The sequence below is a fragment of the Gossypium hirsutum genome, chromosome D04, assembly GCF_007990345.1.
Source record: "Gossypium hirsutum isolate 1008001.06 chromosome D04, Gossypium_hirsutum_v2.1, whole genome shotgun sequence".
In the NCBI taxonomy this organism is placed as follows: Eukaryota; Viridiplantae; Streptophyta; class Magnoliopsida; order Malvales; family Malvaceae; genus Gossypium; species Gossypium hirsutum.
Genome location: NC_053440.1, coordinates 34,850,263 through 34,922,351, shown reverse-complemented (window position 1 = coordinate 34,922,351; position 72,089 = coordinate 34,850,263). Strand labels below are relative to the sequence as shown.

The window sequence follows — 72,089 nt, the reverse complement described above, 5'->3', positions numbered from 1 at the left end:
AAGATTAATAAAAATTAAAATCTGTAATAAAAAGTTAAATATACAATATTTTACAGATGTGTAAGCATAAGGTCAAATAGTTTAAGTCTTACTATCAGATTCATTCGATAGTATCATCAGTTCACAAATGGATGATTCTTTTATTCTGTTAGTATTAGTTTATCGTCCGTCGTGCCATTCCACCTTTTCCATCTTGTTTGTTTCCTTAAACCTATTTATTCTTTCTACATGTACAAAAGGAATTGTATCCCTTGACTCTGGAATGTTATAAATAGATAAATCTTTGCATTACTCCCCTAACTTCTTCCTACCTTCTTCTTCGCTTACTTGATGAATACATTTAATGATTTCAATCTCGCCATTTATTTTCGTGGTTAATTCATTTTTTTCTAAATCAATGGTGGATCTCGAGGTGGCTAGAAAAGGTCTACCTAATAAGACCAGTATCTCTTGATCTTCTTCAAAATCTAGAACCACAAAATCTATTGGGATAATAAAGCCACGCACTTTGACTAACACATCTTCCAATACACCTTTCGGATGTACGAAAGACTTGTCAGCCAACTATAGTGTTATCTGAGTAGTTTTGAGATCCCCTAACCCGAGTTTTTCAAAAATGGATAGGGGCATTAAATTAATATTAGCTCCTAAGTCACATAGACCTCTATTAAAGTGAATGCTTCCTATCTCTATGGGAATAGTAAAACTTCTCGAGTCTTTCAATTTTGGGGAACCTGCCATGAAATAATATCACTACAAAAGGCACTTAAGTTAACTTGTTCTCCTACCTTAATTTTCCTATGCCAAGACATAATTTCCTTTAAAACCTTGCGCTTTTAGGGGACTTTCTCAATTAATTTGATTAAAGGCATGTTTCTATTTAATGTTTTGAACAATTTTACAAAGCTTACAAATTCATCTTCATCCTGATTCTGTATTCCTTCTAATCTTGAAGGAAATGGGATCTTTGTAATAGTAGAATCTTCGGGTATATCTTTTTCTGGCTTAGCTGTTGGTACAATTTCCTCCTCTAATTCTGGTTCATCTTCAGCCTCTAGGGATTTCTCTTGAGGGTTATCAGCATTCTCCATATTTACCTTCAGAGTGGGAATTTCTGGGCTACTCAATACTTTGCCCGATCAAAGTGCTATTGCTTTCACGTGATCTTTACCTTCTCCCCATGGATTTTTTTTGTATTACTGGGAATACTTGTGCCAATTTGTCTTTTGATGTCTCCCATCATGGTCATCAATTGGCTCATTTAATCCTCAAGTTTAGTCAATGTTCTGGTTGAGTTGGTGCACTCAGACTGCACCTGCTTGACATATGTTCTCATTGACTATATTTCTCCCTCTATTCAATCCAAACGTTTACAACATGCAGTATGGTCACTCAAGTTGATCCTATCCTGAGGTTTCTACAAATAAGGAGGTTGATAGTTAGTATTTTTAACTTGATTTTAACTATTACTGCCTCATTGGTTTCCTCCCCATCTCAGACTCAGGTCATCACTCTAGCCAAGATTTCAAGTCTTAGAATAAGGGTTTCCACTCATATTTCCAATATAATTCACATCCTTAACAAGATTGGTAAGGTAGTGGAATCTCATCCACTCATAGACGGTGCATTTTTTATTGATTCAATACGGTTAAGTCTATTCACTAACTATTGATACTAATCATCCTCTTGAATAGCTTTTACCGTAACAGTTTTTTGGGCATATGTAAATCATTCAATTGGCCACTAGTAGGAGTTCAATGCCATGTTCTCAATTATTTCGTAGGCATCCTCGTACATCATGTTTATAAGTGCTCTTACTACTACTCCCTCTAGGCTTGATCTTGCATTCACATCCAACCCATTGTAAAGTACATACAATCGCATCCACTCAAGAAATCCGTGGTGTGGGCATTTTTGAATCAATGTTTTGAAATGTTATCAAGCCTCACATAAACTTTCTCATTTCATCTATCTGAAAAAAAATAATTTCTCTTCTTAATCAAACCACTTTACTAATAAGGAAAAACTTCTGTCAGAACTTTCCAGCGAGTTCATCCCATGTCATGATAGATCCTAGTGCCTATGAGTCTAACCAAGAAAAGGCATTATCAATCAAAGAAAAAGCGAACAAGCGACAAATAGCGTCATAAGTGACCTCGTTATACTTAAAAGCATCACAAATTTGAAGAAAATGTTTCAAATGTTGATTTGGATCCTCTATCATCGTGCCCCTAAATTGCAGATTATTCTGGATCATATGAATCATTACTGGCTTAATTTCAAAATTAATTGTTGTATTAGTCGGTCTCATTAGACTTTCTTTAACCATGCCTAGACTAGGTAATATGTAGTCTTTTAAGGTTCTTTTGTTATGAGCCATGTGTACGTTCGCGGGTAGTGGTGCTGACGAATTTCCTAAAACGTTATCGTCAACATCGCCAAACAATGGATTCTCACGTGGTAAGTTATCTGCATTAGGTGGTGGTGGATCTTGCATATTTTGTTACTACTGTTGCTAGCGATGATTTCTTCGAATTATTCTCTTTGGATCTTTGACTACTACAATAAGTGTGCCTCTACTACGAGTCATACACTAAATCTGGAGAGAAAAGATTAGTAGCAATAAATAAAATAAAATTTGTATCTATAAAATAAAATGTCTAATTATTCCTTATGCAATGCAAAAATTAAAATCAAACTAGTGATGTTGCCTCCCCGGCAACGACACCAACAACTTGATTGCCTCTGAACATATTAACGTTCAGAGTGTGAAGCTATAATAAAAGATATATGAATGAGGTGGTATCAACAAGTATACGGGTCAAGTTGTAATATAGTTACAACAGAGTAGTTGAGTATTCCGAGGATTGTATTCAAGGGAGGCGAGTGCTAGATCAATTTTAACCTAAACACTAAAAAATCTAATTAGTTCTTTAGTTTAGTTATAGTACGAACGTAAAATAAAAGGAGTTTTTAGGGTTCTTAGAATAATAAAAATAATATAATATGAAGAACTAAAATTCGAGAGATTGAAGAATAGAAATAATCAAATCTGATAATGGGTAATTAGCTCGCTTTGGTCATCCCTATCAACTCTCGTTTCAAGTTCCTCATCAATCAACTAGTCACTATCCTAGTAGAATCTTCTGATCTTCTACTCAAATAGCAAGTTGAAAAGAGCTATTTATCTTCCAACCTCACAATCTAAACCAGTTTGGGATGAAGGTGTTCACAGAGGGCCATACCAAATTTGGGTTAATTCCCACATTGATGACTTCCTAGGATTGTCAAGTCTAGGGTTTGTTTTAAGTTCTTCCTTTCCCAAATAGCTGATCCAATGAGTATCCTTACAAAATAGTTAATAGAGCCTGATTGTATTAAGATTGACTATAACACCCTATACTCGGCTTGTAACACCCTTAACCCGTATCCATAGCCAGATTAGGGATACAGAGCATTACGTGCAAACGAAACATTAAAACATACATTTCATACATCATTGAAAACATATTAAAATACATTCATTCACATACATATCGTCCCTTTATCGAGCCATCGAGGCCCTAAAAATACCTTAAAAATGAGTCGGGACTAAATCGAAAACATTTGGAAAGTATAAGAAAGAGTTAGAAAAATTTCACTACAGGGTTCAATGGCTGTGTGGCCAGGCCGTGTGAGAGACACACGGCAGTGTCTCAGACCGTATATCATTCAAACTAGGGACACACGGCCGTGTCCCAACCCGGGTCCTCACCCGTGTAACTCTCTGAGTAGGGTCACACGGCTGTGTGCTAGGCCATGTAACTCTTGAAATTGCCTCACACACCCATGTGTCGGGCCATGTAACTCTCGAAATTGCCTTACATGCCCATGTGTCAGGCCGTGTGTTAAGCCATGTAACTAACTGACTTGCATGCAATAGAACCTACAGGGCACACACGGCCATGTCGCCAAGCCGTCTGTCACACATGCCCATGTCGTAAGCTGTGTAGACATGAATTTGCCCAAAATCAAGCCATTTCCAACACCAACTCATACATACACCTATAGGTCTTTTGTGCACATAATCAAGACGTCAAAACTTTACCAAAACATGCATATAATGACCAATTCAATAGCTCTAAATCAATCAACCAATATGCCATCCATGGCACCTCAAATGCATACATTAAAACTTACCTAAACATGCATAATTTACCACTTTTCACTCATCAACTACAAGCTTCAAAACCTTATCAAACTTGTCACAACTTGACCATATTCAAACTACTTCAAACACACCAAATAATCCATTCCAAAGCATACATCATAAGATGGCGATAATAACATAATTTGGCAAGCATCAAATGGTATCAACCAAAATCATTAACTAACTTTCAACTAAATACCATTACAAGTCCACCTACACATGCCATTATAATCTTGGCCAAAACATCAAAAACTATAGATATTTATACTGGATAGTGTGATAGATCTCCGATGAGCTTCCAAACCAATCGAGCTTCCGATAATGTATAAAACATAGGAAAGAAAATTATGTAAGCACATAATGTTTAGTAAGTTCGTAGAGTATGAAACATAACTTACCGATTCATTTAAATAACATGTAATATAAGCACTACATAATCCAACCACAAACTTGACACAAGCCTATGCATCATCATCAATACACAAGTTAGTGAATGTACACATAATTCACTTGAATTAAACATAAGATAATTCATTTCCATATGAACATAAATCATTGAATTCATTCATCATTTTCATGCGCATGTGCATAGTTCCATTTGGAAACTTACCATTTCAATCCTTTTTTTGCCCATTGAACCATCTAGAATATCATCGAATACTCGGGAAAGCTCACATGAAGTATGCTTAAACATATAATCGTAACCTTTCCTTTACATCATTGCTAACACGAGCTGTGGGTTAGAATGTAAGCTACACGATGCTGATCACACGAGCTATGGAGAATCCATAACAAATATAGAACCTCAGCCATCAGTAGGACACTCAAGACCAGCACCCGAAACATGAAATCCCTAATGACATGTCATTTCTATCCTAAGAATTCCTACAGTTCAACAAGGATTCGATATCCGAAAATTCATCATAGCATTGATACATATATATAGGTTCGTTTATACCAAACCAACAAAATGAACATTCCATTTAATTAGCATAAAAGTGATTTCAATGGAATGTCCAAACCTTGACTATGGCTTTTTCCTTTCTTCTAATTTCAGTGGAAACAAAATTTAGGGAAGATGAATGCATTTTTTTACTTTTATTTTTTTTTAGTTTCATTTATTAATTACCATATTAACCTCTATTTTTAACTACTTAAAACACCAAATTCATGCCCATCTTTGTCCACTAGCTATAAAATGGTCTAATTACCATCTGAGTCCTCTCACTTTAAAGTTTCATAGCCATTTAACTCTTTTAACTAATAGAACTATACTTTTACACTTTTTACTATTTAATCATTTTCACTTAATTAATCATGCAAACATCAAAATTTCTTAACGAAATTTTAATACAACCTTACTAACATCCCATAGACATTAAAATAATAGTAAACTAATAATTTACTCATCAAATTTGTGGTCTCGAAACTACTATTTTAATTTCACAGAAATTGAGTTGTTACAACTCTCCCCCTAAATGAATTTTCGTCCCCAAAAATCTTACTGGAAAATAAGTTTGGGTATTGCACTTTCATAGTTTCTTCCAGTTATCAATAGCTTCTTTTATTCCGATCCCTGAAAATCCTAAAATCTACCATTAACAACCCAATTTTCAGCTTTTATTTAAAACATGCAATTTAATGGCTAAAAACTTGGTTTTAAAGACTAAATAATATTTAAAACTATTTAAGAGTTGAATCTTTACCTTAGACGACAAAAGGGATTAAGAGTTGGAATTTAAAGTCATTAAGGAGAGTTGAGAGAGCAAAAGGAACAGAAACATGAAACAAAGAGAAAGTTTTTACGTAAATAAAATTGTAGGTAGGGGTTTATTAGGTTGAATTTTAAAATTTGGTTTAATTGCTTCAGAAAACCTCTAAGTTTTGACTCTTTTACAGATCAATCCTAATTTCAAAATTAAAGGTATTTAAAACTCATTTTCAAAAATTGATTTCATTTTCTAAAAACCATAGTCGAAAATATTACCGATAAACCATGTCACAAAATTCTGAACACTATAAGGCTAAAATCCTTAAAATACTCCTAAAACTCTTAGACCCTATTTTGGGGTGAGACATTGACCACAAATCCATAAGGTTTGATTATCTCCACAATACAGATTTACCAAAATAGAACAAGAATGAATGAAAATAAATCTAAACTAAGAAAAAATAAAACTAAACTTAAATTAAAAGACTAATTCTTAGCTAAGTGAATAGTGTTATTTTACATGTGACAAATGAACCTATTTATAGATCTTAGATGGTCATTATCTTTAACCCTAGGTTAGCTGATGTTCTTGGGCTTTAAGTTAGATTGTGTAGATTAAAGTGCCCCCTGGCTCATGTTTCATTCCCGCCCAAAGTCGATGTTGCGACACACCAGGCCTTGTGTCACGATATAACAGTCAGTATACTTACCTTGGGATATCTTCAAGGGTATGTCGTGACACTCTTAGGATGTGTCGTAACATCGAAGACAATTTCATGATTTCTCTATTTTTCTTATTATGTTGCACCATCAAGCATTCTGTGTTGCGATATAGCGACCAGTATTGATTTATTACACCTCCTAAAGGTCTCCTACACACTTTGACCTCATTCAGACCCTATGGTCAATAAAAGACTCAATGTGCACATTTTATTAACTTTAACAAAAACTTAAGAAAACATAATGAAAATACTTCCTAAGGTGTAGAAATTAGTTTAATCTAGTACACCAAGTTACGATAGATAAAACATCTAACACATCGCAAAGTACTATTGCAGCAACTAAGGGTTTAACAATTGTATGCAAAGAAATCCAAATGCAACATTAGAGTGTAGGAGATTAAGCACCTTAGAAATTTGATCTGTCAATAGTGAATTACCATGGGTCCTTTCAAGGTTGAGTGTGTGACACATTCACCTCAGATTGGTTCTTTAAAAGAATTGAGAAAGTTCCTTGGTTTATTAGGCTACTATAGGCAATACGTCAAGGGATATGGGTTGGTAGCCAAACCCCTTACTGACATGCTGAAGAAAAAAAGGAATGGAATTAGATTGATAAGTTGAGATAGCCTTTACTCAGCTCAAACAAGCTTTGTGTGCTGCTCCAGTGTTAGCCTTACTTGACTTCCAGAAAGAATTTTGTGTAGATACAGACGCTAGTGGTGTGGGGGTAGGGGAAATTTTACACTAGCAAGGGAAGCCCTTGGCATAATTTAGCAAAGCTTTGGTCATTCAATACCAAGCCATGTCCATATACGAAAAAGAGATGTTAGTAGTTCTTTTAACTGTTAAAAGTGAAATCCTTATCTTGTAGGGTGAAGGTTCCATATACGGACTAATCATCAAAGCCTATGATTCCTCACTGACAAGCAGGAAATTACTATACACAAATAAAGGTGGGTTGCAAGAATGGTTGGCTATGATTTTGTGGTGTCTTATAAGCAAGGGTCCTAAAATGCAGTGGTTGATGCCTTATCGAGGCATCCTCAAGAGCAGGAGGGTTAGCTTTTTCAATATACGGGAATTATAGTTTTGATTGAACTGTGGTAGAAAACCATGGATTCATGGCTATTCGATCCATGTTTGCACACTATTTGCATGGTTATTCAGCAACAACCAAACTTACATCCCAAGTATTCATGGGATGGAAATGTCTTGAGTAGGAAAGGGAAGATTGTTATTGGTGATATTGGGGCACTTAGGAAGGAACTCTTCAAATATTTCCATGTGAGTACCCTTGGGGGCCACTTCGGAGTGCATGCTACTTGCTATTAGATGTGGGGGTTGACGTATTAGAAGGGAATGACTAAGAATCGTAAATAGTGGGTTAGGTAATGCTTGGTTTGTCAATGTTGTAAAGTTGACAATGTTGTAACACCCCAAACCCGGCCTAAACATTAGGGCCGAATCTGGTGATGTCACATTGTAACACCCCTTACTCGTTTCTACGTTGGAATAGGGTACGAGGAATTACCAAAATAAGTACACTTATAAACATATTAAACTGAGTTATAAAATTTCATCCAAGTTTAAAACATCCAAATTATTATCTTCGAGTCACTAATTCGGGTTTACGAGGCCCAATACATACCTATTCATGTGCTCAATATATTCGTTAGATCATTCCAATATTGAAGAATCCACTTTAAGTCAGAATCAATATTAATCACAATCATAAATCGTTTCATGTTATTTTGATATATCACTAACTGAACTTTGAATGTCAATTTACGAATATGTAATTCACTAACACGTTCTGGTATACACAATGTTTAATTGATGAAATCATTTAATTGAGCTAAATTTCATATTCACTCCAAATTTTCTTTTATATCCATAAATGCTTTGACTTACCATTTACCTAACCAATTTCTCGAACCAAGCTATCACACAACAATAATACATGACCTGTGCTTCATGAATTCAATGTTTGAATATTATCATCATCAAATCCATGCCATTCGAATACTTAAAGTTTATTCATGCATATATTATTACGTTTCATATACTAAGCATATGTCAAAATTACGAATACGTAATCAATTCATTTGTCATTTATTTCACTAGAAAATTAATCTCAAAATTCATAACATTCCATTACTTAAGATATGCCATAAAACACTCCTTTAACATAAACTAGCACCATGGCCGAATTTTCAGTATGCTATTTATTCCCCTTTTTCCGAATCACATAGCAAAATATTACAAATATGTATATATTTGAATACTATAATTCTACATCAAATTACCAACATGAGTTAATTCATGAGCCACTCATGACATCATTTCATGCCAAATACACCATACGCATATGCTATGAAACTTCATTTTCTCTCATGAGCTTACCATGACAAGTAATGCACCAGTATAAGCATCACTACTATTTCAACATTTATCGATTATAATCAGACATTTAACCAATTATACAAAATTCATTCATATACTTTATTGTCCTCCTCCTCCTCCTCCTCTCCATCCCACATCCTTTATGTATATAACATGCTTAAATAGCATTATACATAATTTCAATATTCACTTATATTTAAATTCAAAGCTATGTAGTCGAGTTATAGTCACTATATTATTTTTATCCTAAGCTACAGAGCTCTAAATTAAGTTTCGTTAATTTTAAAAAGACTAGACTCACATATCTTCTTACCATAAAATTTTCAGAATTTTTTGCTTAGCCAATTAGTACAGTTTATTCTTTAAATTCACCTCTATTTCACCTCTCAACATCTCTAACCTCTCTTAACTAAAAATGAATTATCTCATTGTACAGAATTCATATGATATTTTCGTTTATTTTCTTTGAAAATAGACTCATTAAGGATTCTAAGCATATAAATTATAACTCATAATTATTTTTGTACAATTTTTAATTATTTTCCAAAGTTAGAATAGGGGATTCCAAAATCAATCCGACCCTGCCTCAGTAAATTCTAACAACTCAAAATATATAACTCTTTTCCTTGCTATGTTTCATTTATGTAAAAATAGACTCATTAAGCTTTCATTTCATATCTTATTCACTCTATAATTAAATTTCCACCATTTTTGGTGATTTTTCAAAGTCACACTACTGTTACTGTCCAAAACTGTTTTGTTGCTAATTTTACTTTTTCATAATTTCCCTTTTCCACTTTCAATCATTTTTCAATTCAATTCCACATATATATTCATCATTCAATCACACTTAATCGTTACATGATCTCATGTATTTTCACTTAGTCAATTTCCCGATGAACACTTCGGAATAATAACAGATACACAGTGGATTCAGAATACAGCAACCACCCTTTGTAATTAATGATATCCGGTGGGATCAGCACATAGCAACCACCTTATAATTAATGACACCGGTTCACATAGTAGCCTGCATATAATACTACAGATGTGACCATCACTATCCGATACATGTATTAGCCTGCACATAGTACTACACACGTGATCGAAGCTATCCGGTACGCATAGTAGCCTGCACAGAGTACTACACATGCGACCTATCATTCTGGTACACGTAGTAGCCTGCACATAGTACTACACACGTGACCATCACTTTCACTTTCACAGAGTGGCCTACACACAGTCCATTCCACACATGTGATCATTTTTTTCACTTCATTCGTATCCCTTTTTATTTTGAATGTTCAATCGGGAAATTTCTCACTTTTTCTCATTTTTTCTTTTTTCACTAATCAAAGTCAATTCCTTGTCTTTCTTGACTTATAATAACACATTTAACTTATTTAACACTCACATTATTCAATCTAGTCCAAAAATCATATTTTAGCAAAATTACATTTTTGCCCCTAAAGTTTCACAAAATTATGATTTTCCCCAAGGCTAGGAAATTAAACTTTATTCCTTTTTCTTATGTTTTATGACATGCTGAACATTTTTCCCTTCTATGACAACATCAAATTCTCACTCTAACACTTATGAACATTAGGTATTTTTACCGATTATGTCAATTTACTCGTTTTCACTTAAAATCAGCTAGCAAAAGTTATTTAACATAATTTCAAGCTTCATATTCTACCATAAAACATCAAAATAAATATATTTCACCTATGGGTATTTTTCCAAATATGAACCCTAGATTAAATTATTGCTAGAATAAGCTAAATCAAGTTACTGAGACTCCAAAAACGTAAAGAACATTAGAAACGGGGCTTGGAATCACTTACTATGGAGCTTGGAAGCTTGAAAACCCTAAATATGGCTTCCTCCTTGTTGATTTCGTTCACCATGGAGAAGATGGACAAATTTTTGGCTATTTTGGCCTTTTTAATTCTTTTAATTAGTAAATGACCAAAATGCCCCCAACTTAAAAATTTCCTATTTCACTTATCTCTTGTCCATTTTTGTCCAACAAGTTAACCAATGGTCTAATTACCATTTAAGGACTTCCAATTTTAAATTTCATAATAATTGGACACTTTGCACTTTTTACAATTTAGTCCTTTTGACTAAATTGAGTGCCCAAACGTCAAAATTTTCGAACGAAATTTTCATGAAATAATTTTGTGAAATCGTAGACCATAAAAATATAAGGAAAATAATTTTTTTTTCTCGTCGAATTTGTGGTCCTGAAACCACTATTTCGACTAGCCCAAAATTCGGGCTGTTACAACTATCCCCCCTTTAGGGATTTTCATCCTCGAAAATCTTACCAGATAGTAGATTAATGATTTGTTTCCACACAGTACATGTCAAATTCGCACATGATTTTGGACTTTCATATCTTTTATAGATAATCACATAAATTCATAAGAAAATCAGGATAGCGATATTTCAGCATCTGAAGCTACACAAAGTATCGAAAAATTACAATCCATATAGAATGATATCCATTCCTATGATAAAAGAAAATGTCTAGAAAGATCAATGTCACTCATAATTAATGGAATCCAAAGTAACAGAAGCAATATAATATTCACGTATATTCAAATAGAACAATAACCAGTAGAAACAAAATATTAGGCTCACTCAGACTTTACCGTCGATTTTCATATTCACACAAGGGAATAAATACAAAAAAAAAACATGGAAATGTCGAACATAACCCAAACAAACCAATAATTCTTTCATCTATTAATATGTTTAGCTAATGTTCCCATACGATAAGAATTATTTTTGAAACTAAACAGTCACATATACTTCTGAGGATAATTGTACACATAGAATATCTAAAAGGAATCATAGAAATTACCCCATTATAGCTACTGTACTCAGCTATTAATACAATACAAACATTACTCAATTGTCTAATTCTGTCATCAGAATTTTCATATTATCTCTTTACTAACAGAAATCGATCTAGAAAAACTTTCGGTTAATTTTTCTTTAAATAACATACCTGAATAAATCATTTAATCGGATTTAACTTCTTTTGTGACAATAACTTTGCATAATCTGAGTAGTTTTCAGAACTATCCAATATCTCTCTTTTTATATTGTCTTCATTTACTAATTCGTTCACTTTTCTGACCACATTATTAATCTTCCGTACACAAACTTCTGTAACACTACACTCGTAAGCTTATTCAACCAACATCTTACAAATTTCATTGTAACATTTTATTGATATGGGAGGTGAGTGTAGTAAAGCCTCAAATTTATCTTACACATAAATGCGCATGACACATAGTATCACAAATAGCCAATTCATTACTAATTTCACATTGTCAAAGCATTTAATAAATTTGCTTTTAATCACTTTTGTTCTCAACACATAATTCATATGCCAACTCAAATCACTAATTCACAATCGAAATTTCTGTATAGCTTCATAATCCAAATATCATAACTCATGTGCTCATATAATTATAACATTTATCAATAAAAAAATGTTATACTATTTGATCCATGCCTTTATGAGTTTCAACTCATAATCAATACATTTTCACTAAAAAATTTAAGTGTTTACTTCTATACTATCAGAATTAATTCAGTTGAAAAACATATCTGTCTCATCAAGATAATTTTCGTCATAAAACAATACTGATAGGGGGTCATGGTGAGGACATAAAGCTTTTAACTTACTGTCATAGATACACATATATATATGACTTTGCATTCATCATCAATGTAATACCATCATAACCACATAGTTCATTCCAAACAAATTAACACATCTATTTATTATGAATATTTTCTGTTACCCACAATTTCACACAATGAATTTACTTACTTGAGCTCAATATTAATATCTATTTAAATTCCGATACTTAGCTTCTATTTTACTTACCGAAATTTATTCAATTAGAGAACGTCTTACAGAATTGAGTACTTCATTTTCTCTATGCCATAGTCCAACTATGGTCTTACACATATTTACATATTTATGCCATAGCCCAGCTATGGTCTTACACAGTAGCACATATCACACCGATGTCATATCCCAGATATGGTCTTATACGGAAATCACATATCACATGTTGCCATGGTCCAACCATGGTCTTTTTCGTTAATTCATCACATATCACTAAACGAAAGTACTCATTTCACTTATTCTTCCAATTCAATTTTCATACTATTATAATATTCATGGTTTAATAGTAAAGACATAAAACAAAATATCTTATTATCTTTAACTTAACAATTAAACATAAGATTCTACCATATGCACGTACTGATTTCACTTATTCTAACAAATATACATAAACACACATTCCATCTATTTAAGTAAATTTGCTTACCATATTCACTTAATCAAATATGTTGAGCACATAGCATCATATAATCACCAACATACTTGGATGAGCTTATCATAATATAAACTTTTTTTTAACTTATGATAATCTCTTTTCATACTTTCTGAAATATAGAAATTTTTTTTCATTCCGACTATCTATCTTCATACCCATAAGTGCACCGAATTTATTCTCTTAGCTGAGGACATGCTTAGTTACATGTAACTCAAATCACATCTCGATAATTCAATTCACTTTAATAAAACAACTATATTGATTTCAACTATCAAACACTAACATATCAAGATACTATTTTCTTCATGCTGAGGATACAGCTCAAACACACAATCTTTCAACATTCTTTTCACATGCAAACCAAAGATCCTTTAACCGTATTAGTTTAAGGAAACAAATATTTTGATTGAACTCATTAACTTTAATCAAATTTACTTGAGGAAAAATTCAATCATATAATTTCAAGTTTATGCTTTCATTATTTATACCTTTCTAAATTTCGTTTCTTCATAAACACATTTCAATTACCTCAATATAAATTTTCAGCATTATTGAAAGCAGCTCGGTTAGAAGTCATCTCTGTCTTAATAGAACAATTTCCTTAGAGCCAGAAGGCATTACACTATCACGAGTAATAAATATGATATATATAGCTAAACTCACATACGCTATGTTAGTCCGAGAACCGACTAAACCTAGCTCTGATACCACTAAATGTAACACCCCAAACCGGCCTAAACATTAAGGCCGAATCTAGTGATGTCATATTATAACACCCCTTACCCGTATTCTACGTTGGAATAGGGTACGAGGCATTACCAAAATAAATACACTTATAAACATATTAAACCGAGTTATAAAATTTCATCCAAATTAAAAACTTTCAAATTATTATCTTTGAGTCGCTAATTAGGGTTTACAATGCCAAATACATACCTATTCATATGCTCAATATATCTATTAAATCAATCCAATATTGAAGAATCCACTTTAAGTCAGAATCAATATTAATCACAATCATAAATCTTTTCATGTTATTTTGATATATCACTAACTGAACTTTAAATGTCAATTTACGAATATGTAATTCACTAACACGTTCTGGTATACACAATGTTTAATTGATGAAATCATTTAATTGAGCTAAATTTCATATTCACTCCAAATTTTCTTTTATATCCATAAATGCTTTGACTTACCATTTACCTAACCAATTTCTCAAACCAAGCTATCACACAACAATAATTCATGACCTGTGCTTCATGAATTCAATGTTTGAATCTTATCATCATCAAATCCATGCCATTCGAATACTTAAAGTTTATTCATGCATATATTATTACGTTTCATATACTAAGCATATGTCAAAATTACGAATACGTAATCAATTCATTTGTCATTTATTTCACTAGAAAATTAATCTCAAAATTCATAACATTCCATTACTTAAGATATGCCATAAAACACTCCTTTAACATAAACTAGCACCATGGCCAAATTTTCAGTATGCTATTTATTACCCTTTTTTCCGACTCACATAGCAAAATATTACAAATATGTATATATTTGAATACTATAATTATGCATCAACTTACCAACATGAGTTAATTCATGAGCCATTCATGACATATTTTCATACCAAATATACCATACGCATATGCAATGAAACTTTATTTTCTCTCATGAGCTTACCATGACCAGTAATGCACCAATATAAGCATCACTCTTTTTTCAACATTTATCGATTATAATTAGACATTTAACCAATTATACACAATTCATTCATATACTTTATTGTACTCCTTCTCCTCTCCATCCCACATCCTTTATGTATATAACATGCTTAAATAGCATTATACATAATTTCACTATTCACTTATATTTAAATTCAAAGCTATCTAGTCGAGTTACAGTCACTAAACTATTTTTATCCGGAGCTATAGAGCTCCAAATTAAGTTCTGTTAATTTTCCCCAAAACTAGACTTGCATATATTCGTACTATAAAATTTTAAGAATTTTTTGATTAGCCCATTAGTACATTTTATTCTTTAAATTCACCCTTATTTCACTGCTCAACATCTCTAACCTCTCTTCACTAAAATTAAATTATCTCATTGTATAGAATTCATATGATATTTCCGTTTATTTCCTTTGAAAATAGACTCATTAAGGATTCTTAGCATATAAATTATAACTCATAATTATTTTTTTACAATTTTTAATTATTTTCCAAATTCAGAATAGGGGATTCCGAAATCAATCTGACCCTGCCTTACTAAAATTCAAACATCTCAAAATATATAACCATTTTCCTTGCTCGGTTTCATTTATGTAAAAATAGACTCATTAAGATTTCATTTAATATCTTAGTCACTCTCTAATACAATTTCCACCATTTTTGGTGATTTTTCAAAGTCACACTACTGTTACTGTCCAAAACTGTTTTGTTGCTAATTTAACTTTTTCATAATTTCACTTTTCCACTTTCAATCATTTTTCAATTCAATTCCACAGATATATTCATCATTCAATCACACTTAATCGTTCAGGATCTCATGTATTTTCACTTAGTCAATTTTTCGATGAACACTTCGGAATAATAACAGATACATGGTGGATTCTTAACACAACAACCACCCTTTGTAATCAATGATATCCGGTGGGATCAGCACATAGCAACCACCTTTAATTAATGACATCGGTTCACATAGTAGCTGCACATAGTACTACACATGTGATCGAAGCTATCCGGTACGCATAGTAGCCTGCACATAGTACTACACATGCGACCTATCATTCTGGTACACGTAGTAGCCTGCAAATAGTACTACACACGTGACCATCACTTTCACTTTCACATAGTGGCCTACACACAGTCCATTCCACACATGTGATCATTACTGTCACTTCATTAGTATCCCTTTTTATTCTGAATGTTCAATCGGGAAATTTCTCACTTTTTCTCATTTTTTTCCTTTTTCACTAATCAAAGTCAATTCATTGTCTTTCTTGACTTAAAATAACACATTTAACTTATTTAACACTCACATTATTCAATCCAATCCAAAAATCATATTTTGGCAAAATTACATTTTTGCCCCTAAAGTTTCACAAAATTACGATTTTGCCCCTAGGTTCGGAAATTAAACTTTGTTCCTTTTTCTTATGTTTTATGATATGCTGAAAATTTTTCCCTTCTATGGCAACATCAAATTCTCACTCTAACACTTACTTATGAACATTAGGTATTTTTACCGATTATGTCAATTTACTGGTTTTCACTTAAAATTAGCTAGCAAAAGTTATTTAACATAATTTCAAGCTTCATATTCTACCATAAAACATGAAAATAAACGTATTTCACCAATGGGTATTTTTCCAAATATGAACCCTAGATTAAATTATTGCTAGAATAAGCTAAATCAAGTTACCGGGACTCTAAAAACGTAAAGAACATTAAAAACGAGGCTTGGAATCACTTAATATAGAGCTTGGAAGCTTGAAAACCCTAAATATGGCTTCCCCCTTGCTGATTTCGTTCACCATGGAGAAGATGGACAAATTTTTGGCTATTTTGGCCTTTTTAATTCTTTTAATTACTAAATGACCAAAATGCCCCCAACTTAAAAATTTCCTATTTCACTTATCTCTTGTCCATTTTTGTCCAACAAGTTAACCAATGGTCTAATTACCATTTAAGGACCTCCAATATAAAATTTCATAACAATTGGGCACTTTGCACTTTTTACAATTTAGTCCTTTTGACTAAATTGAGTGCCCAAACGTTAAAATTTTCGAACGAAATTTTCACGAAATAATTTTGTGAAATCGTAGACCATAAAAATATAATGAAAATAAATTTTTTTCTCGTCAAATTTGTGGTCCCGAAACCACTATTCTGATTAGCCCAAAATTCGGGATGTTACAAATGCAGCCTATCCAAGGTTATTACAGCCGCTGCCAATTCATAATCAAGCTTGGGCAGTGGTTAGTCTTGACTTTATTGGAGGACTCCTTATGTCCAAAGGGAAAGATACCATCCTTGTTGTGGTAGATAAGCTGACCAAGTATGGTCATTTCCTTGCTCTCTTTCATCCATTTACTGCCATTGTCATTACTCAAGTGTATTTGGAAAACATCAGCCAGTTCTGGAAAGAGCTTTTCTAATGCCTAGGCTCTAAGTTACACCTGTCTACTGCCTACCACCTCAAAACCGATGGCCAAACTGAGGTGCTTAATCGTTATCTTGAGGGGTACCTATGTTTTATGTCCGGTGAGAGGCTAAGTGGTGGTACAACACTACCCTCCACTCAGCCATAAAAATCACACTGTATGAAGCACTATACAAGAAGGATAGCCTCCTACTCACTTACCATACTTGTTTGGTCTCTCTAGTGTGGATAAAGTGGAAAGCAGCCTTCAGCAAAGGGAGGTTTCCAAAACAATTCTTCAGTTTCACCTTTCCATGTCCTAAGTTCACGTGAAACAATTTGCATATAAGAAACGAAGTGATCATATGTTCGTAAAAGGTGATCTCATTTATCTTAAGCTATAACCATATCGACAGTCGATTGTGAGATGTGCATCCAACCAAAAGCTTGTCCTTAATTATTATGGGTCATTTGTAGTAGAAGCTCAGGTTGGTGAAGTTTCTTACAATTTGAAACTGCCAATGAGTTCCTAAATTCACCATACTTTCCACGTCTCCCAGTTAAAACATCACATTGGCAAGGCTCCTCACCAGAATCAACTGCCATTGGTGGGATCAATAGGGCTATGCTCAAGGAACCCACTCGAGTACTTGACAGGCGGATGGTTAAATACGGTAACTATGTTGTCACTGGAGTTCTTGTTGAATGGGCTAATACATTCCTAGAAGAGTCATCTTGGGAGTGACTGGAGAACAACCTGTAGCAACAATTTCCACACTTTGATGCTTGAGCTCAAGGATCTTTTTGTAAAAGGGGTAATTGTTACGGGAGTAAATGGGAGAAACTATTAAAGATAGGATAGTTGAGGGTTTTAAAATACAGTTGTAATCGTTGATCTATAGAGAGGAAAAATAGTGCCTCAAAATGGTGGGTTTTCGTAATACGGTAATACGATAAGTTTTATATTAAGTGAAACAATGCACTTTATGAAGTAATACGGTAAGTTTTATAGTAAGCCAAAACGAGGAGTTTTGACAAGCTGTTAATGTACAGCTGTGATAACTGAATGGCCATTAGTTAGTCCTTTTTTCAGCTACTTAAGAAACAGTGTAAGCAGGCATGATTTTCATTGAATTTTGAAAATGAAAAACAATTCTCTTCTTCCTTAGATTTCTCTTTTGTTTTTCTCTTGTCTCTTTCTCTCTTTGCTTATTGGAATTTTTGCAACACATCCCTTCAGACCAACTTAGTCTCATCTTCACTGGTAAATAGCTCAAAGATTGTTGTACTTTGGTAGACTACAACATCTAGAAAGGTTTCTCTTTTGGGTTTTATTTATCTTATCTTTTGATTTGATTTAGGTAGGTTTTTTACTAATGTTTTATTTTCTAGTCTCTTTTTCCTTACTATATGGAATCGAATCTACATCTTGTTTTGAGGTTGAGAGGTGGAATCATTGAACCTTCTATGGAAAATGATTTTCTACAATTAAGCTACTTTTCCTAGAACTAAAAATTTTCGTTCTTTTAACATTATAATTGATATTTGCTTATTGATAAATCTTAAGACTAGTTCTTTTAATAGTTTTCATACATTTGAAAGAACTCTTAGAGAGGTATTCTCATAGCGATTGATGTTGTAATTATCATCTTAGAAATTTTTTCATTATAGAAATTGATGTTTTCATTAAGTGATTAACTTTTAGAACCTAGGGAGTGCCCTCTGGCTCTTTGTGATACAATGAACTAGTGATTTGTTAGCTAAATGGTCATTGAAAATATTTTTATCTTCTTCTGTGCTAGGTGTTATGCGCGTCTACATCCGAGGGTTGTGAACTGTAGGAAGAAGTGTGGCCATAGAAATTAGGTTGGTGTATATATATTATATATTACATTTGGGTTGTTTTTATCATCTCAATTCTCTTGGATAAGCTAAAATACTCCATTCTCTTGCTACCTTTTGGCCTAAGAAGAAGATCAAGTAAACTATGAACGGTTATCTTGAACGCTCCAAAAGAATTATCATACTTGGGTGAATTTTCCATCAAGTTCTTTGTTGTTTCCTATTGTTGAAATTTTTTGTATGGAATTTTGAGTTGGATGAATTCGAGTGAAATTGAGGTTCAATTTTATGTTTTCACTATTTTACTTATTTTACATTGTGTGGTGTTGGATAAAGCTTGTAAAATAGGTCAAAGCCTGAATGCACCTCGGTCTACATGCATCGAGCCAAAAAATTGTAAATAGATATAAAAAGTGCAGTAAGTTGCAAGTGTAATAGGTCTACTTGTAATATTTATAAAGATATACAATGGAATACCTTACAGTGTACTCCAACGATCAAATTCATAGGAGTTAGGTGATAAAATTTGAATTAATCAAAACGAGCATGAAAAATAAGAATTCTAAATAGCTAAATTATTTATTAATTATAGTACAACAAATCATAAACATTAATTGAGTATTAAACTAAATATAAGGACTTAATTGTAAAAATATCAAAAGTTGTAAGTGGATTACTCAAGACAAACAAGTGGGAATTGTTTAATTTTCATGTTTGTAATTAACTTTTGGATTAATGAATTTAACAAATTACTTAATTTGATTAATTAATACGACCTATAATTTTACCCAATGTGCAATTTAGTCTAGTTTATCTTTCGATCTAACTTAAACTAAAAGGAACAATTCAATTTCTATTCAATAAGGTCTCCACTCGGTCTTTCTTATCTACATTTTGACCTCTAGTTGTCAATTCCAAGTTTCGATTCCTATTCAATTTAGTCTAATTATTCGATTAAATCCTGCTCGATGCCTTAGAAACACTTTAGAAACGATTTGGGACTAAATCGAAAACATTTGGAACATTTAAGAAAATGTTGAAAAATTGAACTGCAAAGTTCACATGGTTGTTTGGCTAGGCCATGTCACTCACACGCTAAGACACACACACATATCTTAGGTCTTGTAACAATCGAAATAGGGACACACGGCCATGTCCTAGCTCGTGTCTGTGCCAATGCAATTTTCGAAGTTGGGTCACACGGCCAAGCCACGTGCCCATGTAACTTTTGAAGTTGGGTCACACGGCTAAGCCACATGCCCTTGTACCAGGCCATGTAACTCTCGAAATAGCCACACGCCCGTGTACCAAGCCGTGTAATAGCCTAACTTACATACATTAAAACCTACAATCGGTCAACCACCTAAAACCTTAACCTAAAAATTAAAAACTAAAGAATAAGATAAGAATAAGAATTCCACAAATTTTTTATAAAGTAGTATAAATACTACTTTTAATGTTGACTTAGCTTAGACAAAATTTCCCTCATTTCACACAACGCATATAGTTTGTCTTGACTGAAAAACCCTTCAAAATTTAGCTCGCCAAGCGTCAATGTTGCGACACAAAAGATCTTGTACTGTGACTAGTCTACTCCAAAATCTATATGACAGCTTGGGTGTCGTGACAAAATTGAGTAGGTTTTTTTTATTAAGATGAATGGGAACTAATTAATTATCACTAGTTCACCTTTAGTGTTGTTTCTTGAAATTCAACTCCCAGGTTGGTAATCAGCTTCAAGTTCATGACTCCAAACATCTATTGTTGTCGCGAAACCAATGGTAGACTCAAGGTTCCTTTATATATTTTCCTAAGTCACCTCATGCACAAGCTAAAATTGGTTGTTATAGCTCAAAAGTCAAGATTTTTCCTAATTGGTCACAATGCACGATAAAATACACAAATTAACTATTTAAAAGGAAATTCAAAAGCTATTAAAAATAATACAATAACACATGAAACGCTTAATTAAAAGCTCTTTAAGTATATAAAAAAACTCAAGTTTCCATATCAAATTATGGCAGATTAAATTCCCCCACAAGCAAACACATAAAGCATCAAGAAACATGCGCAAAGATGACCCTTGAGCAAGAATAATGAAGGTAATTAGTCGATGGGTATATATAATATAAATGATTCTTCCAACATGCAACCTAAGTATGATATATAAAGAATTTATAACTTCTAAAGTAAATCATGATAATTCACCAAATTAGAACATGAACAAGTATAGAGGAAATCATACGTAACTACCATCATTCATTCAAATCCATCCAAATTAATCTATATATACACAATTTTTATACAAGATAAAACTCAAGTCATTCGTTTCTCATAAGAAAAACAAGGCAAGAATTCATAAATTGAAAATTCAAGGTCACATAAGACTTCTAGTCTTGTACTATTCTGAAGGTTAAGAACAGTTCAATTTCAAAGGAAAGATATCATAAAAATTGTTCAAGCACTAGATTTAATTTAGCACATGATATTGTTCCCCAATTGCCCACAAACTTAACCAATATCCTCACCACTTTATGTCCCATTCTCTTGCTTACCTTATTTCTCCAAAAGTTCTAAGGGGATTCAATTCAATTACCATAAGCATAAAAGCCTAGAAAATTTGTGAATTAACAAGCAAAACAAGATTATTTTCAGCTCAAAGAAAATTTTAACATTTTTCCACTAAATCTCTTATTCATTCTCAATTCTTTCATTTTTTCTATACTCTTTTCATCTCTCACTAAGTGTAACGGGATTTTTGTTTTAGTGTACACAGTCAGTTAAGTAATAAGCAAGCAAAATGAGTTATCGTCTCCACAGGGACTGTGTGTTAATTGATTATTTGAAAATTTATAAATTCAAAATTTGGTATAAAAACACAATAATTTGAGTGATGATGATTTAACTAGATGCAAAATTGATCCCTAATGCAATTTTAAACTAGAATGCAAAATTATCTAAATGTATGAATGGATTTTACCAATAGAAACACAACTTCAACAATCAATAACATGTATATGCTAGGATAATTACATTAATCAGCTTAATTCATTTTCATCATGCTTAACAATGTTTAGAAAACATTCTATGGCAACTCGATCTTTCATGAGTTTAGAAACCAAATTAAGTTATTTCGGATATTTTACTTAGTGAAACGTGCATTTAACTGATCATATTAAACTAAGGGTTTCTTAGTTTTTATGCGAGGAAACGAAGAGAATTAAGTTTGAAACAGTTTAATCACATAAACCTAAAAGTTATGCAAGATAATAGAGCTAACTAATGATATTATGAACCTCTAATTTAGTTGGGTTTAATGTTCTAAATTGAGCGTTACAGTTTTCAATTATGTGTCTACTAGTCGTCGTCTGGTTAGGAATTCTTAGCTAATCTAAATGCATCCAATCACCTATGAGTGAAATACATCTTGATTTTAATTGAAAATTTGATCGACTGAGGCACAAACACGTTAAAAATGAATCAAACAAATATTATTGAATTAACATAATCATCCTAGCTAAATAGAATACATTATCATTGTTGATTGCAATATCAATAAAAACTTAGCAATCATGTTTAAATTAAACAACAAGGAGGAAAGAGTAAATTCTAATTCAATTTAATAGTCTTTCGGATCTTTCTAACTAAGGTGTTTCTCTGATTTGCCCATTGCTCATTTGCTATGGGTTTCTCAAGGTGGCCGGCCAATAGATGGTCTTGTCAAGGCTTTTGTTGGCTAAAGAAAGGAAAGGAAAATGCAGTGGCTATGCGTTGGGAAAAATGAGAGGGGAATAGAATGAGAGAAAAGAATATAGAATGAAAGATGTGTTATGAATGAAGGGATGTTGGATGAGCGATGAGTAGTGTGGTATTTATAGGTGAAGGTGAGGGTGAAGTTTACTAAAAATAAAGTTTAAAATCCCTCAATCTTCTCCATTGCATGATCAGCCACAAATTGTGGAAAGGGAGGTGGTTTGGTTGATTATTTCAAACATAAAATCATGCTATAATTAGCATAAAGTGGATGGTTTCAAAGGCATAGTTTATGTGTTGGTTTCTGATTAAATTGCAACTATAAGGACCTCCAATGAAATATCCCAAAGTTTATTTTGGGGCAGCCATATGCTTATGCCAAAATTGGGCTTGACTCCCCCTTGTTGGATGGTTTCATGATCCAAAAATTAATCAGACATGTCTACTTTGTAACGCACTTTAATTGGGTCAAATTAGCACCTTTATGACCCAATTTTGCATGGTATTGCCGTCCAAGTAAGGTAGATGTGTTCATGTCCATGCATCCTTATGGTAATCTCATCTTCTATGGACCCACTACATAATAAAAATGAACATATTAATAATTAACATGAAAATAATATGATTTATGCACAAAACTCATGTAATAATGCATAATGTCGCATACTTTATAAATTCATGTCCAATATTAACATTTAAATAAAATCCACTTAATTTAATAACAATTACTTAAGATTAATATAATTATTAAGTCAAAAGGTGGTAAAAATTTCTAGAAAATCCTATATAATTTCAACTTTACACACCCCCAAACTTGAATCGTTGCTCGTCCCGAGTAATGGTTAGGCACCACAAACTTTTGATAAGACAACTTTTGCAATATGGCTAAGAAGCATCAGTATTTGCACATAATAATGCATCAATAAAATCATGCTCACAAATTATTTTTATTGATAAGTAACTTGAATACAAATATTATTTCCAAACTGTATACTAAGTACATAGTAATGTCAACATGAGTCATAGTATGCATGCATTTCAAAGTCATATATAACATTCACCAATCAATAAGCTTTCCTTATCAATCTAAACATAGTAATCACAAGGATTAATTAGTGGTCTTCATATGTTGAACTTAGCAATTCCTCTCTACTAATGTAGTCGGTATAATCATCAAATCAATAAGTCTTTAATTAGGTTGTAACAAGGCTAGGCTAAAGGTAGGAATAAAGAGAAGTGAATTTTTAGGTTTAATGCTCTTAACCCTAACTTTGTCTTGGATCCTTTTACGTCATAACCTTCATACAAATGGGTCTTCGGAACACCCCTAAACTTATTTCGAATTCATGCTCAACCTTTATTTTTCAGACTTTGAGCAAACTTCTTTGCTCTTTATTCTTTTGAACAAACTTTTCTTTGTTCTTTCTTCTTTTTTTTAACATGTGAAGAGCATGTAGATCTTTTGTATTTTTCCTCAAACATTGATCACCAAGACAAATTTAATTAAGATAGGTACACAAAATAGGATAAAATTAAAAAGATGATAATATGGCTCATGGTGTAGGTAATTTGCAATAAAAAGGTGATAAAGCTCAAAAGTAAAGTTTCAAGGGTTAATTTAATACAGTTAGCTTGAAAGGCTCAAACGTTCCAAAGAAGAGTGCCTATATCGTGTTTAAATTCTTATACCTCATAGGATTTCGCCTCAAGAAAGTTACTAAGTCAATTCTAAAGACTTACACCTTCATGCATGTCTACTTCCAAAGAAATTAAATTTTCATGGAAAATACTACATAAGACTAAAGAACATACAAGCATTCCATCACTCAAGATAACATAAAAATAAATTAGATGAAATCAGAAATCATGCTTGCATTTGAACAAACTTACGAACAAAAATACTCTCTGAACACTCATTTATTCCAACATACTTAGGTGAAAATATTGAAGCATACTTGCAAAATTTAAAAATTCATGCAAAATATCGCCTTCCCCCTTTAAACAGAAGCAATGTCCTCATTGCGAAAATAAAGTAATGAATGAAAATTGAACACTAGGTAGGGTTGTATGAAAACTGAGGTGAGTTATGAAGACTGCTTAAGTACCAAGTCTTTCTTAACAATCCAATCCTAGACATATTAAATCCCATTGCCACATCACTTTATTGTTTCTAATAAAGAGGCATAGAGCTTATTTTATTCATGCTTGCAATATCCTATTTATTATGTGAAAGCAAAATACTAGCTAGGAAATAAAAATAAATACCTAAAAAGAAATAAATACTAAAGACAAGAAATTCCCCCTTTTATTTATTTGATTTATACCCCTCGTCTTTCTCCTTTGATGCTTCATCCTTGCTTTCATCCTCATCTTCTTCCTTCCATGACTCAAAGATATAATCTGGGAACTTAGGAACAAAACTGCTACAGAATCATCTCTAGTCTTCGTATATTTCCAATAAGCCTATTGTTGGTTATGCATAAATTTCATCATATCCATCATAATTGAAAATTCTGATTTCTTTGTAGTATTTGAAGAATTGGACCTAGGAATGGTCAACTCAGGATCAACACTTGGTTCAATGGGTTCATCAACATTCATCTCCTCTCTTGGTTCAGAAATTTCTGGTTCCTTTATCAGTTCTTCTTCAGATTTTGCTTCTTCTGTTTCATCAACTAAGTCAACTTTCAATTTAGATTTGTTTGATGACTCGTCAATTTTTGGTTTTGTTGGTTCACTCGGTTTCAACTCATGGACATTCTCCACTAACCTTTCAAAGATCATGGGTTGTGATACAACCTTGAACATATGGGCCCTTTAGGTTTGCTTTTGTTTTAACTTGGGCCCTTAAGCAAAGTGAAGTTATCAATGATAGGAAGTAAGCACTTCCTGTCTTCTTTCTAGTACAATTGTGGATCTCCTTAAAAATAAGCTTCCCAACATTGATAAACCTTTTTTTCATAATTTCAAAATTATTTGCTCCAAGAGATGGTGGAACTATAAGATAGGCATGAAATAATATCGAACAAAGTAGAACCATACCTTAGCTACTAGTTTTAGGTATTCCCTTTAACAAGAATGACTACCATACTTTCCTATAATCTATTCGGATCCCAGATTTGTCACAACATTAAGCACTTGTTGAAGAAAATCCAAGTTTATATTTGTCATCATGGCAAAGTAATCCTCTTCTCCAACATCAGGTAGGTTAAACAAATCATTAATGGACTTAGCAGTTAAAGGTACCTTCTTCTTGTGAACAATAACTTCAGTAGCATCTGGCATAGTTAGGTCGGCATAGAACTCTCGAACTAACTCTTGTTCGAGAAATGATCGTGCAGCACAAAAATAGTTCCAATTGAAGGATCAATTGTCTTTTGTATTGGCCATGACACAACCATCTTATCATTGCTCTCCAAGTTGAAACCTTTTTCCAGCATCATGGGTTGATTTTTGAAGATGAAATCAAAACTTTCTTTTGCTTCCTCATCTTGGATAACAATTGGATTTTTGACAGAGATCTTAGAAGATCTAGTTCTTTTGCAAGACATGGTGATTTTCCTGAAAAATAGGTAGAATTTCAACAAAAGGAAGAGAAAAGAAATCAGCAAGGGATGGTAGCAAGATGTTTACAGTGGCAATAGGTGTGCGGCAGCGATAAGGTTGCTCTAGAAAGACTCGGGGCAGAAAATAACGAGGGTTTTGTGACAATAGAAGGAAATTGGGGAAATTCTTCTAGATTTAGATTAAGAACTGAGAGGAAAAAAATAAGTGGCTAGGGATTAAGCTAATTTCTTGAAGGGTTGTGAAAACTATGGTGGTACAGAGGGGTTTATATAGTGGTGAATTAGGGCAAATTTGTAGCAAAAGTTTAGCTACAAGGGTGACTTAGGCGGCAAGTATAGAGGAAGGGAAAAAGTGGTGGAAAAATTAAGGTTTTTAGAGAACCATTAGATGACAATGTGAGGTAAATTTGTCTTCTTTGTTATTTCAGGCCTTGAGCCTAAACTGTATTTACAAACTATATTGCTTAAGATAAAATAAATTGATTTGTACTTGGGCCAATTTGACCCCCTTATTAAACAAATAAAATAAAATAAACATTAAAAACAAATATTAAAATGGAAATAAAATTTTCAAAGTTAATTAGAAATTTTGTTCTCAAAAGATTACATTAAATTAATTCCCAGGAAAGGTTGGAGGGGTCACAACTAGAGGTGTTCATGAGCCGGGCGGCCCGGCCCGGCCGACGGTCCGCCCGAAATATGGGAGGGTTTGGGTAAAAATATAGGCCCGAAATATGGGCTTGGGCAAAAAACGAGGCCCGATTAAAAAACGAGCCGGGCCTCGGGCACCACTTTTTTGGCCCGAGGCCCGGCCCGACCCGGCCCGAATAATAAATATTTTTATTTTTTTATTTTAAAATACTTTTTTTAAATTTTTTTAATTTTAAATTTTTTTTAAAATTTTTTTAAAATACTTTTTTTAATTTTTATTTTAATTTTTAAAATAAATTTTTGGTATTTATTTAAAAAACAGGCCGGGCTGGGCCCGGGCTTATGAATTTTTTCCCGGGCCGGGCCTGGGAAAAATTCTAGGCCCATATTTCGGGCCGAGCCGGGCCCGGGCCTAAGACCCAGGCTGAAATTTTTTTCTGGGCCCGACCCATGAGCACCTCTAGTCACAACGATCCCGCTTAAGTTTCAATCTCTTTAGACAAAATTAATTAAATGTACTAATTTAAGAAAAATCATTTCTAATTTTTTATTAAAAAGTAAGATCATAAAAATGAAGGGTCTATTAATTTGAATGATGTTTTAATTCACTCAACTTCACCATTACAATAGTGCTTGAAAGGTTGACCATTAACTTTAAACGTACCTCCATGGTCGTCGTACAATTCTACAGCTTCATATAGATAAACTTAGTAGATGGTATAAGGTTCTCTCTGTCGGGATTTAAGCTTCCTAGGGAATAACCTTAGCCTTGAAATAAACAACACTTTTTAACCTTCTCCGAATTCATGAGGTTGTATACAACTGTCATACCATCTCTTAAATTTTTCTTTACATATCTTAGCATTCTCGTATGAAAATAACCTCAACTCTTCCAACTCATCAAGCTACAGCATCATTCTCTCACTAGCTTGCTTAAGATCCAAATTTAATTGTTTTAAGGCCTAGTAAGCTTTATTTTCCAACTCAAGCAGCATATAACATGCCTTTCCAAAAACTAGCCAATAGGGAGTCATTCTTAACGGTGTCTTAAAAGCAGTTCAATAGGCCCATAGAGCATCATCAAGCCTTCGAGACCAATCTTTTTCTGTTAGGGCGTACTACCCTTCTAAGAATACCTTTGATTTCACAATTCACCCTTTCGACTTGCCCATTTGATTGTGGGTGATAGGCAGTAGCAATTTTATGTTTCACGTCGTACTTATCAAGCAACCACTTAAGCCATTTATTTACAAAGTGAGATCATTTATTACTAATTATAGCTCTAGAAGTCCTAATCCGTGTAAATACATGCTTATATAGGAATCGTATGACTACCTTAGCATCATTTGTTGGGTATGCCTCAGCTTTAACCCACTCAGATACATAATCCACAGCTACCAAAATATATTTTTTCCCATAAGAATAAGGAAATGGGCCTAGAAAATCAATGCCCTATACGTCAAATAATTTAACCTCTAAAATATTTGTCAATGGCATCTCGTTCCTCCATGGTATGTTTCCGGTTCTTTGGCATCTATAAGAGTTTTTCACATATGCATATGCATCCTTAAACACTGTAGGCCAAAAGAATCTTACTTGCAAAATCTTTGTTACAGTGCCAGAACCACCAAGTGACCCCCCACTCAGAGATGAATGGCAGTGGTACAAAATTTCGAGAATCTCACTTCCAGCTACACACTTCCTGATTATGTTATTTGCATATTGTTTAAACAAAAATGGATCCTCCTAGAAATAATACCGACATGCTAAATAATTATTCCACATGCTAAATAATTGGCAAAATCAACAAACCAATGTGTTTCATGAATTCGACTTACCTCGAAGATATGCTCATCAGGAAAACTCTCATTAATTGGAACAAGTAAAGAAGTTAAATCATTTTGTTCCAACCTCGATAGATGACCAGCTACTTGATTTTCAACACCCTTTCTGTCTTGGACCTCAAGGTTAAATTCTTAAAGTAAAAGTATCCAATGAATTAATCTCGATTTAGCATCTTTCTTCATGAGTAAATACTTAATGGCGGCATGATTGGTAAACACTATAACTTTGGTACCTATAAGATATGAACAGAACTTGTTTAAAGCAAAAACTATAGTAAAGAGTTATTTTTTAGTTATCGTGTAACTGAGTTGGGCTCCTACCAAAGTTCTGCTTGTATAGTAGATAGGATGAGACACTTTGTTTCTTTTTTGACTCATCACAGCTCCAACAGCAAAACCGCTTACATCCCATCATAGCTCCAATTAGGTGTAACAATTATTGGGGCCGAGATTAACTGGCTTTTCAATTCATTGAAAGCTTCTAAACATGCTTTGTTAAAATAAAACACAATATCTTTTTCCAAAAGCATACATAAAGGTTTAGAAATCTTCAAAAAATCTTTGATAAATCTACGATAAAAACCAGCATGGCCTAAGAAACTTCTAACTCCTTTCACACTAACTGGAGGCGATAATATTTCAATTACGTCCACCTTTGCTTTATCTACTTCAATTCCTTTTTTGGAAATTTTATGTCTTAATACAATTCCCTCATTAACCATAAAATGTCATTTCTCCAAGTTAAGGACAAGATTCGTCTCCTTGCATCTTTTTAGTACCTTAGCCAAATTACTCAAAAAAACATCATAAGTGTTACCAAAAATAGAAAAATAATCCATGAAAACCTCAACAAAATTTTCAACCATATTAGTGAAAATTGCCATCATACATTGCTGAAATGTGGCAGGTGTGTTACATAAGCGAAAAGGCATTCACCTAAAAGCAAATGTACTGTATGGATAGGTAATAGTAGTTTTACGCTGGTCTTCCAAGGCTACAACTATTTGGTTGTATCCCAAATATCCATTTAAAAAGTAGTAAAATTTGTTACTTGCCAGTCAATCTAACATCTGATCCATAAAAGATAATGGTAAATGGTCCTTACGAGTGGTTTTGTTCAATTTTCTATAGTCAATACAGATTCTCCAACTTGTGATAGTTCTCATCGAGATTAACTCATTACGTTCATTCTCGACAATCGTTATTGCACCTTTCTTTGGTACACATTTTACCGGATTTACCCATGAACTATCTAAGATGGGGTAGATAATTCCTGCATCTAACCATTTGATCACTTCCTTCCATATTACCTCTTTCGTGATAGGGTTAAGTCTCTTTTTCCTATTGATTCTACCTCGCTCACCTTCTTATAAAATAATCTGATGCTTACACAAGGAACAACTTATACCTCGTATGTCAGCTATGGTCTAACCAATTGCCTTTTTTAAATTTCTTTAAAACAACAATCAATTGATCCTCTTGGTTTTCTTTAGTTCTGTTGAAAAAAATCACAGACAAAGTAAAATTTTTACCTAAAAAGCATATTTTAAATGAGACAGAAGTACATTTAGTTCAAGCTTATGCGGTTCTTAGATTAACAACTTGGGTTGTGTAAATTCCCAATCTTCCAACTCTAGCGGTTTGAACCGCAGTGGCTGAGCATAACTCCTCATATTGGCTTCCATCGAAGCCATGTTTTCATTAACTTTTTCATCTTCTAATTGTTCAAACCTTAAAGTGTTCTCCAACGGGTCTTCTTCAATATTGCTCTCCCATTGCATAGAAACTAAGGTTTCTAATTCCTCTATTACTGAACATTCCTCCATCAGATCGATAAATTTCATGGCCTTCAGAATGTTAAATGTTACCTGGTCATCTTGAAATCTCATTGTGAGTTCTCCGTTTTGCACATCTATCAATGTTCTTCCCATGGCTAGAAAAGGTCTGCCTAGGATGATCAGAACTTCTTTATCTACTTCACAGTCTAACACAACAAAGTTAGTAGGAAAAATAAACTTATCAACTCTTACCAAAACATCCTCAATCTTTCCTTTGGGATATGCTAAAGATCGACCCACAAGTTGAAGTGTCACAGTGTGGGTCTTACTTCACTTATTCCTAACAATTTGAAAATAGATTTGGGCATCAAGTTTATGCTTGCTCCAAGGTCGTACAAAACTTTACCACAGTGAGATTCTCCAATGTTATAGGGTATCGTAAAGCTTCCAAGGTCTTTCAATTTCGGAGGTAGGGTGTTCTGTAAGAATGCACTGCACTCCTTCGTCAAAGAAACAGTCTCATACTCACCAATTCCTTTCTTCTTGGACAAAATATCCTTCATAAACTTCACGTAGTTGGGCATTTTTTCTAAAGCCTCCACCAACAGGATAATAATGTGTAGTTTCTTTAGAACATCCAAGAACTTCTTGAATTGTACCTCCTATTTTTGCTTATGCTACTGAAGTATTTGAGGATATGGAACTTTAGGTTGAAATGGACAACTTTTCGGAGGAGGCAAATCTACAAAAGAAGGTGTCAGCTTTTCAAAATTCACTAGTTTAGGATTTATCACGTCAGAACTTTCAGCATCTGGCTTTTTTGGTGTAGGAACTTCAACTATTAGTTGACTTTCCTTCTCTTTAGTAGGCTCATCTTCAATCACAACCTCCTTGGGTTCCAAAATCTTACCACTTCATAATGCAACTACCTTGCAATGTTCCTTATCAAAATTCCTTGGATTTTTCGTATCGCTCAGCAAGGCTCCTTATGGTATACTACGAAACTTAGTAGCTAATTGATCCATTTGGTTCTCCATATTTTTCAGTGTTGCTGCTTGACTTTGGATCAAAGCGTCATTTTTCACCATGTACGCCTTCAACAAGTCTTCCAAACTATTTGATGATTCAGCTTGAGGTGGTTTTAGGGCTTGTTGACTAAACCTTTGAGATTGGTTGGGTCTACGGTGCATATAAGTGTTCGGTCCATTTCCTTGGTTGCTCTAGGAAAAGTTCGGATGATTACGCTACGAAGGATTGTAGAATTTAGACTGCAGTCTTTGTCCACTAATATTTTAATACATATTCCTTACATAATACACAGATTCTGGGTTTGAAGGGCAATTCTCGAAAGAATGACCATCCCAACAACATACGCAGGAAACTGCATCATACTAACTTCGTGATTGAGCTACAAAATTATTAGAATTATTAGTGGTAAATTGTTTTAGTATAGAGAATATAGAAGATACCTTAGTAGAGAGTGAAGTGAGAGCACCAACTTTATAAACTCTGACTACTCATCTTCCTGAAATTGCTCGATTTGTCGGCCATTGGTAGTTGTTGCTAGCAATCCTTTTAATGATCTCGTAAGCCTTGTTATAAGAATTAGAAAAAATTGCACCATTCATAGAAACATCTACCATCAATCTTGTATGTGCATTGAGACCGTTATAAAATGTCTCCAATTAAATACAATGAAGAATCCCATAATGAGGAAACTTATCAAGCAATTCCTTGAATCTTTCCCACGCCTTGTATAAGGACTCATCATCCAATTATTGAAAAGTAGTTATCTCATTTCGCAACTTCGTGTTCTTACTCGGTGGAAAGCATTTTACGAAAAACCTTTCTGCTAATTCTTTCCATGTAGATATTTAACTTGGTGGCAATGAATTCAGCCATGCCTGTGCTCAATCTCACAATGAGTATGAAAACAACTTCAACCTTAATGCATCTTTAGTCACACCAGCTATCTTAAATGAATCACTCACCTCCATGAATAATCGAAGGTGAAGATGTGGATCATCTATGGCCATACCACTAAACTGGCCCACCATTTGGAGCATTTGAAACATCACTTGTTTCAATTCGAATTGGGGTGCCTCAATATCTGACCTCCTAATTCTTAGATTTAACTCATTGAAGAGTGGCACAGCGTATTGTCTGATGGCACAATCCTTATCATCCAGAATAAGGATTGGGTTGTACACATGGTTGCCTCCATTACCTTGTCAATAATTTTGATTTCCAAGGTCTATCTCGACTTTTCTTTGAGCAAATCTCTCGCGTCTTCTATGTCTATATGTCCGCTCAATTTCAGGGTCTATAAGTAATAGATCGAAGATTCGATCTATACTCATAAACATCTAATAAATAAATCACAGATAAAGAATAAAGAATAAATTACTAATGTTAGATATTATATAAAAGCCAAACAGTAAAGAAAATTCACAAAGAATGATTAAGGCAACAGTCCTCGGCAACGAGGCCAAAAACTTTAACGGGATTTTTGTGCAAGTGTAAACAGTTGTTCAAGTAATAAGTAAGTAAAATGTGTTATCATCTCCACAAGAACTATGTGTGTTAATTGATTATTTGAAAAAATTATAGATTCACAATTTGGTATAAATATACAATAATTTCAATGATGATTATTTAACTAGATTAATTTATCCCTAATGCAAATTTAAACTAAGCATGCAAAATTATCTACATGTATGAATGGATTTTAGCAACATAAACACAACTTCAACAATCAATAACATGTATACGCTAGGATAATTTAATAGTGTTCAGAAAACATTCCATGGTAACTCGATCTTTCATGAGTTTAGAAACCAAATTAAATCCTTTTGGATCTTTTACTTAGTGAAACATGCATTTTATTGATCATATTAAACTAAGGGTTTCTTAGTATTTATGCGAGGTAACAGGGACAATTAAGTTTGAAACAATTTTATCACATAAACCTAAAACCTATGCAAGATAATAAAGTTAACTAAAGATATTATGAACCTTTAATTTAGTCAGGTTTAATGATTTAAATTGAGCATTGCACTTTTCAACATGTGTCTACTAGTCATCATTTGGTTAGGATCGTTCAGCTAATCTGAATGTATCCAATCACATATGAGTGAAATACATCTTGATTTTAATTGAAAACATGATCAACTGAGGCACAAACAAGTTAAAAATAAATCAAACAAATATTATTGAATTAACATAATCATCTAGCTAAACAGAATTAAGCTATCATTATTGATTGCAAGATCAATAAACACTTAAACTCTAATTCAATTTAGTAGCCTTTCGAATATTTCTGACTGAGGTGTTTCTCTAATTCGCCCGTTACTCCTTTGCTAAGGGTTTCTCAAGGTGGCCAGCCAAAAGAAGTCTTGTCAAGGATTTTATTGGCTAAAGAATGGAAGGGAAATGGAGTGGCTAGGCATGGGGAAAAAGGAAAGAGGAATGGAATGAGAGAAAAGAATGTAGAATGAGAGATGTATTATGAATGAAGGGATATTGGATGACGGATGAGTAGTGTGGTATTTATAGGTGAATGTGAGGGCAAAGTTTACTAAAAATTGAGTTTAAAATCCCTCCATCTTCTCCATTTCATGGTCGGCCACAAATTATGGAAAAGGAGATGGTTTGGTTGATTATTTCAAACATAAAATCATGTTATAATTAGCATAGAGTGGATGGTTTCAAAGGCATAGTTTGTGTGCTGATTTCAAATTAAATTGAAATTTCAGGGACTTCTAACAAAATATCCCGAAGTTGATTATTGGGCAGTCATATGCTTGTGTCAAAATTTGGCTTGACTCCCCCTTATTGGATGGTTTCATGAACCAAACCTTAATCATCTTTAAACCAAAATATTTTCCATCACCAAAATGTGTAGTTTTTAATCATCTTTAAACCAAAATATTTTCCATCACCAAAATGTGTTAACATTAATTTCATAAATATTCCTTTTTACAGTCCCTATGGGTACGATAACTCGACATTTACTTGTCACTTTATTACTTGTTGCGATTGTGTACACTTGCACATTTTCGTCTTTCCAAGTTTTTGGCACCATTGCCGGGGACTGCTTTAAAAAGAAGTCATTATTTGTAAATCTATTTTTACATTTTGGTTTATTTATTTTCCTGTTTAAATCTTTACTTACTTAATCTTTTTGTGATTATGTCAGGTGTTTATGAGTATTGACCAGATTATTGACTTACTCCCTATGGACCCTGAAATAGAACGAACCTTTAGATAGCAAAGAAGACAAGCGAACCAGAAAAGGACCGAAAAGATAAACTTTGAGAATATGAATCAAGGAAATGGAGCAAACCTTGCTCAGAATCCTATACTTATTGCTGATGATAGGGATAGAGCTTTACGACAGTATGCCGTGCTAGTATTTAACGATCTTAATTCGGGATTAAGAGACCTGAAATTGAGGCACAACAATTCGAGCTGAAGCCAGTCATGTTCTAGATGCTTCAGACTGTGGGCCAATTCAGTGGAATGCCTACTGAAGATCCTCATCTTCACTTAAGACTATTTATGGAAATGAGCGATTCTTTCAAGTTAGTCGGAGTACCAGAAGATGCATTACTACTGAAGCTGTTCCCATATTCACTAAGGGACAAAGCTCGTGCCTGGTTGAACTCATTACCACCGAATTTCATTTCTACGTGGCAAGAGTTAGCCAAGAGATTCCTTATGAAGTATTTCCCGCCAAGCAAGAATGCCAAGATGAGGAATGAGATCACTACCTTCCAAAAAATGGATGATAAGTCCCTATATGAGGCATGGGAAAGGTACAAAGAGTTATTACAAAAGTGCCCCATGGAATCCCACATTGCATTATACCTGAGACATTCTATAATGGTCTCAACGCTCACACAAGGATGGTAGTGGACGTCTCTGCTAATGGTGCTCTCACTTCTAAGTCTTATAATGAGGCTTACGAAATTATTGAGAGGATTTCCAGCAACAATTATCAATGACCAACCAATCGAGCAGCGTTAGGAAGACGAGTCATTGGAATACATGAAGTGGACGCTTTCACTTCACTCGCATCTCAAGTATCTTCAATATCCTCAATGCTTAAGAATCTTACCACTAATGGGCCTAACAGTTTTGCAGCCCAACCACCTAACCAATTTGAGAATATAGCCTGTGTGTATTGTGGGGAAGGAAATCTATTTGAAGAATGTCCATCGAACCCCAAATCTGTATATTACATGGGTAACCAAAACCAAAACCGAGAGAGGCAAGGACTGCAATCCAACTTTTATAACTCATCATAGTGAAATCACCCGAATTTTACCTAGAGTAACCAAAGGGCTGGAACCAATAACACTTACGCCCAACCTAGACCAACTCAGCATCCTAGTTTGCCCCAACAACTTCAGAAACCAACCCAAGCGGAACCATCCAATAGCTTAGAGAATCTATTGAAGGCATACATGGTGAAAAACAACGCCAATGTAAGGAATTTGGAGAATCAAGTGGGCCATATTGCTACTAAACTCAAGAATTGACCACAAGGTACTCTATCTAGTAACACGAAGAATTCGAGAAATTTGGAGAAGGAACATTGTAAAGCGTTGACATTGAGGAGTAGAAAGACAGTAGAACCCAACACTATCAAAGTTGAAAAGGAGCTAGCTGACGCTCAAGATTCAGAAGAAGTTCAACCAAGTGTTGAAATTCCAGTTTCACCAGAACCAGAATCTGCAAAACCCGACAAAGTAACCTCAGGACCAGCTAATTCTGATCAACTAACAATGTCGTTAGATACAAAATTGCCACCAAAGATGAATCAACCAGAATGAATCCCAGTAATGAAACCACCACCACCCTACTCTCAAAGACTTCAGAAATAGAAGTAGGAGATTCAATTAAAGAAGTTCCTTTACATACTCAAGCAACTTCACATCAACATCCCGTTGGTTGAAGCACTTGAGCAAATGTCGAACTACGTCAAGTTCATGAAAGATATCTTGTCTAAGAACCGAAGACTTGGAGAATTTGAGACGGTAGCTTTGACGAAGGAATGCAGTGCATATCTTCAAGAAAAACTACCCCCAAAATTGAAGGATCCTGGATGTTTTACCATACTGTGCAACATTGGAGCAACATATTGTGGTAAGGCATTATGTGATTAGGTGCAAGTATCACCTTGATGACTATGTCAATATTTAGGAAGTTGGGGATAGGAGAAGCTAGGCCAACTACAGTTACGCTTCAACTAGTAGATCGATCCTTAGCACATCCAGAAGGAAAAATCGAGGACGTATTGGTACGTGTAGATAAGTTTATCTTTCCTATTGACTTTTTAATTTTAGAATTTGAAACAAGTAAAGAAGTATCAATCATCTTAGGAAGGTCGTTCCTAGCAACTAGAAGGACCTTTATTGATGTGCAGAAGGGCGAGCTCACTATGCGTGTTCAGGACGATCAGGTAACATTTAACGTTTTTAAGTCTATGCGATTTCCTGACACAATAGATGATTGCTCTGCAGTGTCCGACTTAGATAATTTAATAGTGGAGAAGGAACTCAACTGTGTTGAGGACCCACTGGAAAGAATTTTGACATTGGATCCTCCAAATGATGAAGAGGAGGATGAATACTTAGCTTTCCTAGAAGCTAATCAAAGGGGATTTAATCTGCAATCCTGTTTTGAATCTTTGGAGTTAGAAAATAAGGACTATTCCCAACCAAAAGCGTCGATCGAGGAGCTGCCTAAATTAGAACTCAAGGTATTACCTTCTCATTTAAAATATGTTTATTTAGGTAATGCTTCTACTCTGCCTGTGATTGTTTCAGCAAAATTGACCACTAAGCAAGAAGAGAAACTTATCTTAGTTCTGAAACAATTCAAGAAGGCCATCAGATGGACCATAGTCGGTATTCGTGGTATTAGTCCATCTGTATGCATGCACAAGATTATCCTATAAGATGGCAAAAAAGGGACAATAGATGGACAATGGAGACTGAACCCCATCATGAAGGACATAGTAAAAAAGAGATCATCAAGTGGTTAGATGCGGGTATCATCTATCCCAGCTCAGACAATTCATGGGTAAGCCCGGTCCAGTGCGTGCCAAAAAAAGGAGGTATCACAGTCGTAGAGAACGAGAACGAGTTGATATCGACTAGAACGGCTACGGGATGGAGAATCTACATCAATTACCGGAAGCTGAACAAGGTGACTAGGAAAGATCACTTTCATTTGCCGTTCTTGGACCAGATGCTGGATAAACTCGCAGGACGAGATTACTACTATTTTCTCGATGGATACTCAGGGTATAATCAGATTACAGTAGCATCGGAAGATCAACATAAAATGACATTCACCTACCTGTATGGTATGTTTGCATTTAGACGCATGCCATTTGGTTTATGTAATGCACCTTCCACATTTCAAAGATGTATGATGTCTATTTTTACTGACATGGTTGAGAAATATTTGGAAGTTTTTATGGATGATTTTTCAGTATTTGGAGATACATACGATGATTGCTTAACCAATCCAACTAAGGTACTAGGGCGATGCGAAGAAACGAATCTAGTACTCAACTGGGAAAAGTGCCATTTTATGGTACGAGAAGGAGTTGTTCTAGGGCATCAGATAACGAGACATGGGATTGAGGTAGACAAAGAAAAGGTAGACGTTATTGAGAAACTCCCACCTCCAACATCTGTAAAGGGTATAATGAGCTTTTTGGGCCACACCGGTTTTTATAGAAGATTTATCAAGGGCTTCTTCAAAGTTGCTAAACCCTTATGCAAATTATTAGAGAAGGACTCTATATTCAAGTTTGATGAGGAATGTTTAAAAGCCTTCAACGATTTGAAGAGTCGATTAGTCACGGCACCCATAATCGTTACACCAGACTGGGATTTGCCATTCGAATTGATGTATGACGCAAGTGACTTCGCAATTGGAGCTGTCTTGGGCCAGCGAAGGAACAAAGTTTTTCATCCCATCTACTATGCAAGTTGAACCCTAACAAGAGCTCAACTGAATTATACGATAACAGAAAAATAGTTACTTGCTATTGTTTTTGCTTTTAACAAGTTTTGATCTTATCTAGTAGGTACCAAAGTGATTGTCTATACAGACCACTCGGCAATTAAGTATTTACTTGCAAAGAAAGACACTAGGCCGAGGCTGATCCGATGGGTACTTCTACTTCAAGAGTTTGATCTAGAAATTCAAGATCGAAAGAGATTCGAAAATCAAGTAGCAGATCACTTGTCAAGATTGGAGCCACAAGAAGGGAATTCTCCCCTTATACCAATTCAGGAAACGACTCCAGACGAACATATCCTGAAGGTAAATCATGGCCATAATACCCCTTGGTTTGCTGATATTGCCAACTATTTAGCTTGTGGTTTGACGCCAATTGATAAGACGTATCAACAAAGGAAAAAGTTTCTTCACAATGTGAAGTACTATTACTGGGAAGAGCCATATGTGTTTAAAAAGTGTGCAGATCAGATGATCAGGAGATGCATGGTAGAAGATGAAATACCAATGATTTTATACCACTGTCACTTAGCTCCAAGTGGGGGACACTTCGGAGGTACACGTACAACGGCCAAAGTATTGCAAGCCAGATTCATTTGGCCAACACTATTTAAGGATGCATATGCTTACGTGAAGAGTTGTGATTGATGTCAAAGGGTTGGAAATGTCAACAACAGAAATGAGATGCCTCGAACAAACAGTATTGAGGTAGAGTTGTTCAATGTATAGGGTATTGACTTTCTTGGTCCTTTTCCTCCGTCTTGCGATCACAAGTACATACTAGTAGTAGTAGACTATGTATCTAACTGGGTCGAGGTTGAGGCATATCTGAAAAATAATGCTAAGGTTGTGATGAAGTTTTTGCAGAAGCATGTTTTCATAAGGTTTGGAACCCCAAGAGCTATCATTAGTGATGAAGGATCCCACTTTGTGAACAAGTGGTTAAAATGGTTACTAGACAATCACGGAGTGAAACACAAGGTTGCAACAGCTTACCATTCGCAGACAAATGGGCAAGCTGAACTGGCAAATAAGGAGATCAAAGGCATACTTGAGAAGGTAGTCTACCTGAACCAACGAGATTGACCCACAAGATTAGATAATGCTTTATGGGCTTACAGAACAGCATACAAGACACCATTAGGGATGCCACCCTATAGGTTGGTCTTTGGGAAAGCCTACCATCTATCATTAGAGTTAGACCACAAAGCTTACTGGGCTCTCCAACGGCTTAATTTGGATCCTAAGCTCGCGAAAGAGAAACAGATGTTCCAACTCAATGAGTTAGAAGAGTTCCGAATGTTCTCATATGAAAATGCCAAATTGCTTAAAGAAAGACTCAAGAAATGCCATGACAAGCACATTCGAGCTCGAGAATTTGAAGCAGGTCAGCAAGTCTTGTTGTTCAATTCCAGATTGAAGTTCTTTCCAGGTAAGCTAAAATCCCGTTGGTCCAGTCCATTTACGATTCACCAAGTCTATCCATACGGAGTTGTTGAATTCCAAGGTAAGGGAGGTAATTTTCGAGTTAATGCTCAGCGCCTGAAACATTATTGGAGAGATAAAATTGAACGGGATAAAACCTCGTTCATTTTATCGGATACTTAATTTTTCATTTTCCTTTTTGAATAAATGATTTAGGGTATATTTTCGGGTAAAGTATGTTTAAATAAATTCTGTCTAGGAGATTGGAACTTAAGCGGGACCATTTGTGACCCCTCAAATCTTTCTTAGGAATTTATTTTGACATGATTTTCCAAGCAATTATCCCCTAAATGGAAAATAAATTTTTAGTTTAAAATAAAAGGGTCAATTTTGATCCAAGTTTTAATTTGCAACTCAATTTAAATTTTCATTAAGTTTAGAGACTTAATTGAATTATTTTTAAAATTTAGTCGCTCTTTTCGTAAATAAAAAAACTAGGTGCCTTTCTTTGTGAATATTTTCAAAAAGCATCTAGAATAAATATCTTTAATATTATTAATAATTTGATAAACTTTAATATATAATTATATTATTTATAATTTATATATTAATTTTTATCAACTTGGCTTAGAATTAGGATTAATTAGGAATTTTTTATTTCTGCACAATAAAATAAGAGATGGGAATCAAAAGTAAATATGGACAAGTAGTAAAGTCTAAAGTGTGGCAATAGGTATATACATGTCGAGGATTGGATCTAGGAAGAGCTTGGTACTTAAGCAGTCAAATTGACTCACCTCCTCTTTTCGGGAATCCTACCTGGTGTATAGTATCTATTCACTTTAAACAATGAGGACATTGTTCATTTTAAGTTGGGGGGACTGAAATTTGAAATTATTTCCACTTAGAATAAAACTTTTCTTTTAATTATGAATATGATATATTTTTGTTGAATAAATTTGAATTTTGTTAAGTATGCTAAATTTAAGTATGAATAAAGTTTGATTATTTCAATAAATTGTTATGTTAGCTTAATAATTACATGAAATATATTTCTAATAAAGCATGCAAATCATACCATTAAATTTTAGTTCTTTAGGAAAGTTAGGCATGCATGAAAGTTTAAGTCTTTAGAATTGACTTAGTAGTTCTTGAGGCGAAATCCTAGGAAGCATGGAACGTTGAAAATTATTTAGGCAACTGTTGTTTGGACCATTTGAGCCTTTCAAGCCAACCATGATGAAATTTTTATCCTTTGAAACCCAAATTTGAGACTTTATGGCCTAATTTTATTTGAGCCCTTAAAAAGTTAGCCATCAGTTTTCTTAATTATCTTAAAAATGTCCCAAACACTAGACTCAGTACTATTCAGAGTATTCTTTGAAAATAAGTTTGGGGGAGTTGCAAAGAAGTATGAAATGCTCTAAAAATTGTAGTACATGCAATAAAATACTCGAAAAAAGAAAAAAAAAAGCATATGTACTTGAAGTACATTGCACTAAAGAGCATGTGAAAAGGAAAGAAAAGTTGATGTATTGAAGGTAATTATTTCGAAAGGTCCAATACAAGCTGAGTCTAGGGTTTTTTTTAAACCTAAAATTATCTATCTTTTACCTACCCCTAAGCCTAGCCACGTTACAACCTTGTTAAAGACCTATTGATTCAAAGTTCCAATGTTACCTACATTAGTGGAGAGAAATTGCTCTATTCAACTTATCAAGACATCAGTTAAGCATAATTATTGCAGTTTAATTTTGAAAAAGGGATTAAAATAAAATTGGTAAGGATTAACATGTCTTTATTAAGAAGCATTTAGTCGAATTTTGCTACTGTAGTAATTGTTGAGATTAATTTGAACGATATATATACTTGAGTAGCATAATTATCAAATTTCTTATTTTTGAGCAAAAGTATATTGATTTCATGATTTTGGGAAGAATCTTATTCTGAAGGAGTTTTTTAAAAAGGGTTTCCGAGAAAATTCTTTTCAAAAAGTTTAGGGTTGTGGAAACACGAAAATTTATGTATTTTTACATGCCCTTTTTAACTTAAAATCATGCTATTTCGGTTAAATTCTTGTCGAAAAATAATTAAATTAAATTATGTTAAAAATATGAACATGTTGAATTTTAATTAATTTTATTGTTAATTTTTATTAATTTTGACTATTTTCGATAGATTCGCACAATGAGCGAAAATTGGCTCGGCAGACAATGCTTGAAGAATAAAACTGAGAAGCAATTTGAAGCATCGAAGAAAATTTATTTCCAGCCTAAGATGGTCCAAAAATGTGTTTTAATTCATAATATAATTAATTTTAATTTATTCTCAATTTAATTTGGGATAAATAAATTATTATTAATTAATTATGGAAAAAAAGGGTCCAGTTGAACCGCATTAGTTGAACTGGATCTAGTGAACTGAACTAGCCACCAATTGGGCTGCCCAGAACCGTCCATATGCTGACCCAAATCAGCATTTTACCTGACTAAATAAGCTTGCAAAGAAGCCCTTGAAGAACTTTCAACCTTGCATTCAAACCCCTCCAAAAAATGTGGCTTTATGGATTTGCCCCAGGCTATTTTTAGCAAAGTTGAATCTCTCAATTTTGCCACGTGTGTGGCTAGCCAAGGGGGCTCTTTTTGGCTGATGGAATTTGCTACTTTTAGCAGCCACAATCAACTATAAAAGCTACCCCTTGCTGATCCTTCAACTCATCGCTCACACTCTCATTCTCTCTTATCCTCTCTCACTGTCTCTCAACTTTTCCTTCCCATTTTCCCTTTTGTTCAAGTGCCAATTTCTTCTCTTGGGAAAGAGGTTCTCATTAGACATTCTTGAGCAGAGATTAAAGTTTTCATAAGCCACCTTGATAGCTGAGGACAACGGAGAACGAATAATGGAGAAATCAGTCAAGCCACGGATAAACACCGGATTTGCTTCTTGTTCCCTATCTCTTTAAATTTTGTTGTTGTTTTGATAAACATGTTTATGAATATTTATGCTATTGAAATGGTTATTTTAATCAATCTAGCTTGAATTTAATTCATGTTGGGTTGATTATATTATGCCTACTTGAATTATTGAAATTGTGTTTGTGCTGTTATAGGCCTCGGTAAGATGCTTGATTAAGTAAAATCATGCCTAAGTTATTCTTACAAGATTAATTGTTAGATAACTAATGAGTTAATTATTAAATCGTATTGATATTTTAATTAATTGACACAATACTTAATTAGTGCATGTTTATTCTTCTAAGGTAGCTGAAGTTAATTTAGTATTGTATTTGGCGATACATATCCCTTGCATAACTTGCAAGATTATTATGATTAAACTGTTTCAAGGAAGAAATACTCAGCTACCTCACTTGATCTTTTATATGCTTGTGAAGATTGATTAATCGCTTGGATTGACATTGAAAAATGTTCAAGAGATTGATTAATTTAATAAGTATGTATGAGAAATAGTTAGCAAATTACTGAGTTGCCGTGAATTTGTTCGTAGTAGTATAAACATAAGTTTAATAATTCTAAGTTAAAGGAATGTAATTAATCCAACACAATCATATCATCTTGATTAAACCTTATTTGAAATCGTGCATTAGAACCTTTTTATTTTTAATTTTTTTTACTTAGTTTTTAACCCTTAGTTTTTAATCATCTTTAAACCAAAATATTTTCCACTTTTATTGCTAGCTCTGTTTCTGGTATTTCTCGGTGGTCTACCTCCGCTAACAATATCACCCTATCTAACATTTTAAAATTTTTCTTCTTCAACTTTCTCAAGGTAATCTTTAATGTAGTGTTGTCGAGAACCACACTTGAAACAAGCTCGGCTAATTAACCAGCACTCACCAGGATGTTGCCTTCCATAATGTTGACACTCAGGTTTATTAGACTTCACACTACCCACACTTGCTATTGAAGTAGCTTGAGCTTTCGGATTCAAATATGATCTCCCACGATCTCGGTAAGAATACCCAGTTGAAGCAGTCGATTGAGAATTCACTTCTTTGAACTTCTTTGACTGATTTTGGAATGACTTACCCATTGGTCTTTTTCTTGCATCCCGAGCCTCAATCATAGCCTTTCTCTTTTCTTTATTCAATTCTTTAGCCTTGCAAGCTCGATCAACCAGTACCACAAATTCTTTCAGTTCCAACATCCCAACAAACGTTCTGATATCTTCATTTAACCTGTCTTCAAACCTTTTACACATAATAGCTTCTGTGGGCACACACTCTTGAGCATATTTACTAAGTCTAACAAACTCTCTTTCATATTCTGCCACAGACATTCGGCCCTGCTTTAATTCGAGAAATTCCTTACGTTTTTTATCGATGAACCGTTGACTTAAGTATTTCTTTCTGAATTCCTCTTGGAAGAAATCCCATGTAACCCTTACTTTCGGAACCACAGATACTAATGTTTTCCACCAATGGCATGTTGAATCTTTCAGTAAAGATATGGCACATTTTAAACATTCTTCAATAGTACACGATAATTTATCAAATACCCAGATAGAATTTTCAAGCCAAAATTTTGCCTTTTCGGGATCATCATCTATGTTAGCCCTGAAATCTTCCGCCCCTTGCTTTCAGATTTTATGAACTGGGGGTTTACTCGATTTTACTAATTCAACACGTTGTGAAGCTACAGGAATCGGTTGAGGAATAGGAGGGGGTGGAGGAGGTTGAACATTCGGATTTGTTCGAATAAACTCTGTGTACCAATTATTCATCATATGAAGGAAGGCTTCTCGAGTCTCATCCTGACTATGTGTTTCAGTTCCATGTCTACTTTCCTCAGGCACAGTCCCTTGCGCGAGAGCCGGCGTATTGCTTTCTACATCATCCGCTATAGCTCGGTCAGGATCCATTTACTATATAAAAACACAATTTTAAATTGTCAGAATCATCACACTATCACAAAATATTTATGGCATGTATAGATAGACTTTCACACATATTTTGTTAGTCCAAGAACTGGCTAAACCGTAGCTCTGATACCACTAAAATGTAACACCTCTTACCCGTGTTCATAGCCGAAACAGGGTAAAAAGTATTATCAAACATAAAATACATATTTTCATACAATCGGAGTTTTTTTATATAAAATTTTTGACATAATCCCTTTTACAAATGTCTAATCCCTCCTGCAAATTTTTAAAATGCAATCTCAATCCAATTTAATATTTCAACTAATACAGCTATATACTTAAACATAATGACATCATTCACGACATTCAAAGTAACCTCACTAGCATTTTTTTTTTAAAAAAAACCTATCAATTAATATACATTAATAGCTTAAGCTAAGTAGTAATTAGTATATATATACATCACATTAACATTAAGTCTTCTATACATGCCATAATTCAGAAATATTGGTTTCAAAATACCAAAAGATGTAGATAGTGTGGATGATCCCCGACTCTATCCGAATTTCGAGATGATTTATAACACTATAAAATAAGAAAAAAAAAGAGAAGTAAGCATATAGCTTAGTAAGTACGTATGTATTGATAAACAAATTTAAAACATGTTTCCATAGATGACATAATTTTAATCAACCATAAATTTGATATTTATTCAAATTCCAGCAAACTGTTTTTCTGCGTCGCAGTCACTAAATTATTTTTTATCTGGAGCTACGGAACTCCAAATTAAGTTCCGTAAATTTTTCCTGAAACTAGACTCATATACCATCTTATCATAAAATTTTCAGAATTTTTTACTTGGTCAATTAGTACAGTTTATTCTTTAAAGTCACCCCTATTTCACTGCTCAACATCTCTGACCTCTCTTCACTAAAAATGAATTATCTCACTGTACAGAATTCAGATGATATTTTTGTTTGTTTCTTTACAATTAAGTATTCTAAGAATATAAATTATATCTCATAATTATTTTTTTACAGTTTTTAATTATTTTTCCAAGTCAGAACAAGAGATTCCAAAATCAATCCGACCCTGCATCACTAAAATTAAAATATCTCAAAATATACAACTCTTTTTCTTGATCTGCTTCTTTTATATGAAAGTAAACTCATTAAGCTTTAATTCCATAACTCATTCAACCAATAACTCAATTTCTACAATTTTTGGTGATTTTTCAAACTAACATCACTTCCACTGTTCGAATCTGTTCTATTTCAATTTCACTCATTTACATAACATTACAACAATTTATTTTGTAAGCACAGTACGAAACTTCATCACTCCAGTTACTCTTTAGCAAATTTTCACAGTTCAATCACATACTCATATTTGTTTATCAATACTCATATCCCATTGAACATGTCGGTATAATAGTGAATATTCGGTGGTTTGCACATAGTACCACTCGTGTAATTATTATCATTCGATACACGTAGTAGCCTTCACATAGTACTACACACGTGATCAAACTTTTCGGTTCACATAGTACTTCACATGTGACCATTATCAATCGATACACGTAGTAGCCTGCACTTAGTACTACACACGTGTTTATAGGCACTTTATTTAAGCCTTTCTTATTTCGACAGTCCCACAGAGATTCTTACTTTTCAAGGATTTACAATTTATCTGTACACAAAAAAAATTTCAATATTTCAGTCCAATCCCATAACAAATTTAATAATTCAATTCAACTACTTCACTTATTACTTGTCAATGATATATCCACAATTCAAGCATATTTTAATCGATTCAACTATAAATTCTAAATTTCTAATTGTTATATAACTATTTCATATTCAACCATTTCTCATATATTATAACAAAATATCAGAAATAGTTATAAACAATGTATTAATTACATATTACTTACCTTGGTGCAAAATATAGGAATTTTGCAATTCAATCCACAATCTTTTCCTTTCCCTTATCGAGGTTGATTCCATGTCTTTCTTGATCTATAATAGAAAATTTAGCTTGTTTAATATTCACATTTATCAAAATAATCCTCAAGTCAACTTTTGAAAAAATTACAATTTTGTCCCTAAACTTTTGCATATTTACATATTTTTGCCCCAAAGTTCGGAAATTAAATTTTATTCCTTATTCTTATGTTTTATAACATGCTAAACACTTTTCCCTTCTATGGCAACATCAAATTCTCACTCTAACTCTTACATATGAACATTAAATATTTTTACCGATTATGTTATTTTGCTCGGTTTCACTTAAAATCGACTAGCAAAAGTTGTTTAACATAAATTCTAGCTTCATATTCTTCCATAAAACATCAAAATACATACATTTCACACATGGGTAATTTTCAAATTTCAACCCTAGCTCAAAATAACAGTAGAAATAGATAAATCGAGCTACGAGAATCTCAAAAATGCAAATAACATTAAAAACAGGGCTAAAATGCACTTACAATCAAGCTTGAAAGTGGCCAAAACCCTAGCTGTGGAGTCCTTCAAGTTTCAGCAGCAAGCAAATATGATAACACCATTTTTTACATCTTTTTCCCATTTTAATTCTATTTATTTACTAAATGATCAAAATGCCATTACTTAAAAAAATCCTATTTCACTTATTTCTTGTCCATTTTTGTCCATCACTAACTAATAGTCTAATTACCACATAAGGACTCCTAATTTATAATTCCATAACAATTAAATACCTTTAACAAATAAAACTCAACTTTTGCACTTTTTACAATTTAGTCCTTTTGACTAAATTGAGTGCCCAAACGTCAAAATTTTCGAACGAAATTTTCACGAAATCTTTCCGTAAAATTGTAGACCATAAAAATATAGTAAAAATAAATTTTTCCTCTTCAAATTTGTGGTCTCAAAACCACTTTTCAGACTAAGCCCTAAATCGAGTTGTTACACCTTCAATTCATTTTCATCCAAATTTACCTTTCATAAGTTTAGGAGCAATTATCCATTTGAACACATGCCTTGACAATTACCTTTACTTACCCGTTGAACCGTCTATAATTACATTGGAAACTCGGAAATGCTCATACATAGTGTGTCTTTCCATATAATCATAACATTTACTTTTCAATAGTGCTCATACGAGCTGTGAAATGGGTCTACTCACACGAGCTATGGGTCAAAATGTTAGCTACACGATGTTGCTCACACGAGCTGTGGAGAATCCGCAACAAATACAGGACCTTAGCCATCAGTAGGACATTCAAGACCAGCACCCAAAACATGAAATTCCTAATGACATGTCATTCGTATCCTAAGAATTCTTAAGGTTCAAACGGGATTATTTATCCGTCAATTACTCAAAACATCGATATACATGCATTTTCAAGTCAGTTTATAACTAACACAATATAATTGATAATCAATCAAAATATCATTAATAAGATTATAATTTATACGAACTTACCTCGAGAACTATAGTCGTAGAAGTAGAGTTGGATACTAATCCAAAGCTTTTGTCTTTCCTTGATTTAAGTCTGATTGTGGTTTATCTTGATTTAAATAAAAATTTCATTCAATCAAATCATACTAATAGCTTAATATCATAAATTCTAGCTTATAACCCATCTTATTGTAAATTTAAAAAATTAACCCTAATGTTTTAATCTTTTTTACAATTTAGGCCTTAATCTTGAAACTTGAGTTTCAACAACTTTTAATGGAAACCCATATTAGCTGATTTTCCCTTATAATTATATCAACCCTAATTTTACAAAATATACAGGAAATTTACCATTTAAACAAATTAATCCCTAAACTTTAAATTCTCTAAAAATCACCTAACAAAACATGTTCATTTAACAATCAAAATTAATAATCTATCAACTAATGTCACAAATTCATCAATTTCATTTATAGGATATCCCTCAACCTTTAACAAATTTACAAATTGACCCCCGGGCTAGCTTATAAAAAACATTAAAAATAGGGTTTAAAAACTAACCATGCATGCAAACAATACTTGGTCGAATGTTTTTCTCCACAATAATGGAGGAATCAGTTTTGGCTAGGTTCCCTTTAGAATATGATACAAATTTTCCTTTTGTTCTACTTAATCTTTTAACATAATTATTCATTTACCAATTTAACCTTTTAAAAACTAATAAATTACACCATGACCAATCCAACATCATCCACTAACTTACACTATGGTATAATTACTATCTAAGTGCATAGATTCACCCTTTTTAAACTATTTGATTCATTTAACCAATAGAACTCAACTTTTGCACCTTTTTCAATCTAGTCCTTTTTCACCTAATTAACTTTCTAAACTTTAAAATTTCCTAATGAAAAGTTAATACGATCCTAAAATAATCCCATAGACATTAAATAATCATTAAAATATTTACTCACTTGTCACAGTCATGGTCTCGAAACCACTATTTCTGACACCACTGAAATTGGGCTGTTACATAAGGTCAACTACCATAATTTCATCTTCCTCCTCTCCTTCCTTACTTTCCCATTTTCAACATAAAAAATTAGGGTATCATCATTTTTATCCTCTATCAGAAAGGAGATTGGTTAATCGAATTTCTCACCACTATACTTGAGCGAAGAGTAATAGCATTTGCATGCTCTTTACCCCCTTAAGGTTATTCTTTGTATTACTTACAATACTCGAGTTAAAGTTTATTGGAAATCTTTGAAATACCTACTCCATCTGGCATTGCAATTGATGCATAACAGTTTCCACAAAGTTCAGCCTTTCTTTGACTTTACTTACTCTAATAGCCATTGTTAGGTCATCAATGAAGGTAGGTTTCCTTTCGTGTTCTTGAGGCATATAAAGATGGAGGGGTTGGTATGAAGGTGCTTCTTAGTTTAATTAAAGTTACCTACCCCTTAATTAAAGGTTCCTCCTTTGTTCTCTCCCCATTTAAGGTTAGAATGATCCCACCACCCTGAATTATAGGTATTAGAATAGGGATTACCACCCTATTTCCCATGTAGTTTACCTCCACATATTGTCCCTCTAAATTATTACCCCATATAGTATTTTTCACTTTTTACACCTATATGAATACCCCCAAAACGGTGTTGTTTGGGAACTAGAGGTCTATTAGACCTAACTTTGATATGGTTAAGCCAGGATTTGTTGGTATTTAGTTGGTATTTTTCCTCTCCACTAACTGCAGTCACAGTCAGTGGTTTAGCTTTATATGTAAACCAACCAGTCAGTTACATATACGAATTCATTGTCATATTGACTGCCTCCGGATGTACTAATGTCCAAAGTATGAATACTACAATAAAATATAGAACGACAAGGCGGCATCCACAACTATACGGGTCAAGTTGTAGTATAGTTTTACAACGAAGTAAATGAATACTCCGAGGATTGTACCCAAAGGAGGGGAGTGCTAGATCAATTCTTACCTAAACACTAAAAGATCTAATTACTAATTTAAATAAATTATAGCAAGAGAACATAAAAGAAAGGTTTTTAAAGTTTTTATAGCAATAAAATAAAATAAAATTTAAGAGGTAGAAGAGTAGAGTAAATAAAATATCGATTATGGGTGATTAGCTCACTTTGGTAATCCCTATCAACTGTTGCTTAGGGTTTCTCGTCAATAAACCAGTCGCTACCCTAACTAGATCTTTCAATCTTCCACTAACATAACGAGTTAGCAAGAACTACTTATCTTTTGACCTAACAGTCCAGACTAGCTTGGGGTGAAGGTGTTCATGAATGGGCAGTAACAATTTTTGGTTAATTCCCACCTTGATGACTTTCCAGAGTTGTCAAGCCCAGGGTTTGTTTCACTTTTTCCTTTCCCAAATAGCTGATCTGTTGAGTAACCCTATAAAATAATTAATAGATCATATCTCCACTCGCTAATCCCCCACAGAGGGATTAGTTCCTTATGGCTTTCATAAACAACAAAGAATATATGGAAGAATTAATCATAGTGAATGAATTGAAGAAGAGAGTTTAAGAAAAGTTTGATTGATATTAATATTAAGCGTGAATCCACAGAAGTTAATCTCCTTCACAAATCAGCTCTCTTGAAAGAAAACAAAGAACAAATAAACTAAACTCTAAAAAACCTAAAAACCCAAGAAAACAAAACTAAATCTAAAGATAGAATCTAAGCTAATGGAATGGTTTCCATAACATGCTCCAAATGAGCCTATTTATAGCTTTTAGGTGGTCGTCGCTCTTAACCCTAGGTTAGCTGACGCTCCCCAGCTTTAAGTTTGATTGTGCAGACCAAAACGCCCCTACTTCGTGTTTAATTTTTGTCCCAGATTTGACGTCGCAACACAATAGGACTTGTGTCGTGATAAAGGTGGCGGTATACTCCTTATTAAGACATCTTCAGGGCTATGTTGCAACACCCTTAGTCTATGTCGCGACATTAAAGGCAATTTTGAACTTTCTCCATTACGCTCTCTATGTTAGGACATCAAGCCTCCTATGCTACGACATAGCATCCAGTGTTGGTCTAAAATGCCTTTTAATGGTCTCCCAGACACTCATAAGGTACATTAGCTCTCCCTTAGGTCTCATTCGGCCCTTAAGTTCAATAAAATACTTAATTTGTACATTTTATTGAACGTAAGTAAAGCTAAAGAAATTTAACTAAAATATAATGAAAATACTTGTATTCAAGCTCCTTAAGTGTGAAAACTAGTTTAATTTGTTACACCAAATTCTGACAGGTCAAACTCCCCCACACTTAAATCATTCATTGTCCTCAAGAAACATAAGCAAACATAAGAAGTAAAGGTGACTTCCCTTGAGAAAATATCATACAAGTATTAACTTCAGAGCATACGATCTAAACATTTCATGCTTACTAACAAGTTTAACAACATAAGTGTTTGACTTACCACTTTTGATCACAAACATCTAAGTTCAGTATGTTATAAAATATACAAGTATTAAGGGTCTCACCTGTAGAAATCTATCAATAAATCATACAAGTACTTTGATTATCTGAGTAGAATACAAATAGTCATTTATGCATATGTTTAGTATGATGTACATTCATGCATAAGAATGTTTAGGCCACATAAGACTTTTCAGCTTGTAATGTTCTGAGTCTTAAGATAGGTATGGAATTGGAAAACAGTAAGAATCAAAAGGGTTACAAACACAAAAATAGTTTGGCACATCATATTGACCTCTATTCTTCCCCCCTTAGTGACCTTTACCCGCTAACCGCCTTATTTATCCTTCTCTCACGTTCCTTATCTTTCCATATATAGGAAGTCATAGCATGACATAGTAACTACAGCTAGCTAGAAACACAAAAATATATAGACTTCTTCAGCACCTTTTGAGCCTGAATTCATGCAGTGTTGTAATAAATTTGGTCGAAATTCACACTTGAATTATAAAATAATTAATTTGCACTTAAATTATTAAAATATTGAATTTTAATTATTTTTGAAATAGTTTTTCACAAATTTGGTTTATTTTCGACAGTTTTGCATAAAATGAGAAATTGGCTCAACAGACACCTCGAAAGGTTTGAACCGTCGGAAGAATTTTTGCATCGAGTGAACCAAGGGCAAGATTAAATATTTTTTCCAGAAAAGTTCAGTACAAATGATGATCATTTTATATAATTAATATTTAATTTTTATCCAAGTTAAATTAAGTTAAAATTAATATAAAGCCTGAATCAGAAAGTGGCCCAGTGTGCTAAGCATTAAAGACTGATCTAATAGGAAAATATACAGCCCAAAACCGACCCAAAAAGCTTACCCAATCAGATTATTTAGCTGATTAAATTAATTTCAAAATATCCCTCAAGTTCCCTTGAAATCCTATTCAAACCCCTCCACTTTCTGTGCCTTTAAAGATTTACCCAAGCTAAATTTAGCAAAGCTTGAAACATTCAAACTTTGCTACATGTGTGGCCGGCCAAGGGGAGCATGTGGCTACTAATTATTTATTATTTTTAGAAGCCACTCCCACCTATAAATACCCCCTTTCACCTATTCATTCAACACACCTTTTCATTATACACATCTCTCTCCCTTTAACTCATTTTTTTTATTCCAAACCTCCCTTTGTTTCCCATTTTTCTTTTCTATTTTCATTGTCAATTTCCCTCTTGGAAAAGAGCCCTTCAACCACCTTGGGTAGCAGCATTGAAGTTCTTCTAGAAGTCTCAGTTCAACAGAATGAGTGAAGAAGGAGGAGCGACCAAGCTAGTCAGGCTTTGGAAAGACAAAGGATCTGATTCTAGTTTCCTACCCTTTAAATTTTGTTGTTGTTGTTATGAACATGTCTATGAATTTTTTTATATTGTTATTCTAAATTTAATCAACATGGCTTAAATTTAATTTGTGTTAGGTTGATTGCATTTCATCTACTTAAGTTATTGAAATCATGTTTGTGTTGTTATAGGTCTTGGTAAATTGTTTGATTAAGTAAAATCATGATTATGTTATACTTGAATTATAATTGTAAGGTAACTAATGAATTAATTATTAATCATATTGAAATTGTAATTAATTGACACAATACTTAATCAATGCATGTTTAATCTTATAAGGTAGCTGAGGGTTAAATTAGCGAAGGTATTAAACGGTACATTAGCCTTGCATAACTTGAAAGATCATTGTGATTAAACTATTTTCAATATAGAAATATATTGTTACCTCACTTAATCTTCTACTTTCTTATTTAAATTAATTAATTGTTTGACTTGACATAGTGATATGTTCAAGAGATTAGTTAATTTAGTAAGTTTGTATGTGATATAGTTAACAAATTACCAAGTTGCCGTGAATTTATTCGTAACAACATGAACATTGTTCTAGTAATATTAAGTTAAGAAATGTAATTCATCTAACACAATTATTTCATATTGATTAAACTCATTTTTCAAAAATCGTGCTTTGGAGTTTTTATCTTTTAATTTTTCTTAGTTAATTTACTTAGTTCAAATCTAGTTTTATTAAACCCTTTTTCGAAACAAAAGATTTTCCTTCACCAAAGTGTTTTTAATTGCATTTCATAAATATTTCTTTGCACAGACCTTGTAGGTACAATAATTCGACATTTACTTGTCACTTTATTACTTGTTGCAATTATGTAAACTTGCACTTTTCCATCGTTCTAAGTTTTTGGCGCCATTGCTGGGGACTGTTTTAAAAGATATTATTTGTGAAGTTGTTAATTTTGCATTTTGGTCTATTTTTTCTGCTAAATTTTAATTGCAATATTTTTGTGTGTGTTTGTTTCAGGTGCTTATGAGTATTGATCAAATTATTGACTTACTCCCCATACACCTTAAAATTGAAAGAACTTTCAGACAAAGGAGAAAACAAGCGAACCAAAGAAGGACAGAAGAGATAAATTTCGAGAATCAATACCAAAATCAAGAAGGAGAATTCACTTATAATACTAAAAATCTGATCATTGTTGTTGATGACAGAAACTACGCCATTTGATAATATTCCATTCCTCTCTTCAACAAGCTCAATCAAAGTATTGTGAGACCCGAAATTGAGGCACCTTAATTCAAACTAAAGCCAGTCATGTTCCAAATGTTGCAAAATATGGGTCAATTCAATGGGATTCCTACTGAAGATCCACATCTTCATCTTCGGCTATTCATGGAAATGAGTGACTCATTTAAACTAGCAGGGGTGACCGAGGATGCCTTGAGACTAAGATTATTCTCTTACTCCTTAAGAGATAGAGCACGAGCGTGGTTGAACTCCCTATCGTCCGGTTCCATAACTACATGGCAAAAACTGGTTGAACGTTTCATAATGAAATACTTTTCTCCATCTCTAACTGCCAAGATCCGAAATGAAATCACTTCATTTCAGCAACTTGACAAAGAATCTTTATATGAGACATGGGAGCGGTTCAAGGTGTTATTACAAAAGTGCCATCACCATCTTATTCCTCATTACGTTCAAATGGAGACTTTCTATATTCGTATTAACGATCATACTAGAATGATGGTGGATGCTTCAACATATAGAGCCCTTCTTTCTAAGTCTTACAATGAAGCTTACGAGATTATTGAAAGAATTGACAGCAATAACTATCATTGGCCAATTAACTAAGCAGCCTCAAAAAGACGAGTAGCAAGAAAACATGAAGTTGATACGCTTACTTCTTTGACAACCCAGGTATCCTCTTTGTCTTCTATGCTTAAGAATATAACAGTTAATGGTTTCAATGGTAATCTAATAGGTCAGCAACAGAACCAGTTCGAGAATATTTCTTGTGAATACTGTGGAGATGGACATTTCTTTGAAAATTTTCCATCAAATCAAGAGTCAAAATATTACATGAGAAATCAAAATTGGAATGGTCCGGAATCAAATTCTTACAACTCTTCATGGAAGAATCATCCACTTTCTCCATAGAGTAATCAATGGGTGGACCATAGCAACTCTTCTATGCAATTTCAACCAAATTATCCGCCAGAATATTCTCAACATGTGCAACAACCCCCACCAACTGAATCTTCAAGTTATCTTGAGAATCTATTAAAGGCATACATAGCGAAGAATGATGCCACTTTAAGAAATCTGAAGAATCAAATAGGTCAGCTAACCAATGAACTTCGAAATAAACACCAATGAGCTTTGCCCAACGATACTGAAAATCCAAGAAATTCGATCAAAGAAAAGCAGTCACTTTGCCAAGTGGAAAAACATTGGAGCCTAAGGTGGTTGACGTTCAGATAAGCCAATTGTAGCTCAAGACAAAGTGAAAGTTCAACCGAGTGTTGAAACTCCTATACAGAAGTCAAATCAAGTGATCCTTCATGAGGTAAACTCTATACCAGTCATTTCTGATTATCTAAACCCTATTGTCAAATGCAGAAAATTTACATAGAAGAGTTGTCCGGTTAAAGCTAAGATTCCACCATTGACATATCCTTAATGATTCTAGAAGTAGCAACAAGATACTCAGTTGAAAGAAATTTTTGATGACGAGGTAAATTTTAATGACTTCGATGTTGCTAAATCCCTAGATGTAGTTGAAGACTGCTTTATTATTTCCAAGATGGAATCGTTGGCTTCTACAGAATTTGAGCTCAATTCTTTAGACGATCTATTAGAACATATTCTTTTGGCGGATTTGCCAAGTGAAGATGAAGACAAGGAATGTTTGGCTTTGTCGAAGGAATTCACTCAGGAAGTTCCACTAGAATCGTTAGAGTTATTATCTTGGGAGTACACACAACCAAAAGAGTTAATTGAAGAGCCGGTTGAATCAGAACTGAAGACTTTGCCTCCTCATTTGAAATATGATGATTTGGGTTTATCTCCAACTTTACTTATCATGATTTCAGTTGAGTTCACCAAGAATCAAGAAGAAGAGTCACTTGTTGTTTTGGAAAAGCACAAGAAGGGTGTTAGATGGATTAGTGTAGATTTTTGAGTCGCAAGATGGAGGATTTCTAGGAATTACATGAAGTTAGACAAGGCCACCAGGAAAGATCATTCTGGGTTTTCTTTCCCAAATAAGATGTTGGACATATTCGATGGGAAAGAATATGATTATTTCCTAGATGGGTATGGTTGGTATGTCCAATGGCCATTTGACACCACCATGGTCAATGACAATCCTGAATAAAATAGAGGGAGTTCTCTTCAATTTCTCTATCGTTATTTTATATTTTTAGTTTTTTTCTCATTTGAATGAAATGGTAGACTTAGATAAAATTTTCTTTGGTTCATTACATTTATTAAAACTCTGTCTAAGAGATTGAGACTTAAGCGAGACCATCTGTGACCCCTCTAGTCTTTCCAAGGAGTTTAATTTAATGTAATTTTTTGAAAAATATTTTTCTAAGTAGCCCAAAGAATTTAAGTATTTGTTTTGTTAAATAAAGGGTCAACTTTTAACCCCAAGCACTAATTTCTTTGATTTTTTTTAGCTTACTTTCAGTACAGGAGCTTAGGATCCAAAACGGAGCTGTCATTGGGCTTAACACACTGCTAGGAAGGGAAATATTCAACCCTTTTCTACACAAACCTATATCCCTTACCTTGCTCTACCACCACTCCCAAGTAGCCCAATAGTGCATCTCACTTAACCCCTTAATGTCGCAGCCCCTAACTCCCTGAATCACCACCCCGAACACCTTCATTCGAAATCACCAACTACGGCACCTAAACTATCCTTAAAACTACCACCCTTGTCAACTCTAAACCTTACCATCGGCTACTCAACCACCTACCCAAAACTAAAACCACCCTTAACATATTTTCTAAGTTCGACGTCGAGATTCCCTTCATCTAGCACCATTTCACGAAGTGAATAGTTTGATATAATGGCTATGCTGCAACACATGCAGTTGCAGCAACAAGCTAACTAGAGATACTCAAAAATACAGGATGACTCAGTCAAAGATACATTTAAAAAATATATGTGATAACCCATTTGTTTTTGTGCTTGAATTTCCAGACTTTATACTCAAACCATGGACTCCAATGTCGAGCAAGGAACGAAGCGATCAGATTCTGAAGGGTCTGCAAATAAAGAAAAAAGGGGGATCTTGTCTCTACTTTATTTTATTTTGTCTCTTAGGATATTTCTATTTCTCGCATAATAAATCAAGAGGTTGAAATCATTAATAAAATTGAACAATTTATAAAATAAAAAGTGTGGCAATAGATATGTACATGTCTAGGATTGGATCTGTCTAGGCAGAGCTTGGTATTTAAGCAGTCAAATTTGACTCACCTCCTTTTTCTGGGATCCTACCTGGTGTACAGTATCTATTCACTTCTATATTTTCATTTTCTCTATTGTTTTTAACAATGGGGACATTGTTCATCTTAAGTAGGGGACCTAAAATTGAAATTGTTTTTCGAGATACATTAATCCTATAATTATGAATTTTTGTTATATTTCTGTCAAAAATTTGAATTTTTGTTAATTATGCTAACTTCTAGTATAGTAAAATTCTATTATCTCAATAATTCTTATGTTAGCTGAACTATGACATAGTGCTAATCTTAATAAAGTTTGCAAATCATACCATAAAAATTTTAATTATTTAGGAGAGCTAGACATGCATGAAAGTTTAAGTCTCTAGAATTAACTTAGTAATTTCTTGAGGCGAAATCATAGGAATCATGGAATTTTGAAAATTACTTAGGCAAATTTTTGTTTGAACCGACTGAGCCTTTCAACCCAACCTTAATGAATATTTATCCCTTGAAAGCCAACTTTGAGATTATATGGCCTAATTTTATTTGAACCTTTGCAATATTTAGCCATCACTTCTATCATAATTATCTTTAAATTATCCCAAACACTAGACTCAGTACTATTCAGAATATTCTTTGAAAATAAGTTTGGGGGAGATGAAAAGAAGTATCAAATGCTCAAAAAATTGTAGTACATACAGTAAAATTCTCGTGTTCAAAGAAAAAGAAGAAGAAGAAGAAGAAGAAAGAGCATATGTACTCGAAAGAAATAGATGTACAAAAGAGCATGTAAAAGCAAAATGAGTTGGTCAACTGAAGGTACTTATTTCGAAGATCTGATACAAGTTGAGTCTAGGGTTTTTAGCTTAAAATTATCTATCTTTTACGTACCCCTAGCCCAGCCACGTTACAACCTATTTAAAAGACCTTTCAATTCAGATTTTTGTGCTGCCTACATTAGTGGAGAGAAATTGCTAAGTTCAACATATGAAGACACAAATTAAACTTGGTGATTGTACTTTAGTCTGAAATAAGGGAATAAAAATTAAGTGGTAAGAATTTGCATGCCTTTATTAAGAAAACGTTTAGTCTATTCTTGCTAGCATTATAACAACTGAGAATAATTCGAACAATATGTATACTTGAGTTGCAAAATTTCAAAATTCTTATTCTTAAGCATAATTACACTAAACTCATAATTGTGGGGGAAATGTATTTTAAAGACATTTTTCAATAATAATCTCAAGCACTTCCTCTTTTCAATTTTTCCAGTACTTGAGACAAGCAATGAATTAAGTTTGGGGGTGTGGAAACACAAAAATATATAAAAAATTTCAGCAACTTTTGAGCCCAAATTCTTGCAGTTTCGTAGTAAATTTGATCGAAATTCACACTTTAATTATAAAATAATTAATTTGCACTTAAATTATTAACATATTCAATTTTAATTATTGTTATAATGATTTTTCAAAAATTTGGTTTATTTTCGACAGTTTTGCACAAAAGGTGAAAATTGGCTCGGCAAACACCTCAAAAGGCTTGAACCGTCGAAGGAATTTTTACATCGAGTGAACCAGGGGCAAGATTAAATATTTTTCCAGCAAATTTCGGTCCAAATGATTATTATTTTACATAATTTATATTTAATTTTTATCCAAGTTAAATTGGGTTAAAAATTAATATAAAACCTGAATGAGAAAGTGGTCCAGTGTGCTAAGCATTGAAAACTGATCCAATAGGAAAATTTGCAGCCCAAAGCTGACCCAATAAGCTGACCCAATCAGATTATATAGCTTATTAAATTAATTCCAAAATAGCCCTCAGGTTTCCTTGAAATCCTGTTCAAACCCCTCCACATTCTGTGCCTTTAAAGATTTACCCCAAGCTAAATTTAGCAAAGTTTGAAACATTCAAACTTTGCTACATGTACGACCGGCCAAGGGGAGTGTGTCGCTGCTAATTATTTTCTATTTTTAGCAAACACTCCCATCTATAAATTCCCCTTTTAACCTATTCATTCAACACACTTTTTCATTCTACACATCTCTCTCCCTTTCACTCACTTTCTCTCTTACAAACCTCCCTTTGTTTCTCATTTTTCTCATCTATTTCCATTGTCAATTTCCCTCTTGGAAAAGAGCCCTTAAACCACCTTGGGTAGCAGCATTCAAGTTCTTCTAGAAGCCTCGGTTCAACGGAATGAGCGAAGAATGAGGAGTGGAGCAAACTAGTCAGGCTTCGGAAAGACACTAGATTTGATTCTAGTTTTCTATCATTTAACTTTTATTGTTGTTGTTATGAACATGTCTATGAATATTTGTTATGTTGTTATTCTAAATTTAATTAACATGGCTTAAATTTAATTCGTGTTAGGTTGATTGCATTTCATCTACTTAAGTTATTCAAATCATGTTTGTGTTGTTATAGGTCTTGCTAAATTGTTTGATTAAGTAAAATCATGATTATGTTATACTTGCATTATAATTGTCAGGTAACAAATGAATTAATTATTAATCATATTAAAATTGTAATTAATTAACACAATACTTAACCAGTGCATGTTTAATCTTCTAAGGTAGCTAATGGTTAAATTAGCGAAGGTATTAAACAGTACATTAGTCTTGCATAACTTGAAAGATCATTGTGATTAAATTGTTTCAATATAAAAATATATTGTTACCTCACTTAATCTTTTTCTTGCTTAATTTAATTAATTAATTTTTTGAATTGGCATAGTGATATATTCAAGAGATTAGTTAATTTAGTAAGTTTGTATGTGCTATAGATAACAAATGTGCTATAGATAACAAATTACCAAGTTGTTGTGAATTTATTCGTAACAACATGAACATTGTTTTGGTAATATTAAGTTAAGAAATGTAATTCATCTAACACAATTATTTCATATTGATTAAACTTATTTTTCAGAAATTGTGCTTTGGAGTTTTTATCATTTAATTTTTCTTAGTCAATTTACTTAGTTAAAATCTAGTTTTATTAAACACTTTTTCAAACAAAAGATTTTCCTTCACCAAAGTGTTTTTAATTTCATTTCATAAATATTTCTTTGCATAGTCCTTGTGGATACGATAACTCGACATTTACTTGTCACTTTATTACTTGTTGCGATTGTGTACACTTGCACTTTTCTGTCATTCCACTAGCCTTATGAGTTTTTGTGTACTAATGAATGAGTTTTTCTTTCTTTTGTCACTTTGTGACTTTTCCCTTTTTTTCAATACATCTCACTCATGAATGTTTTTTTCACTATTTTAAGACTTTTTTCTACCCGTACTAATTTCCTTTTTGGATTTTTCTTTTTGTTTCGCACATTAGGCTAACTTATAGTTCTTATATCACACCAATATTTCCTATTTCACTCTATTTTTACAAACTACACCGTGATGTATCTATTTAACCCTCAATACATATGGCCAAAGGTCTATAGTCGTGCAGTGCAGGACCAAAAAAAAAGTGTAGGTACAAATTAATATTTAAAGCTCAGTGGTTTGTAATGAGGTTGATCAAGAAGTGTCAACAGGCTCAAAGATCAGTACTAAAGGTGAAATATAAATAGGATAGCTTTTTGGCCCTGGATGTGTTCCAAACAATGCCTTAGGTAATCCCTAAATATCTCAACATGCATAAACTTAATCAACAAAAAAATAAAAATTCAACCATTTATCATTCATACTAGCATGCTTGTTTCCTTATATTTTCTATATCACTTGGTACAATTGATTGCTTAATACCTATTTACAGTGTAACATATAGAACTTTAGTAGTCTAATGCTCAAAAATTTAAAATCACCTACCATCATTCCACATTTATTCATAAACACAAGCAACCTATGTACATGTTCCTAACCAATCACTTGTATTTCAACAAGCTCAAACACACCAAAGACAAGGAAACAAATCAAAGAAAAATGCAAAAATTTCTATATTACCCCCCACACACACTTTAGTTGACATATTATCCTCAATGTGTAGCCCATAAATAGATAAGGAAAGTAGTTACTCGATTGATTGTGGTCGTTCCAACTGCTAATGGTGGGTGCTTTCTCCTTTGAACGTGTTAACTTAAATTGTTTGTGTCTCCTTCGTGTTGGGTTCCTATAAAGAAAACTTAAACAAGATGCAATAAAAAAAACTACTATTAGTCCTAGTCCTATAAAGTTAAAAATAAAACTATATATCCAAAAAGTAATACAAGTTTCCAAAAATTAAAATGTTCATTCATCCTTTTCAAAATCCATCTCCTCACTTTCGTCATCCTCTTCACTATCTTGCCCCTCTTCTTCTTTTTCCATATTTTTCTGTCCAAGCATGTCAGGTGTATAATTGGGGACCCCGATGTTGTTTTGCCTAGAAGATTCTTGAAAAACTGGTCCCAATTCTTGCATCCACTGAATAATCCAATCTAGCTTTGGATAACAACTCTCACCAACTTCTTGTTGAGCTTGTGTCAACCTCTAAGATAAAGCTGGTGTAGCTGTCGCTTCTTTTTTTTGCTTGTTCCAATATTTTATCAGTTTGGTTCGTAGCTCAATATATTGTTGGAATAAAGTGTCTCTGATGATACTTCTAGAAGGTTTCAGCGACTGCTCAGTGGATGTCGCAGGTACACCTGCCTTTTTCATAAGGCCATCACTAGATGAGGAAATAAAATTCCCACCTTCTGGCTACTAATGCATCTCTTAATGTTTTGGGGGATCTATTTACCGGTGCAGACCTATTTTTTCTACAAAATAGCATAGAGTAAAATTTCTCTAAAAGTATTAACATTAGAAACATTTAAAGTAGGTAATATTCATGTACACACAAATTGAATCCACATCTTAGCCTCAGGAAACATAATTGCTTGATGAAAAGATACTGGGATATTGGTGCTTGCACGATATTTCCATTCACCCCTCCCTTCAGTCAAAAAGTTTATAATACTATCCATATATATATCTCAAAAATATTCTAAATCAATTTCATCAATAAAATCATTCTCACAGTATGGAGCATTATAAAAGTCGCAAATAATTCGAGGGGTTACTCACACTTCCTTCCCCTGCATAAGTACCATATCCCATATATGGCCTTAAGTATTTCTAAACTCTTACTCCTGTAAAGACGCATAAAACTGTTGAAAAATAAGGACCACAGCATTCTCTTTGGGGATCATCCAAAAATGTTCCCACCTATGATATCTTAGTAAAGGACATATTTTCTTACAAAGGATCACCAACGGATCAAATCCCCTCTTTTGAATGAATGTTTTTCCCTGAAGTTCATTAAAATATTTTTCAACATTTGGATTTGGAAAGGTAGAGGGATTTTGAACCATCAATGGCTCTGTTTCCATAGTGCACCTAATCCTTTGAGGCGTGATATTTCAATCCTAATGAAATACTAAGCAAATAATTCAATGGAACCTTAAAAGGTTGAATTTAAGAACCCTTAACCTAAAATATATAGTCGAACTTTATTTGAATTCCTTGCTTTCCCATGATGTTCCCACTCCTTATTGTACTGAGGATGATTGAAGAGTTTGTAAAGAGGAAATAGAATGTTTAAGAGACTGAGGGTTTAGTGTTTAAGAGGTTTTGAGAGATTTGAGAGAGTTTGAAGGATTATGGCTTAAGAGGTGTTTCAATTAGAAGTAAATATGGTTTTAAGTTATAAAATAGAGTTTTCAAGGGTTAAAAATTAGTTAAGTAAAGGGTAGATCATTGGGTTGCGCGAATGGGTCGGATCAGCCCTGTAGAAAGTTACAGCGATGTCGCGACACAGGGGTTCCGTGTCGCAACATATCCATCAGTTTGGAAGTCTTGGGGAAATTAGTTACTATGTCGTGACCCACTGGATCCATGTCATGACATATTTGTGTTCTTTGTCGGTATCTGTATTATATGCATGATGACGTGACATAGGGTTTCTATATCATGACACCGACTCTGTTTCAGCCAAAAATTCCATCTTGAGGATGTCTCTGTCTAAATATATATCAAATAAATGTTAGAATCAAAACTCCACAGTTAGTTAGTATATAATAATTTACAACAGTTAAGCAATTCAAACATTTTTAAGTTTTAAGCAATTCAAACATTTTTAAGTTTTACTATCGGATTCATCCGACAATGTCATCAATTCACCGATGAAAGATTTTCATGTTCTGTCGGTATTAGTCCATCTTCTATCACACCATTCCACCTATGCCCATTAGTCTCTTTCCTTAAACTTAGTTATTCTTTCTGCATGCATAAAAGGAAGCGTGTCCCTTGACTCGAGGACGTTAGAAATAAATAATTTTTTACATTTCTCCCCTAACTTTCTCTTACCTTCCTCGCTCGATTGATGGCCACATTTAAAAGTTTCAATCTCACCATAAATTTTCATAGTTAATTCATTCTTCTCCAAATCAATGGTGGATCTTTAGGTGTTTCTTTTACTGTCTCAGCTGCTGGTGCATTATCTTCCTCTGGTTCAGGTTCATTTCCAGCTTCAAAGGAGTTATCTTTAGGTTTATTAGTATTGTCCACAGTTACCTCTGGGTAGGTATTTCCAGGCTACTCGGTACTTTGCCCAATCGGAGAGCTATAGCCTTCACATGCTCCTTATCTTCCCTCCGTGGGTTATTTTCCCTGTTACTGGGAATACTTGTTCCAATTTGTCTTTTGATATCTCCCATCGTGCTCATTAATTGGCTCATCTAATCCTCGAGCTTTGTTAATGTTCTTGTTGAGTTGGTGCACTCAAATTGCACCTACTTGACATTTGTTCTCATTGATTCCATTTCTCCCTCAATTATGTCTAGTCTTGACCACATGTAGTATGGCCACTAGGGTTAGCCCTATCCTGCGGTTTCTACAAATAAGGAGATTGATAATTAGTATTTTAACTTGATTTGAATTGTTACCTCCTCCTTGGTTTCCTCCCAATCTCACGTTTAGGTGATCGAGCTAGCTGGGATTGTATGTATTCAAATAAGGGTTTCTACCCCTATTCCCAATGTAGTTTATATTCTCAGCAGGATTATTGATATATTGGAAGAGTGGCTTGTCTCCTCCATGCATAGACAGTGTAGAAGCAGATTCAATACGGTTAAGTTTATCCACTATTTGCTGATACTTACAATCCTCTTGGATAGCTTTGACCATAGTAAGTTTTTGGCCATATTTGAATCGTTCAATCGACCACTGACAAGATTTTAGTTCCATGTTCTCAATGATTTCGTACGCGTCCTCATACGTTCTGTTCATAAAGGCTCCTTCTCTTACTCCGTCTAGTCCAGATCGTGCATTTGCATCCAACCCATTATAAAATACATGTTGTCGCATCCACTTAGGAAATCCGTGGTGCGAGTATTTTTGAATCAATATTTTCAAATGTTCTCATGCCTCATGGAAACTTTCTCCCTCAATTTGTCTAAAAACAGCAATCTCTTTTCTTAATTGAATTGCTTTCCTAATTGGGAAAAACCTCTGTAAGAACTTTCCAACGAGTTCATCCCATGTCGTGATAAACCTTGGTGCCTGTAACACCCCTAACCCTTATCCATCACCAAAATAGAGTTACGGAGCATTATCGTACAAACGAAACATTAAAACATACATTTCATACATTAATACAAACATAACATAAATTATTCATTCACATACATATTGTCCCTAAATCGAGCCCTCGAGGCCTTGGAAATACATTAAAAATAATTTGGGACTAAATTAGAAACATTTGGAAAGTTTAAGAAAAAGTTAGAAAATTTTGACTGTAGGGATCACACAATCGTGTGCCTCCCACGGCTGAGACACACGCCCGTGTCTCAGGTCGTGTAACTGCATGACTTGCAAGCAATAAAATCTACAGGGGACACACGATCGTGTCACCGGGTCGTGTGTCACACACGGCTGAGTCACACGCCCGTGTCTCAGGCCGTGTGGACATAAATTTGCCCAAAATCAAGCCATTTCCAACACCAAAACACGTATACATATTTGGGCCTTTTGTACACATAATCAAGGCACTAAAACCCTATCAAAACATACACAAAATAACCAATTAGAGAGTCCTAAAACCATCTAAACAATATTCCATATAAGGCACCTCAATTGCAAATATCCCAACTTACCAAATCATACATACTTTACCAATTTACATTCATCAACTATTAGCTTCAAAACTTACCAACTATGCCACAATTTGACCATTGCCATTCCATCACAAAATCATGCCATTTGAGCCATTCAAACACAACAACACAACCACTTTAACACAAATTAGTAAGGCATCAAATGTACCAAACTAAACAACTTATACATACCAAATCAACATCCAAACATTCAACTAAACATCATTATAAGTCCACCTATACATGCCATTATAACCTTGATCAAACCATCAAAAACTACCAAATTTATGTTGGAGAGTGTGATAGATCTCCAACGGACTTCCAATTTGATCGAGCTTTCGATTATCTATAAAACATAGGAAAGAAAGCTACGTAAGTACTTAATTCTTAGTAAGTTCATATCAACTTTAAACATAAAATTCCATTTCACTAATGAACTTTATAGGACAAATATAAACCTATACCAATGTTATAAGATTTATAAAACTATATAACCATCAACTCACAAATGAGTAAGTCAATCAACATCACATATATTTTTCATTCATAACATAATAGGATTTTATACGTCATATTACACAATCATCAACCTTTTCATAAGATTATGAACCATTCCATTTACTTACTTACTATTCCATTCCAAATGTTTAGTCTAATCCTAAACAACATTATCAATTCACGAGTTAGTGAATTTATCCATGATATAGGTAAATTCATCCATAATATAAGTAGATTTCTCACATATAAGTACATCATTTAACTCATCAATCCTTTTATATCATCATACTACATCCCAATTATGAACTTCTCGTTTCCTTCCCTTTTCTTACCCGTTTCATTTGTGTAGTACAAAGCATAAGCATTAAAATCAACCATAACCACAAGCTTGGCACAAGCCTAAACATCATCATCAGTACACAAGTTAGTGCATTTACATATAACCCTTTTGGGATCAACCATATGATAAGTCATTTCATGAGAAAATACATTATTTGATTCTTACAACCTTTTCATGAATATAAGCATATTACCATATGAAAACTTACCTTTACAATCCTTTTCATTGCTCGTTGAACCAACTATAATATCATCGGATACTCAGGAAAGCTCACACAAAGTGTGCTTAAACATATAACCGTAACCTTTCCTTTACATCGTTGCTCACACTAGCTGTGGATCAGAATGTAAGCTACACGATGCTGCACGCACAAGATGTGGAGTATTTGCAACAAATGCAAGACCTCAGCCATCGGTAGGACATTCAAGACCAGCACCCGAAATATGAAATCCCTAATGACATGTCATTTGTATCCTACGAATTCCTAAAGTTCAACCGGGACTCAATAATCGTCATAGCGTTGTCTTGGATGTACATTGTTCAATAAAATTATATATTCATAATAACACTTAATTGAATAACATGAATATAATAATTCTTACATACAAACTTACCTGGCTAAATTCCAGCAATGACTGAATATAGGGGCTATTTGGTAATTTTCTCTTCTCCTCGATTTTCTATTCGTTCTTGATCTAAATTAATAATTTCATTCAATTCATTAATTTAGACAACAAAACCAATACATTTTATGCAATTAAGTCATTTTTGACATTTTACAAAATTTCCCCGAACATTTTACTTTTATTCAATTTAGTCCTTGAGCCTAAAACATGCAAATTAACCATTTTTAGTTAATTTCAAGCTTTGCCGAATTTATTGGAACCCTACTAAGCCCATATTTGTTTTTTTACACATTAAATCTTTGTACTTTTACTATTTTCACATTTTAGTCCTTGAACATTAAAATTACCAAAAATCACTTTACAAAATAGTCTTATCTGGCAACCAAGCTTAAGATTCTATCATAAACTTTCAAAAACATCTCAAAAACATAAAAGTCATTAAAACCTAACCTCAAAATACCAGCATGCATGAATTATGCTTAATCCAACCTTCAAAGCATAAAAGGTGTCTTTTTCCTCTTCATTTTCGGTGGAGAACATAATTGAGGAAGATGATACAATTGTGGTTTTAATTTTAATTTAATTTATCAAATTACCATTTTAACCTTGGTTAATAATTAAAAAAATCAAATCCATTTCCATATTTGTCTACTAATTCCTTAAATGGTTTATTTACCATTTAATTCCATTTACTTTCATTTCCATAGCCTTTTAACTAATAGAACTCAACTTTTACACTTTTTATGATTTAGTCCTTTACATTTAATTAACCATTTAAACGTTAAAATTTTTAACGAAACATTAATACGACCTTAATAGCACTCCATAAATATTTAATAAAATACTTACGGCTCGGTTTATAAAAATGAGGTCCCAATACCTCATTTTCTAAAACTACTTGACTTTAGGGTCTTACCACTTGAACTTAATTATTCTTCCATTTAACAAAATTCATTCAATCAAATTTTTATCATTACACCAAATTACTCGTAAATATTAAATAATAATATTTAAGGACTCACACGTCAGATTTGTGGCCCCGAAACCACTGTTTCAACACTACAGAAAAATGGGTTGTTACAATGCCTACGAGTCTAACCAAGAAAAAACGTTATCAATCAAGGAAAAGGGGAACAACTGAAGACGAATAATGTCATCAGTCACTCCGTTATACTTAAAAGTATCACACGATTGAAGAAATTGTTTTAAATGCTTATTAGAATCATCTGTCACAGTGCCCCTAAACTGTATATTATTCTAGATCATTTGAATCATAGCCGGTTTTATCTTGAAATTATTAGTTGTAAACGTCGGCCTTGCTATACTTTCTTGAACCATATCTAGACTTGGTAAGGCATAATCCCTTAAATTTCTTTCGTTATGAGCCATATGAATGTTTGCAGGAAGTTGCGGTGCTGGTGGGTTTCCTAAGGCGTTATCCTCAGCATCACCAAATAGTAGATTTTCACGAGGTACGTTACCTACAAGTTTTGATTACTATTCAATTTAGTGCAATTATTTGATTGAATCTTAAACTTTAAGTTAATTGCTCAAACACTTCAGTTAATCAATTTCTAAGGAAAATTAATTTCGATTCATCTTAATCAAACAAAACCCAATTTATTTCCAATTTATTTAAATAATTAAAAAATTAAAAAGTTTTAGAAGTTCTCATTTTATATTCGTTGAAGTCCGTTTTTTTCAATTGTGATGAAGAGAATGTAAAATCCTACATTGGTTGATTCGATTGCAACTTTTAGTGAAGAAAAATTGATAGCATCTACTTTTATTTGAAGTGCAGGAAAAGAAAATAACAAAAATCATGAAAATAAAATGTGCAACCAAGTTTCAATGACAATGGAAGCCACCTAAAAACTTTAACCTAAAAATTGAAAAGTAAAGAAAAAGCTAAGAAAAAAACTCCCCAAAAATTTCTATAAAGTAGTATTTGTACTACTTTTAATGTTGGCCGAGCTTAGACGAAATTTCCCTCATTTCACGTAGCCCATATAACTTGTTTTGACAGAAAAATCCTTTATAATTTAGTTCATTGAGCCTTAATGTCGTGACACCAAAGATCCAGTGTCGTTACTTCACACACAGTCTACTCTCAAACCTATATGACAACTAGGGTATCATGACTATCACTCCAAGTGTAGCCAATAGGCTCTATAATGGTTGAGATACTTCAACATAGATGCTTTTCTTATATGTTATGATTGTAACAACATGTTTTCATGACTTTAACACTTAGTGTCGTGACACCAAAACATCAAGGTCATGACTTTGTTAGCTATTCCCCTGTAGCATTGTTTCTCAAAATTCAACTCCCAGGTTGGTGATCAATTTCAATTTCGTGACTCCAAAGATTTGGTGTTGCAACATCAATGGAAGTCTAATGGTTCTTTTATATCTGTAACACCCCTAACCCGAATCCGTTGTCGAAATAGGGTTATGAAGCATTACCATACAAACAGAACATTTAAACATACATTTCATACATTATCATAGACATATTATAAAACAATCATTCACATACTTATCATCCCTTAATCGAGCCCTCGAGGCCCTAAAATTACCTTAGAAGCAGTTAGGGACTAAATTAGAAATAATTTGGAAAGTTTAGGAAAAAGGTACAAAAAAAAGGGTCACACGGCGGTGGGCTTCACACGGCTGAGACACACGCCCGTGTGCCAAACCATGTGCTAGGTCGTGTAACTTCCTAACTTGCATACAATAAAACCTACAGGGGACATACAGTCGTGTCGCCAAGCCGGGTGGACATGAATTTGCCCAAAATCAAGCCATTTTCAACACCAAACCATGCATACACTTAAAGGCATTTTTTGCACATAATCATGACATAAAAACCTTACCTAAACATGCATATAATGACCAATTCAATAGCCTCAAAAAATCAACCAATATGTCATTTCAAGGCACCTAACAAGCAATTCAAAGCTTACCTACACATGCATATTTGTTCACATTTCCATCATCAAACATAATTCAACTTCTAGCCAAACATGCTACAATTATGACCATTAACACTTCTATCACAAAACATGCCATTTGAGCTATTCAAAACATGCAACATGTTATAGTCATAATGACACAAACTGGCAAGGCATCGAATGTACCAACATAGTTAACTTACATAACATATAGATACCAAATCACTTTCAAATCATTTTCAAACTTAATATAGCCTAGTTCAAATATGAGTTAAAACATGTCACAAGTAACCATTTTCAAACTATCATAAACATGCCAAGTGAATCATATCAACAAGCACTTTAAAGTAATCAACATCATGACTTGGTAAGGTATCAAGGTGTACCAAACCAATATAGCTTTCCAAATTTTACTCATACCAAAACATCATTAACACATGCACTATAATACCATTACAAATCGTCCTATACATGCCATTTATAACCCTTATCCAAAATATCAACAACCACCGAATTGTCCAATGGATAGTGTGATATATCTCTGATGAACTTCCAACCGATTAAGCTTCCGATAATCTATAAAGTAAAGGAAAAATAATTACATAACGAATGAATGCTTAGTAAGCTCCTATAAGCTTTAAACATAATATTCCATTTCAATAATGAACTTTACAAAATTATATAAACCTTTACCAATGCCATAGGATTAATAAAGCCTACATAACACCATCAAACTCTCAAGTTAGCATACTTGTTCATGATACATATAAAATCAACCATATATATATAAACATAACATTTAATTCATCATTGTTACCGTATGATCATGTTTCAATCCATTTGCTTACTTATCGTTTCCAATACCATGAGTTTAATATAAGCCTATTCAAGCATCATCAAACTCGCATGTTAGTAGATTCATTGACAATCATATAAACTCAATTATAACATAATAACTTTCATAGAATACATTACATAATCATTAACCTTTTCTTAAAATTATGGACCTTTCCAATAAGTCACCTAATGTCCCTTTTCTTACTCATTTCATTTGCATAGTACATAGTATAAACATAAAAATCAACCATATATGTTCCTGTCATCTACAATCTCAACCGATGAATTGTAACATTCAATTAAAAACTCAAATATATAAAAAAAGATCCATCAAAATCATGAAACAAGACACCTTACTGAGATTTTCAATTCGAAGAACGGCTTACGGATAAGAGCACATCATCAATCCAACCATAACACACCAGATGCTCATACGAGGCAAACCCTCCAAATCACACCAGATGCTCACAACAACAAGTCCAATCGAAACACACCAATGCTCAGAAGAGAAAGTCCAACAGAACCACACCAATGCTCATAAGAGCTAGTCCAGCCGAAGCACGTCAATGCTCATAAGAGCTAGTCCCTCCGAAACACACCAAATAGATAGTATAACACGAGAGTTCATAGAAAATGTTAAACCTTGGTTTACTTGGGTAATATGTATATACATCACTCCAT

The 72,089-nt window shown here is 33.6% G+C and overlaps 4 non-coding genes across 4 annotated transcripts; 2 read left to right on the top strand and 2 right to left on the bottom strand.

Moving 5' to 3' along the window:
* The first annotated feature begins 32,679 nt into the window (after window positions 1-32,679).
* LOC121216524 (small nucleolar RNA R71) lies at window positions 32,680-32,786 on the top strand. The gene has a single exon (XR_005912705.1). It is a non-coding gene; the product is annotated as a small nucleolar RNA R71 (small nucleolar RNA).
* Window positions 32,787-35,727: 2,941 nt separating this feature from the next.
* LOC121216639 (small nucleolar RNA R71) lies at window positions 35,728-35,830 on the bottom strand. Its single transcript, XR_005912820.1, has one exon. It is a non-coding gene; the product is annotated as a small nucleolar RNA R71 (small nucleolar RNA).
* A 19,324-nt stretch (window positions 35,831-55,154) lies between these two features.
* Window positions 55,155-55,259, bottom strand: LOC121216492 (small nucleolar RNA R71). Its single transcript, XR_005912673.1, has one exon. It is a non-coding gene; the product is annotated as a small nucleolar RNA R71 (small nucleolar RNA).
* Window positions 55,260-65,375: 10,116 nt separating this feature from the next.
* On the top strand, window positions 65,376-65,481 carry LOC121216534 (small nucleolar RNA R71). The gene has a single exon (XR_005912714.1). It is a non-coding gene; the product is annotated as a small nucleolar RNA R71 (small nucleolar RNA).
* The last annotated feature ends 6,608 nt before the right edge of the window (window positions 65,482-72,089 follow it).